Source organism: Perognathus longimembris, chromosome 11 (genome assembly GCF_023159225.1).
Source record: "Perognathus longimembris pacificus isolate PPM17 chromosome 11, ASM2315922v1, whole genome shotgun sequence".
NCBI lineage: Eukaryota > Metazoa > Chordata > Mammalia > Rodentia > Heteromyidae > Perognathus > Perognathus longimembris.
Window position 1 is genome coordinate 47030186 of NC_063171.1, and position 72089 is coordinate 47102274.

A 72089-nucleotide genomic window follows, 5' to 3' on the forward strand; every position below is an offset into this window, starting at 1 on the left:
TTAGCATCTTTTATTGGATATATATGTTCAGGGTTCGTCCACACGGTGACATGTAGCTGCATATTCTCTTTTATGGCTGAGTAATATTCCATCTATGCATTCTACATATCAGGTAATACACACTAGGATGTTTCCTCTTTGGGCCATTATTAATAATGCTACAATGGGCATTTGTGGAAAAGTTTGGCCAGAACATGTGTCCAGTTTTCTTGAGCATGTACCAGTGTAAGGAATATGGAGTGAATGTTGGTTCTGTGTTTCTCGAGGAAGGGTGCAACTGTCTTCTATAGTGGTTGCACTCTCTTTTATTCCCTCCAGCAATATATGACCTGAGCTACTTAAAAGGACTATTGCTGTGGTCCTGGGTACGCTTATTATCAGAGAGGAGAGGATGAATGGACGTCTGTAGCACAGGTTTCAGCAGGCTGGATAGCGAATGCCCGCCATGGAGAAGCAAATGGAGGAAGGTAGGGCAGGGAGCAGCAAGGGGGGAAAAAGTGCAAATCTCTTCCCTGTGTCCCTGAGCTGTTGCTGTTACTGGAGCTTTCCAGCCAAAGTCCCAACCACATAGTTTGGCAGTGCCAATACACTGACTGTAGAGGTGAGTGGTGATGAAGGGTAGAGATTTAGTCCGTGTGGGGCTGGGGATATGGCCTAGTGGCAAGAGATTTAGTCCGTGTGGGCATGTGGGAAACCACAGGTAAAGCAGGGCCATGGGCTCACGCCCATCACAGGAACTTTGGATAAAAACAGAAGGATTGGGGCAGGGGGGAGAACTATGCATAGTTAAGCAATCTTGGTGATAGTGCTGGCTGTCGGTCATGGTCTCAAGATTGGTTAGGCTGGCTGGGCCTTGCCAGATGCAGAAATCTTTGCTGCCTGGTGGCTGGAGGAGGGGGAGATGGGTCTTCAGTCTTTCAGTCCTGTGGGTCCTGGAATCCCTAGTGACAGACAGAGAGAATGGCTCCCATCCAAGCAGGGAGACACAAAATGGTGGTGGAGATGGTGAGTTCATAACCCCTTGCAGTTCACTTGTGGTTCAAGTTGGGGAGTCGGTGCTTTTGGGTGTAAGTGGTATGTTCTAAGTATCTGTGACGCTGTTACAGGGATTAAATGAGGTTACCAAGCATTCAGAATGGCCCCCAGGGCATGTTGAAGAAAGCATGCTCTTTCCTCTACTTCCCTGCCTGGTACAGATACAAACTCCAGCCCTCTTCCCCTCAGGAGGGCCAGGCCTGTGCCTTTAGTAAAGGGCCAGGGAATACCTGGGGGGGGGGGGGGTGGTTCATATAAGGCCCAGGAGGATCATTTGGTTCATGGTAAAACAGACATGAATGTGTTTCCTATACTTCTCATGGGCTGCCCACAGCCCTTCTGCCTGTATTGATCATGTTCTTTGCCTGCCACGATGTTATAAATATCCAAATGGTCTTTGATAGGAAAAAAAAGGGGGGTTCCCCACTCTGCCATGGCTACCAGCAAGTAGAAGTGCACCCTAAGAATCTGCTTCCCTGGGTCACCAAGGTCAGGGCTAGGCCAGTCACGTGATTGCTCAGGCTCCAGGGGTAAAAATGACAACAACAGCACAGGAAATACTGGAGCTGTAGCCGAAAAGACCCTGGGGCTTGACCTTTCCCATTATATTTCTGGCCCACACCAGGGCATTGTGCTCATTACACAAACAAATAGCTTCTTGGCCTGAAGCTCAAAAGACTTCTCTTGTTCAGGCAGAGTATGAGAGAATTCTTTGGGGGTCCCCTGTCCCTTACCCCCTCAGGCCACAAACTCTGCCCTGACCCCCCCCCCAAGACAAACCACTTTCCATCCCTCTTGGCTACTTAGACTGCCTCATTTCCTTTCTCTTCTAAGGCCCACAGGACCTTGGCTCAGGCTGCTCTATGCCTCAGCCACCCTGGATTCCTTTACTCAGATCAGACTGCCCATCTGCCTTCCTGGTGGCATCTCTTCTCCTGGTAGTTTTGTGCAGCTCTTCCCTGGCCTGTACATCTGTCCCATGGCTGTCCTGTCCTGATAAGCCCCCTGCTTCCCACAGGAGCTAGAGTCACCTCACTTCATCCTCGGCAGGTGTCTCTTCTCCCTGGTGTTCCCTCTGAAGGAGCCCAGGAAGGGGGCAGGCGCCATGATCTTGCCTGCTGGGTACTGTGCCAGCCCACAGCTGGGTACAGCGTAGCTACTTAGATGACATCAAATGAAGAAGCCTGTGGAAAAGGGAAAGGATAAATGACACATAGAATCAAGGACATCTCCTTGACTTGCCAAGATGCAGTGCCGTGAGGGGTTCAGGAGGTATCCAAGCAGATCCCTATCTACTGGGCTTCATGCCAGCCTAGAGCCCTAGAAAAATAATTCTACTGGGAACCTCAAGTGCCAGTGCCTGGCAGAGAACTCAGTGATGGCATGCCAGCTTCTCCTCCCAGGCGATCTGCATTTTGTCTGTCCTTGTTCATTGTGAGAAATGAGGAAAAAACAGTATTTTCCTTCCTCTCATGGGAGCAACACTCAAAGAAAGCAACTTGTTTTTTGGTCAGTTGTGGGGCTTGAACTCAGAGTGTAGGTACTGTTCCTGAGCCTCTTTGTGCTCAAGGCTAGTAGTACTCTATCACTTGAGCTACAGTGCCACTTCCAGCTTTTGAGTGGTTCATTGGAGATAAGGGTCTCACAGGGACTTTTCTGCCCAGGCTGGCTTCAATCTGCAATTCTTAGATCTCAGCCTCCTGTGTAGCTAGGATTACAGGCATGAGCCCCTTGTACCTAACATACAAAGCAACTTTTGACACCAGGCCTGTGGGGAATTTTTTCAGGTGACCACCGGTGGTATGTCCTATGATTGAGTCAGCTCAATTCATTTCTGATGATATTATCCTGGAGTTGAGAGACCCCTTTGCTCCAAGGCTGCCTGCAGGTTGACACCGATTGCAGATAGTGGGCCATCACCTGTACTTTGGATTGGTTGGTATTCATTAGGATTCCCAAGATCATCCTCAGGTTTGAATCATTCACTAGTGCTGATTGACAGGTGACTGGTGAGACTCAAAGCAGCACTTCTCCAAAAAGGAGGAGGCCTCGGCCTGGTGCTTGAGTATCTAGCTGGTCTCTCTCTCTCTCTCTCTCTCTCTCTCTCTCTATCACACACACACACACACACACACACACACACACACACACACACACACACAGAATTTGAGAATACATTGAATTAGAGGCCTGGAAAGTTTTCTAGTGAAACAAACCAAAGAAGGAAAGGAGATATTGCACAATGCAGATGTGGGTGGGGTGGTATCTGATAACAAGTGCTCTAACATCTCTGGTATTTATGGTGAAACTGTGGGGAGAGGAAAAGTGCTCCCCTTTGCTCTAACATTTAGAACATTCCATCATTCTTGAGGTTGGCCTGCTCCCTGCACTCAGACCATAGATGTCTGGGAATACAAAGGCTAAATGCTGCCTCCCGCTTCCTTCAAGACAGGTGTCCGTCCTGGAGGTAAACATTTTCAAGCACATTTTGTGCCAAGAGGAGTTATTTTCCCAAATGATTCTTTTTTCAAGCCTAAGTTTTTTTTCTTTCAGATATTCTCACTTAGACCCAGAACAAGCTAATCAGCTAGACAAATGGACAAGGTCAGAGAGAGAGAGAGAGAGAACTATTCTTGTCTCCTTTATTTCTTTTTAATAAACACTGTAGCTTTTGAGGGACTGTAAGACTTAAAGACAAGAAAATAGTGTTTATGTGCTTTGAATTAAGCTATTCATTCCTAGCTGCTGCTTCCCAATCGTTTCCCAATCTTTTTCCCAATCTTCCTGACCTCATGGAATGGTTCATAGAAGTGAAATAAATACTTATTTTGTTTATGGGTTTATTCTCTTAATAAAGGATATGATAACGATAAAAATCGACAGTAAAATGAAGACACACCAGGCAAGAACAGGAAGGGTCTAGGTAGGCGGTTTTGTCGACCTGGAATTGGGGTGCACCATGTTTCCAGGATGGGAATGTGCCCATCAACCAGCAGGCTCCACACTCCCCAAACTTCAGCGATATTTCTGGATGAATCTTTAGATACACGTAATCACTTATTAACTATTCATCCCTTGTCTCTTCTCCAGAGAATGCCGGATGGAGTGTCAATGAAATTTCCAGATTTCTGATCATGACTTTGTCCTTCCAGGGACTAGTCCACATCCAGGAGTCACCCCTGCCCCCCCCCCCCAGTCACCTCATTAGAACAAAAGATGCTCCCATCACCCAGACAATTCTAAGGAGCTCGGGTTTCTCTGTGGCTCTGGAAAGGACGAAGGGCTCATTTCTATATATTTGATGTTATTTCAGTGTCACAGCTTGAATGTGTCCCTTCTAAGAATTCAGACATTACCAGTGTGGCACTAGTAAGAGATGAGGCCTGGAAGAAATTATCAGGACTGAGGACTGGGGTGGGATTTGGTGTCCTTCTGCATCCTGACAGATGAGGAAAGCGAACTTCCCCTCCAGAGGATGCAGCAACTGGGCACCATCTTAGAATCAGAGACTGGACCCTCATCAGGCAACCAAACCTCCCAGGGGTTACCAGTGGTGATGGGGGCGGGGGCATCTAGGTGCTCCTCAGTTGTTTGCATATGACATCTAAAATTAAGACACTGTCCCAGTAGCAGCAAACGCACTGCATAGTGGGAAAATAGCAGCAGGGAATGACTCACACCTCAAAGCATGAGGTAGGCAATTGAAGAAGGGCTGGCTGTGTAGAAGTGGTTGCAACTTGAAGTTTAATTATCCAATAGAGTTGAGTCACTAGATGGCACAAAACTAAGGCCCTCCTTCCCAGTGGTTTGATACCTGCTCAGTGGTTGCCGGGTGTGGGAAGTCATTCCCCGAGCTAGGGCTGAGTCTTCCCCATGGCCCATGCATCCGGTCTGCAGGGCGGCCCCTCCTTGGATCCATGTCCCTGAACCCCAGCCTCCTAAACCATTGATTCTTTTTCTTCTATCCTCCAACTTCTACTGGGCATCCTGCTGCTTATGGATCAGTCAGGCCAGACACCCAGACAATGAGACAAGGGATCCACTTCGCAGCTGGGGGCCCCCTCTCCCTCCCTGTACACTTCCATATATGGGGGGGGGGCAGGGGAGCTAAAGGCAGCAGCAGGGTCACTGAGAGCCCCTTTCTTGTAGATCAACAACGTAAGGGAACCTTACTGATTGACAGCTTCCTTGTTTCTGAGCAGAGCCCACCTGGACAGCAGATTTATGTTTTATGTTAGGGGTTTATGTTAAATATGCACAGATTTGATTCCACTTGTATCCCCAGGTTCTCTGTAGAGTTTGTGCTGTTTTTAAATTTTAATTTATTTTGTCTTCCCTCCTATTTTTTCATCCTTTCCCCCTAAACTTCCATCCCCTCAGGCTGGACACAGCACAGAAATGACATGGTGAATAGTGAACTCCAATACACAACCCAGTAAAACTAGGGGCTGAGAAAGGGGCTGCAGACTCCATGCTGTCCTTCCAGAAGGGGGCCCCAGTCCACTTGCAGGGGATCCAGGATGAGGTTCCTGGATCTGGTGGCCTGAGGTTTAGCCAGAAAAAAGTAAAAGTTTTCAAGAGAAGTGGATTTCCAAGAGCTGGGGGGAGGGCAGATAGAAAGGCTGGGGCAAAGGTTGGAGATGGGTGGTAACCTCCCCACCCCCCACCAAAGTGGGCTGTCCTTCTGCCCCAGGGACCTTGATCCAGAGAGCACGGGGCAGAGGGTGTGGTGTCGGTGGGGAAAACAAGAGCAGAGCCAGAAAAACCACGTGGGCACCCCTGCCTGGGAAGTGATTCCTATTGTTTCTGCTTCCTCCTGGGGGCTGCCTGGAAGTGGGGGGCTCAGGCTCCAGATTGTCAGAGCGGCCTTGACAGCTGCTTCAGAAGCTAAGAGGGGACCAGGACAGGAAATGACTACCCAGAAGACACAAGAAGATAAGCGATGATCAAATGAAACAAGCCTTGGTTTGGTAGAGAAAATGCCTTAGACTCCCAATAACGGCAGGGCGTGGCTAATTAGCCCTTTCAGACCCATTCCTTGGTAGAAGAGGCCCAGGCACGGATGGCCAGTGACAAGTTGGAGATCACACAGCAAACTGTTTTCCTCATTCCCGTTATAATGCCCAGGTTATTTCCTGGGGCTGAGAACACGTAGGAAGGAAAACTTTCCTGGTAACGTGAAGGGATGAGTGGGGTTGGGCTAGAGAGAGAATGATGGAAGGTCAAGATGCACTGTATAAACTGACATGTTGACTTGAAACCCCTTTGTACAACTACTAAGGGATTGAAAAACTCTAGTCACCTCTGCAAAATATGACTCAGAGTTTCCCAACCACACCTGACAACCGGCTTGCATGACCTTGATGAACTCATGATGGCCTGACCCTTAGCGGGGTTTCCAGGGCGGAGGCAGCTGCCCCACCACTCTCTAGCCGCAGAGATCAAGGTCTAGGCTGGGACACTCTGAGACCCTAAGGCCTGGGATACCTGGGAAGCCTCACTCCAGCCCAGCCAATCAGGAGAGCACACTAGGCAAGGCCTGGTTCACAGCAGAAGGCATGTTTGCCAAAGCCCCGCCCTCCCCCACCAGCCACACCCACCTCTCACCCCATTCCCACAGCCCAGCCGCTCTGGCATTGGGCTTCTCCTGAATTCCACTGCCTGAAACCCTCCTGTCTCCCTCCTTACCTCTTTGGCCTGAACAGCTCTGCCCATCCCATGGCCCCAGCTTGGACATCCCTTCCTGTGGGGAAGCTTTCCAAAGTTGGGGTGAGATGCTGCCTCCTAAAGGGCTGGTGGATGCTCCTGTGTACACACTCACCCCCCACCCCCACCCCGGGTTACAATCACGTGCAACAGTAGCTCCACTGAGTTCTTTCCACGCCTCACTATTGCGAGAAGCAACTCACTCTTACTGATCATTGTGAAATGTTATTACCCCAGTTGTCAAGTGGACACATGGGATTTACAGAGATTGAGCTCTGATCCAAGCTCACACAGCAAGTTTGGGAGTTGGATATCACAGAGCCCTTGGGAGCCTGGGACCATGTGCTGCTAAGATCCCCTGGGCTTTACCCTCCCAGCTGCCAGTGTGGTCAGGAGACCCCTAAAGGCTTGTCCCTGCCAGAGCAGCGCATGCATGGACTAATCAATGTGGGGTTCCCGGGGCCTGGGCTGTTGCACCTCAATGCACAGTGAAGGCACTGCAACTCAGCTTCTCCACTGGCTCAGAACTGCTTCCTTGTCTTTGGAGGCGTATTTCAAGGCATCCGCAGTCAGCACGGTAAACTGACATCCAACCTGTGAACATGGCTCTGACCAGGTCACAGGGTCCACACCACCCCGATTCCTTGCAGCAAGGAGTGCAGGCTCAGGATAGTACAGGGGCCACCCCGGGAGTGCTCAGAATTGACTGAGCCCAACGAATGAATGAATGCATTAGAGCCTCTAAGGGAAGTATACATTTGCCTCTCGCGTCTCCAATAGCCTTCCAAGCTATTGTTACATCAGCAGAGCACCATTGTACTTACTATGGGGGGGGGGTGTGTGACCCCAAGGACACTCCTGAGCCCCAGGACTATCTCACAGATCCTCAGGCTTCTGCTTGTCCCTGATTCAGAGCAGTCTGTGCCCTGGAGATTGGAAGCTTTTGCCTGTTATGGACAAAGGGATGTTGGATGCTCAGAAATAAGGGCAGAGGCAAGTGGGAACGAGTACAGGGTGAAGTCTTTCATCTTCTGACCAGTCAGCAGAGAACCAAGAGCTGCCAACCAACCCATTTCTTTGCCCTCGTGATGGATTGTTCATCAGCAGCCTGTCCAGCCTGGAGGTGGGATCCTTTCTCCTGCAGATCTCTATCCCCAGATCCTCTGCAGCTTCAACCAACCAAGGGCAAGCTGGGTCTCTCACATAGACCATGAGCCTGCATAGTAAAAACCACTAAAGAAGGACATGGAGCTGTGTCTGTCTGCTTGTTCCCCTGCCCAGCTCCACTTTCCTTCCCTCCCACTCTCCCCAGCCCGGCCCACCCCCTGGTTCTCAAGACCACTTAGTTTTCCTCTGAAGGGGGCAAGATCCACAACAACCTAAATGCTGTCTGTCTGTCTTTTTCCTTTCTTGCAGTGCTGGCGACCGAACCCAGGGCCTTAAGCATGGTAGGCCAAGGCTTTACCACTGAGCCATATGCCCTCAGCTCCAGTGCTAATGGTTCTTCACACACTTCAAATAAGCCTCAGAAGTAGATATTAGTTGCTTTACTTCACAAATGGCATAAAATCAAATCCTGGAATTCAAAAGAGTTCAAGAGCTTGCTCATGCAGAATGGCTTCCTACAGCCCCTGGGGCCTTGGCATGTGGCCTCTGGCTCCAGGTATGTGACATTACCAGCCAATGGGGACAGTAACTGCAGTTGCAGAAATAGGCCATGGAAGTATGGCAAAATCCCTAAGTACATTCAATACCATTGACTCGAGGTTAACAGTTTTCTTCTTACCAACGCTACCTCCCCGCCACTCTATAGTTTGGCCATGGCAAATCAGCGGATAAGTAACCTTGGTATTTCAAAAATCCACAGTATGACAGGCTGGTCATCACTTCGACTTGTTCTTGGAGTCCTTCTAACTATTGGATCACGATAATTTGATCAGGAATGCAGGGATGGGTGTCATTACATTTAGAGTCTCTTTCCTTGTGGTCACTGAAGATAGATGGAGCTTGAGAAGAAATGGAAATGAGAGCTAGCTGAGGCAGGCAGAGGGGGCTGCATTGGGTTCTGGTTTTTGCTTCTCCTGGCATTAGGGTTTGGGTATGAAGTATCCTCCAAAAAGAGCCATGTGTCAAAAGCTGGGTTCCCAAACAAGGTTCAGAGGTGGGATCCTTGGGGAGTGATTAGATCATGGATTCTCTGACTTTGTCACTGATGGAGTCATAACTTGATGGCTTTTTGAGAGGTAATGGACGTTAAGAGGTGGAGCCTAGTAGGAGAAGTCACTGGGAAGGTGCCTTAAATTTGTATAACTTGCTCCTGGCCCCTGATTCCTGTTCTCTCTCTCTGCTTCCTGGATGCCATGAGGTGAGCAGCTTTCCTCTACCCTGATTTACTGCCATGATATTTCTGCCTTGCCACCAACCCAACCTAAACACAAATGAGTCAGCCAATCATGGACTCCTGAGACCTCTAAAACCATCAGCCAAAATAAATCTTTCCTCCTTTAAGTTGCCCCCACCCTCCCCAGCTATTTTGTCACAGCTACAAAAGTCTGGCATACCTGACCATGGCACTGAAACTGACTTCCCGAACTTCTTGAAAGTGGTTTGCTCATCTATAAAGCCAAGAGAATTACTGATGTTACACTGAAAATGGAGTAGAATGGAAACTTAAATAAAATGATGCCATTAACCACCCAGCACAGTGCCTCATGTACCCCGTAGATGTTGAACGTAACTTAGTGCTCTTCTCCCATCCCCTGTGCCCCAGCTCTGTGACCAAGAAAGCAGGTAGGGCTTATGGGACTCTATAAATAGCTTACTGACTTATTAAAACAAAAACACTTAGGAGAGGCATGCATGAAGAAAGTTCATAATTAACTTGGATGCACTTCTCTGCTCCTTTCAATGAAGACGATATGTTTGTAAACATGATGGATAGGTTACATCAGAGAATTTTTTATATAAAAGATTTGTTTTATCTTTATTTTAAATATTTTATTAAACATTTAAAGGATACCTCATCATTTTTTTGGCTTTGGTCACAAGTCTAAATATCTCTTAAGGCAAGCCAACACAAAAACCAAGTTACTTACCTTGGTTATAAGTGAGAAAAGCAGAGCCTAAGTGGAAGTGATTTACCCTGGCTTTGAAGAGCCAATGAAGAAAATATGAGCCCTTCAGTTCTGTTTCTCTTCAGTCCTTCTTCTCCCCCCCCCCCCCCCCCCCGCTCCCCCACACAGTGCTGTAGATCAAACACAGGCATGCTAGGGGAAAATCTTTGCCACTGAATTACAGCCCTTGCTCTCATTTTTTTTAAGTGTCTGGTGTGAAACCAGATGCTTTTGTTTAGAACCTTGTTACCAGATTATGGAAGAGGAATCACCTGATAAATACCTCCACAAAAAGCAAAGCCAGTCCTTAGGTGCTGAATTCCTATCTTAAGTTTTGTCTCTCGATGGAGCTGAAGGTTGGATGGCATGAAGTAGCCCAGGGGGCACCGACTGGGCAGACCTTCAGTCATCTGCCCTTTGTTCTCCTCCTGCTGCCCCTCCCAGCCCTGCCCCTCACCAGGCTCTGGCACGGAGCCCTGGGGAAGATCTGAAGAGATCTCCTTTTCCCCTTGGCAGTGATGTTCAGCAAGTAGTCTGACTCACAAACAATCTTACCTCTATTATTTCTGGCCCCATATTTCCATATGAATGGTCAAAGGAGTTGGTGATTTTTTTTTTTTTAAAGACGGGATCCATCTGGCTTTTTGGCAAAACCTTGAGCCTTACAAATAGAAACCCTCCCCCTTTTGGCTTGTGTCTACCTTTTTTTTTTTTTTTAATAAAAATAAGCTTACACGGAGCTCTATAATGTGTGGAGCGAATTTCACATCTCTGTACTCCTGCAGAGGAAGGGCCCAGAGAAAAGGGTCATGAGTAGAAATCCTTAGTAGCAGCTGCCTAAAACAGAACAGCCGCAGCCATTCCTGGCAAGGTTGCTTTACATGTAAGCCTAACCCAGGGGACCTATGACCCTTGAACCCGATTGTGTGATGGCTACCCGGGACCACCAGCCTCCTCCTCTCTATTTCACCACCACTAAGACCTTTCTTATTGCATCTTGGAGGAGTCTGTGAGCAAGCATGTCTAGCTGGCCCCTGCAGGTCCCCTCCCTGGCCTAGCTTCTGACTTGGAGTCTCACTCGCATGCTATGTCCCCACCATGGCAGAGGGTAGCAGCCCTGTCAGCCTCCTCAGCTACTTGGGGGAAAGTGGAGCCACCTGGTCCCATGCTGGACTCTCTGAAATCCAAGTTGGAGGTTCTAGAAATGTTTTCTTTCAACAGATGTGTGAGCTGAGGCTCTTGCATCCCCAGAGCCTGTTGTGAGGGCCTCTAGTAAAAGCCCTTTAGCACCCTGGTGAACGGTGGCCATCTTCTTCTCCTCTTCTCACTGTGGCTCTGAATCCCTCCTGTGCCCCAGCCCATCACCCTCTGCACAACTGGGTTAGCCTGGAGTTTCAGGCAAGGAAGAGAGGGGGAAAACATCCCTCCACACACAGAAACATCAGATGGGTGGGGCTTTTATTTCTATCACAGGGCAAAAAAAATATATATATATAAAAGAAGCCTCTTGGTCAAGTCAGTAATGGGGAAGGTTCAAAACTCATTCTCAGTAGGGTGTGGGCCCAATATTAAACGATCAAGGGAGAAAGAGAAAGCAAACAGGTAATCAGCAATGTATGATACAAGTTCTTAAAGCTCAAAGAATGATCCCAAAGAGCTAGGGCTTGAAGTCCATCTACCAGGAATGGGAACCTGGCATCTAGGACAATCCTGCCAGGTTTCAGCTTTTGAGATTTCTGAGTTAATTCTTAACCAGACTTTCTGAGAAGTGGAGGGATAGATGTGCTTGACTGTCGCTTTGTTTTGTTTTTTGTTTTCTCAATTTTTGGGGGAGGGAGGGAGCTCTTCTTTGGATAGGCTCCCAGACAAAGATGCAACCTTGGAACCTTGCTGCAAGACCTTGGAGCATCCTCCTGGGAGACACGGTTGGCAGCCTGAGGCTCGTTGATGGGAAGCCTGGGGCTCCATGGGCAACCTGGGGCTCCACGTGGTTAGGGTGCCTCTCTCACTTCCAATGAGGTGAGCAACAGCCCTCTGGGCTCTGACTGTCTTCCCACTCACTACACTTGACTTTTTCTCCCATTCATGCCTGCCTCTCCTTTTCCTCACTCCCAGCACTGCCAAACAAGCTATATGTCCTGTAAAAATGTGCCTCCAGCAACTTGCATCGCTGGAGATAAAAACAGGATCACTGGTTTGTTCCTTTCCTCATAAATGTGAATGGTGTAGGGACTGGGCCACCGAACACCTTCACCAAGCAAGCTGGAGCTACAGCTACCATGCTGCCCTCTACCCATTTCTCTATGGCCCATCGGTCTATCTTCCCATCTTCACCCGTACCCCCCCCCCACACTCCCCTGCCCTCCCGCCCCCACCGTGCCTCTTGGCTGGATTGTTGGGTGAGGCAGGAGTGTAGAGGCTTTACACGCATGCCCTAGGGCAAAAGGTTCCACCACTAGAGAGATCAGAACAATTGCTCAGGATCTAGGACATTCTGGAAGCAATCTGGACAGTAGCTTATTACTGGCAAAGGGACATAGAAAGAGGGTCCTCCTTCTTTGATCTCCCTAACTACTTCCAACAGTCATGACCCAAGGTCATCACATCCTTCAAAGCATTTCTTCTGCCCTTCTTGGCCTCGTGTCTCACAGCAGTTCATGAGTCAGCGCTGACATGTGTCATCTTTGTGAGACTCCAGGTAAGACGCGGTCAAATGGGGCAGCACAGAGCAGGAAAAGGATTCTACAAATGTAATAGCCGGTGGAAGCTCATGGGCCTCAGAGAAGATTTAGCATCTGGACATCCTGCATCCCTCAGCCCCTACATAGAATCAAAGGCTGGACCCTCTCAAGATTCTCCGCCACGACCATCTAAACCTGGCTCCCGGATTTCCATCACTTTTCTCCATTGTCCTTCTGGCCTTACTTCTACTTCCCTGGCTCCTGCCTTCTACTTACTGGTTCCTTCTCTAAATCCACACTTTCATTCCCAGGCTTTTCGTCCACTCCCTTGTCCTCTGTGTCCCAGGACAGACTACATTGACTTGGCCTGGCAAAAAAGGGGGAGCTGAGCCTGCTCAGCTGCCAGGGCCTGCTAGGAACGCATAGCTAGCCACCTGTTTGCAGGGAAGTCTGACTGGGTCACATGGGGCTTAGACCAGTTCCAGCCTCTCAGATCACCTGTCCCCGCTGGGCAGCCTGCAGCTGAACTTGCCCTTCCTCCTCCTCTCACAGCCAGCTACATTTTTATACAGAGCTGGGGAAAATAACATGCTTTCATCTACTTTAAACAGTCAAACACAACGGTGAATACCACTTTCAAAGCATTTTAGCCTTCAAAGTGAGGCTTTTCTTCCTTCCTTCTTCACAGGCCTGTAATTAAGCTCCTGGTGACGGAGTGGTGGAGGAAGGAAAAATGAACAACTCCTTTGCTGCTCTCAGCATTGAAGCAGCCCAGGGCCACAGACTCCAGGTCACCTCCATCTTCCTTCTCCCAATCACCACGCTGCTTTCCACACTGCTTCCATTTGTCATATGTCAGCCTCCATTTTTCACAGGAAGACTCTTCATGTGAAGCAAAGTCCCCCTAATCCCAAACTTAATCTCAGCCTAATTCACTGCAGGATTGACCACCGGCTCTGCCTGGGACAAAGAGAAGTGAGAAGCTCAGCAGATGATTGGGGGTGGCTCATTCCTAACACTCATTCAATGCAACAAAGAAACATTTTTTCCCTCTTCTATGAGTCCAAGTCTGATATGCTCCTGGATTCTCACTGTCCCCAGAGCAGAGGCTTCCATTCGTTTCTCATAGCACCTGTCACAAGGACTCCAGTTAGCGCACGAAGGATACCACGCTGGTGGCTACTCCAAAGGGGGCAGAGTAGGCTGCAGCGAATCCTTGCAGGCCAATGACGATGTAGCGGCAGCCTTTGGTAATGACCTTCCCAACGTTCTGTTTTCAGAGAGAGAAAGGTGAAAGGTTAGGTTGAGCAACTTGGTAATAATTCCTGCTAAGAGTAATGGTGACATTCCTGGAGACTCTTATTTCCTCCTTCTCCCAGGGAAAGTTCACTAATCACTGTGTTTGACATTTCAAGTGTCCAAGCCCACGTATGCATGACAACACACAGGGGTCAGAGAAGGTGTTACCTCCTTGCACAATGCTTGTAAGCACAGCATATTTCCAAGTATTCAGAAATATTCTGAGAAACAACAGTGAGGCTGCCAGTTTAAAGCCAAGCCAGTTACTTATTTTTTTAAAATTATTATCATTGGTGGTGGTGGTTGTGGGGTTGAACTCAGGGCCTGGGTACTGTCCCTGAGCTCTTTTTTGCTCAAGGCTAGTGCTCTACCACTTGAGCCACAACTTCCAGTTTTTGAGTGATTAGTTGGATATAAGAGGCTCACAATGACCATGAGCCTCAAATCTCAGCCTCCTGAGTAGCTAGGATTATAGGCATAAACCACCAGTACCCAGCAACTTATCATTATTTTTTAACCAAAACTTATTCTTCCAGCTAAAAGTTTCTGGGCCTCTGTAGGCTGGGTCATGTTTTCCTTCATGCTCCTTGTCTGAAAGCCCATCTTGCCTTCCCTCTATATCCAGGGCTCATTCCTGTCTGACCCACACATTTGTGCCCATGGAATGTTCTGCCACTCTTCAAATACTGCATGCACTGAGTCCTGTGTTTCCAGAGCAATCAATCAGAAACTAGTTGAAGGTAAGGCTTGGGCAATGCTTTCTTGGTGTTTGCTTCTTCCTTCTCTTTCAGAGCTGGTGTTGGACAGGAAACATCCAAGAAACTCAAAGTGAATTACAAGAGAAAAATAAAGGCCATAGTAATGACCCAAAATGACTGCATTGTTGTCCCCCATTTCATTATTCTCAGGGACATCAGTGCCCATGTAGCTGATCAGAATCTTATCTCATACACTTTGTGTATCAATCCTAAGATTTTTCCCAGCCATTTGAAATTCCTGATCCCAATCACAAAGCTTACACTGATACAGAATACTTCCTGGAAAACCCAACCTACCTGTTTAGTAGGCTGACTTGTCCTTTCTTGATACAACCTCATACCTTCCCCCTCCATATCTCCCTACCCCCAGCCATCTCTGCACGCTAAAGGATGCCACTTCTTCTGTCACTGCAAAAATCCCATGTTGTCATGGAAACTATTCATCTTCCCACCACTGTGTACAGATGATCTGTACCTACACCTCCTTCCTGGCTTCTTCTGCCCTACCTGTGTTACAGTGAAGCGGAGGGATCTGTCCCCCAACACCATTTTCTTGACATTTGCTGTCAGTCCCTCTCCCATCATGCCTTTGGTTTGCCCTTCATCAGCATCATTCTCTCTTCTTTTTTTTTTTTTTTTTTTTTGGCCAGTCCTGGGCCTTGGACTCAGGGCCTGAGCACTGTCCCTGGCTTCTTCCCGCTCAAGGCTAGCACTCTGCCACTTGAGCCACAGCGCCGCTTCTGGCCGTTTTCTGTATATGTGGTGCTGGGGAATTGAACCTAGGGCCTCGTGTATCCGAGGCAGGCACTCTTGCCACTAGGCTATATCCCCAGCCCCATTCTCTCTTTTTAGTGAGATCATATCATTGGTTATTACCTCAATGCTACATCCGACCCTGGTCTTTGCTCTCTTTCCTGCCATACCAGTTGAGAGAGACTTCTAGACATGGCCACTATTCCATACTTCTTCCTTTACATTAACACTCTCCTGCCCACACTCATCCAGGGATGGCTTAGTTATGGCCATTCACAAACCTCCATGTTGCCTGAGCCAATGGGTGAGTTTCAACCTCTCCTGTCACTGTCCTCTTAGAAGCTTTGGATACACTGTGCAATAAGAATTTGTGAAATGATAATAATTTCAGTCCATTATTTTTAGGTTTCCCTTACTTCAAAAGAAGCTTCATCTAAACTTTCTTTTACTGGATTCCCCATCTACCAGAGCTGAAAACATGAAGAGATCTTCAGCGCTGAGCTCTCTTTTTCCTCTCTTTAGGTTGTCTCATCCTAAACCTTCTTTAGGGTTTCTCCTGCATTTACAATGACTAAATATTTCCTGGAGCTGATAAGTTTTTGGCTCAGACTTAGATATCCCCTCTTTACTAGAGATTTTGGCTTGCGGAAACCTATAATTCCTCCAGCATGCACCATCCCTCCTTCCAATAAACAAATCTGATGTGGCGATTGGTGTGTCCTTCATGGCCTTTGGCTACTGGGCTTTAACAACATAAAAGCATCAAAGACTGACATTAATCCAAACAAAAACCTTACCGCTGGTAAGAGGTGGCGTGGAAGCTCAACCTCAAAGACATCTCCTTGAGGAGCCTGTGCCCTTCAAGCCCACCTTATGTTTCCCTTCTTCAACCAAAGCAGTATTTATGTTATTTTGTAGCAAAGTGCTCATAGCCTGAGAGTGCTTAGAAGCTATTTTGGTATCTGTACATCCATTTTCCTCAAACTGATAAGTAAAACAACAAAACAAAACAAGCTACTTGTCATTTCATCTTTGCAGGTATTTTTGTGGGGGGGAAACGGGAGGAATCTACTAAAAGAACTCATCAACTGAACACTGTCAAATATAGATCTGAGAGATGCAAGACCTGTGTATTCAGAGGAGCCTATTTGAGATTCTTTCATCTGAGCAAAACTAATCTCACAGAGAGATGTGAGGGTCAGAGAAGCAGGAAAGGGAGTTCAAGGCTGAGTCATGCCCCTCCCTAAGATGCTAACTATGTTACCTTACACAGCAAAAGAGATTGTTTAAATGTGATTAGTTAAGGATCTACCTTGGATTATTTAATCCAGGATTAATCATCTTTGCAGTGCCAGGACAGAACCCAGGGCCTCATACATGTGAGAGTCTTATCTCCATGGAGTCTTATCTCCAGCTCAGGAGAAGTATTTTTATAAAGAGGGACGCAGGAGAAGTCAGGCAGAGAGCAATGTAAGGTCAGGAAGTAGAGGGATAGAGAGAAGGATTAGAAGAATGGTGGTGTGTGTGGGAGGGGAGGTCCAGAATATGAAAAGAGCAAAGAATGGATTCTCTCCAGGAGCCTCCAGAAGCAACAGCCCCAAGGTTGTTGTTTTTTTAAAAATAATTTTTTTATTATTATTATATTATTGCCAGTCCTGGGCCTTAGACTCAGGGCCCGAGCACTGTCCCTGGCTTCTTTTTGCTCCAGGCTAGCACTATGCCACTTGAGCCACAGTGGCACTTCTGGCCACATATATATATATATATATATATATATATATATATATATATATATATATATATGTGGTGCTGGGGAATTGAACCCAGGGCTTCATGTATATGAGGCAAGCACTCCTGCCACTAGGCCATATTCCCATCCCCCCAAGGTTTGGTTTTAAGCCCTGATGTGTTGTGTGCTTTGTGGCAGCTCACACAGCAAGTGAGGCTTTTTAGGGGTTGCCTCATACTAAGCCAGGCCCAGGTAAGACATTCCCACGGCATTGCCTCTCTAGGTTCAAAAGGAAACATCCTTCCACCACAATCACTTTCTCTGGACCCAAAAGTCAAGTCTTCAGTGGTGAATGGGGCCAGGACCCAACACCTGGGGTGGACAGTCTGCTTTTCTTTTTTTCTTTTTCTTTTTTTTTTTTTTTGCCAGTCCTGGGCCTTGGACTCAGGGCCTGAGCACTGTCCCTGGCTTCTTCCCGCTCAAGGCTAGCACTCTGCCACTTGAGCCACAGCGCCGCTTCTGGCCGTTTTCTGTATATGTGGTGCTGGGGAATCAAACCTAGGGCCTCGTGTATCCGAGGCAGGCACTCTTGCCACTAGGCTATATCCCCAGCCCTGACAGTCTGCTTTTCAAGTTAGAACTTGGGAGCCCTGATAGGAGGAATGGGGGGAGGCTCTTCTATCTACTCAGATGCCAACCGCCAAAAGACACAGAACCTTCATCAGAAGTTTGACAGGATCCAAGACTTCAACATGGATAACTTAGTTTCACTGTGACTTCATTATTATTCATTATTATTCCATGCTTTAAATGAAGAAACTGTGGCAGAGAAAGAGGAGGACATAGCCTGAGGTTATCAGTAGTCAGCCACGCAAACCTTGTGTCTGGTAGTCCGACTCCAATGCCCATTTCCTTACCCTCTACTGAGAATATAGGGGTTTTCTTTGTTCTTTTTGTAGGGCTAGGCATGGAACCCAGGTCTTCACATATGCTAGGCAAGTGCTTTACTACCGACCTATACCTCAACCTCAAAACAGAGAACTTTCTAACAGTTATTTCACAACTTCCATCTCCCCTCCCCAGCTAAAAAGTTGAATTACTTTCTGCTCTTCTCAGAGTGCCTGGAGAAATGACTGTTATTTTAAGTTAAGTTCTGAGAAGTGCTGGGCCTCCTTCTTATGCCCAGCCCTACAGCTGGCTCTGCAGGAGAAGGGCCCAAGCCCTTGATCCCTCCCTCCCTCTCCCTCTCCTTTACTCCCTCCCTCCCTCTAGACTCATTGATCTCTAGCTGTGCGGCCTTGAACAGCTTCCTTCACTGCACAACAGGGTAATCACAGCTTCCCAAGGTTGCTGAGAGGATTCGGAGGCATGGCACATAAAGTACGAAAGCAGGATGCCTGCACCCTGGGGGACACACAGCAAATGTGTGTTCCTTCCTCTCCCTGGCGTCCAGCAAAGAGCATTTGAACAATATCACATGTGCCATAGGAATGCTATTCTCATTACTTAAAATCCTGGCAACAAGGATCCCGACAAGAGTCCTTCTGGAAGCCTATGTGCTTCCAGAAGGCTGAGCCTCCTCAGTGTAAGGGTGACCTCTGCATGAGACCGGCAGAGGGTGGACGCTCCCCTCTCGTGGCACAAAGGCAAAGTCTTTTATGTAGAAGCAGGAAGAGGCTTGGGGGTAAAGAAGGATCTGAGAAGTTAACAGGGATGGCAACGACAAGAAAACACATTCCGTAACATGTGGAGCTGTTTGCAGGTTCCCTCCTTAGTCCACTGAGCTCAAACAAGATAACATTTCTGAAGGTCGGCAAATATGGGTCAAAATACTTTACATACCCCTGTATGTTGGTGGCTCTCATTTATAATCCTAGCTTCTTAGGAGGCTGAGATCTGGGAGCCCCGCTTTAAAGCCAGCCCAGGCAGGAAAGTCCTGGAGACTCGAATCTCCAATTAACCACCAGAAAACCAGAAGTGGAGCTGGCTCAAAGTGGAAGAGCACTAGCCTTGAGCTGAAGGAAGCAAAAGCAGAAGTGAGTTTTTTGACCCTTAACATGGGAATGTGGTCTCTCCTGGGTACTGGGTCTATGGAGCTAGTATGTAACTCTAGAACTTTCCCAAGCCAACTTCTCTATTCCTTTCATCTCAGATGACATGCCTTTTCTATCTTTTAAAATCGCTTATGCTTTAGTTCAGGCATAATTCGTGTAAGAGAAACCTGACTATTTTAGAGTGGATGATTCAGTGACATGTAACATATTTATAATATTGTGCTGCTACCACCACTTATGTCTGCTTCCAAAACATTGTCAACTTTCCCAAAAGAAATCCCACACTTCATTAAGCAATTGATCTCTATTCCCCTCTCCTCCCTTGACCCATCCCAATCTGTCTCTCTGGAATTACCTAGCCAGAGTATTTTATTACTAGAATCATACAAATAAAATTTACTATGTGTAACCTGTGGCTCTGGCTTATTCCACTCAGCATCATGTTTTAAGAGCTCCAACAATTCAGTAGCATATATAATATAATTAGTACTTCTTTCCCTTTTATGGCTACCATAATATTGCATTGTATGTATGTGGCATGTTTTTGTTTATTCATTCACCCACAGAGGGACCTTTGGGTTGTTTTTACCTTTTGGCTATTTGTAAGTAACAATTGTATGAATAAGTACATAAAAATATATGAATATCTCATTCAGCTCTTTTGGTTCTATGCCTAGTTGGAACATTGCTGGATCTTAGGTTAATTCCATGTCTAATTTTTCCAGAAACATCCAATAATAATAATAATAATTATTGCCCGTCCTGGGGCTTGGACCCAGGGCCTGAGCACTGTCCCTGGCTTCTTTTTGCTCAAGGCTAGGACTCTACCTCTTGGGCCACAATGCCACTTCCAGCTTCTTCTGTTTATGTGGTGCTGAGGAATCAAACCCAGGGCTTCATGCATACTAGGCAAGCACTCTACCACTAAGCCACATTCCCAGCCCCAAATCCAAATTATTTTTCACAACAATTGCATCATTTTACATTTCTGTCTGCTAGGTACAAGGGCTCAAACTTCTCCCCAGTCTCACTGTTATTTTATGCCTGCTTGCTTGATTTACGTGTGTGTGTATGTGTGTGTGTGTATGTGTGTGTGTATGTGTGTAGTGAGACTTGGTGTCAGGGCCTCATGTTCTCACTTAGCTTGCTTGCTCATGGCTGCTGCTCTGCCACTTAAGCCATGCCTCCAGCCCTGCTTTTTGCTATTAACTGGAGAGTGAGTCTCTGGAATTCTTCTTCCCAGGCTGGCTTTGAACCTCAATCCTTCAAATGTTAGCTTCTTCAATAGTTCAGTTTAGATGTGAACCATCTACATCCAGCATTTTTTTTCCATCCTAGCAGATAGGGTGTGGTACTTCACTGTACATTGTTATCTAGGGATCTCTCTCTTACTCTCTTTCTGAGACAGAGTCTCAGACCGGCTTCAAACACTTTTTGGTTTTCTATAGTAGCTGGAAGTATAGGTGTGGGCAACATTGCCCTGGTTTTATCTGGTGAAATCTCAGCTCATTCCTGTGTGTCCAGTGTTCATGTCACCATGATCTGAAGTCTCCCCTGACCACACATCGCTTCCTGGAGGAGTCATCCGCTGACCTCTGCCCTGTAAGCCCCACAGTGATGCCCTACTGTGTCTTGTCTCCATGAAGCTCTACAATGTCTAGATCAGGACTGCAAAGTATTTGTTTTTCGCATCTCTAGTGCCGACACAAAGCCCTCTACAGAATGAGTACTCCAGAAAGCTCTCCAAACACCAGTCTCTTGACTCGGTTTGCACATTCTCAGCTTACCAATGGAAAGGCAAGTGACAGTTCCTTTGAGCTCCACTGGGACAAGGAAGAAAGATGATCAGTTAAGGCATGACCTTAATCCTTAAAGTCCCAAGTGAGAGTTGTTTTTCTTTTCTTTTTCCAGTACTAGGGCTGGAACTCAGGACCTGCACACAGTCCCTTGGCCTTTTCACTCAAGGCTAGTCCTCTACCACTTGAATCATTGCTCCACTTCCAGCTTTTGGGTGGTTAATTGGAGGGAAGAGTCTCCTGGACTTTCCTGCCTGGGCTGACCTTGAATTTCCATCTTCAGATCTCAGCCTCCAGAGTAGCTAGGATTACATGAGTGCGTAACGGGCTCCTGCCTCCAATTGAGAGTTTTTATTAATGAATTTTTACCACTGCCAGCTGCAGGTGTGGTAAGAAGCCAGTGAACGTCACAAATAACTGAAAGTAAGTCCGGTGGGGCCATGGCTTTGACCAGGTTCCAATGCAGTGGTTTTTGTTTGTTTGTTTGTTTGTTTGTTTCTAGTGGGCTTGTCTTGGCTCAGGGAACAGGGGCAGCAGCAGTGCCCACTTCTTCCAGGTAGGAACTCCGGGGAGCCGCCTTTGGGCTCCCAATCTCTGACAAGGAAATGGGTCATTCTGGTCCACATTCGCCCTTCCTTTCTCCCTCCCCACGGGTTCCATTTTCCCAAGACAAATGGCAGAACACTCGAAAGCTCCAGGGTAGAGAGCAAAGACAAGGAGACCAAACAGGTGCCTATGCCATGTATTTGTCCTGCTACGGAGCCCTGCCACACTCATTGGGAGAAAAACCGAGACATCTCCCAGCCAGTGGGACATCCAGGACAGGAGGCGGCCAGGAAACAAAGTAACCTGGGTAACAATTCATTAACTCTCCAACCGGATCGCTCTCCCCAAATCACCTAACCTTGCCAAGGCGTCCGTGCTGCGACGGGCAACACCGAGATATCGGTTTCTGTCCCGGCGGAGGATTGGCAGTAGCCACGGTGCTCAAACACCCCTGAGGTCCTTTACAGCGCTAGACCACCCTGCGATCCCTTCCCCACCGCCGCGTGGTGACGGCCGCCCTGCGGGACTCCGGCTCTGCACCCCCCCGCGGGGCGCGCAGGAGAAGCACCAAAGCCCCCTTTAGTGGTAGCAGAAGCCCTCCTACCTTGCCGTACTTCTTCAGCTTCCGCCGGTACCTCTTCTTGGGCTTGTCGGCGGCGGGCGCCGGCTCCTCCAGTGGCTCGTAGCGCTCGGGCAGCGCAGCCAGGTGCACCCCGCGCGCCCCGCCGCGGGACCCCGCGCGCCGCCCGTGCGCCCCAGGCGCCCCGCGCGCCCCGCTCTCGGCCGCCTCTTCCTCCTCCTCGCACTCCAGGTGCTCCACGATGGCCTCCGCCTCCTCGTCCCCCTCGGACCGCGCTCGCCCCAGGGGCCCCCGGAGTGGGAAGCTGCTGGCCGCCTTGCTTCGGAGCTTGGCTCCCACCGTCATGATGGCACGGCCCCACTGGAGAAGGTCGGAGCTAGAAGACGCCAACCTTTGCTCCTCGCCCGCCCCGGCCAGTCCTGGGGGGCGGGGGCGGGGGAGAGCTGGGGTGACAGCGCCCCCTGGCTGTGGGGGCTGGGATGGCGGCGACCCCACCCTCGCCTGGCCTCAGCCCCGCAGCCCCCAGAGTCCCACACCACCTGTTGTTGGCTGGAAGGATGGAGAGCACTTCCCGAGCGCAGGGCAACGTGGATATAGAAGTACCCTCGGCCGTACTTGGAACAACATAAAGGAACCCACCACCATGGGGACTCCATTCGTCCTTGAAGGTGACACTCTGTCATCTGGAGACAATGTTCCAAGCGCAAGTTGGAGGCGAGCTCTGACTGCAATAGAAAACTATTTATGGAGTTCTAAGCAAGTCCATATTCTTCTGGGAAGTGTTCAGAGCCACGAGGCAGCGAGTCCACAGGGTTCCTAGCAGGGACGCCCCATGGGAAGGTGGTGGGGGAGGTGGTAGAGGAGGTGGCTGGAGAGGGTAAAACTCTGGATACCCCTTGTTAGCATTTCCCTAGCCTCAGGTCCTCAGCTCCTCCCGCTAGCCCCCAGATCCATCCATACCTAATGAGCCACTCCTACTCACTACCTAACTTCTTCCCCCTTCACCCCCATAGAGAGAAGCTGCCACCTGGATAAGGTGCAGACGCCATGTAGCTCCCTCTCCCGTGGGAACTATGGCCCCACTAATAAACCTCCTTATGAACCTTCTTCTCCTGCCTGTGATTATCTCCGCCTGGTCCTCTGGGATGGCGGGTACCTATGCTTTCACCCCTAAGAGGCATATCATTACAGTCATGATTTTTACACTACTACTCTGGTACATATGCACTGTCACTGAATGTGAATCACAACCCGCTTGGAATGATTTGGGCTTTTGGGGTGTGCGTGTGTGTGTGTGTGCGCGCGTGTGTGTGTGTTTAATTTGTTTGTAAGACAGGGCTTGCTATGCTGCCCAAGCAGGCCTTGAACTTCTAGGCGCAAGACCTGGGCCTGCCTCAGTCTTCCCAGTAGTGGGAGTTTACAGGCTGGCCTCTCCACACTCAACCTCTTCTTTTTTTGGGGGTAGAGGAGGTAGGGAGTAAGTACACGTCTCTGAATTCTGGGGAATGTAAGAATAAAACACAACTTACTGTAATAAATACAACATAAATTACCTATACATTGTATAAGTATTTTAATATTAAGGTTTGTGATAACTCTAACAATAGTTTAGATATGTTGGTGCAAGTACATACAATGTTTATAATTTAACAAATAATTCGTTTTTGGATTTCAACTTAAAATGGGTAATAATCATCTTAGGCTTGCATAATAAGTGATTTAAATCAGATTTAAATGTGTAATCTTTATGTATAAATATAATTTGTCATAAAATTAAATTAAGATGAAAGGGATATGAAATAAGTTTAATTTACTATATGTACAAGAACTATATAGTTTTGTTACACGATTAAAGAAATTGAAGAGAAACATTTAGTAATTAAGACAAATATTGTTTGTAAAGGTTGCTTAAATATTGAAGAGAAATTAAGCAAATGGTCATCTTCATACACAAATTTTAAAATTTTATTAGTTTTGTAATTTGTTTAAAACCGTATGTGGGGGAGGGGGAGAGCTGGGGGGAAGGAAGGTGGGAGAAAAATGAGGGAGGGTAGCAAGTTTGACAAGAAATGTACTCTCTACCTTACACATGTAACTGTAACCCATCTGTATATCACCTTGATGATAAAAATTAAATTAAAAAACATACGTAAATTGGCTTTAAAAAAGTTGAAATAGTAAGTTTAGTAACTTTACTACAGCAACTTCTATGTTTAAGCAGAGGCCCCACTATTCCTTTTTCTTTGTACAAAGTGAACCTCAAAAATGCCCATACTACTTATCAAATGGGAGAAAAGATGGACTGACTATGGGTCTGCACAAACAACTGCTCACAGGTGGACAATGATGGCTCATGCTTGTATAATCCTAGCTACTCAAGAGGCTGAGATCTGAGGATTGCTTTGCAGCCAGCTTGGGCAGGAAAGTTCTGGAGGACTCTATCTCCAATTAACCACACACAAAACATCTGCAAGTGGAGGCTTGGCTCAAGTGGTACAGCACCAGCCTTGAGTGAAAACAAGCTAAATGACAGTGCCCAGGCCCTGAGTTCAAGCCCTAATAAGCTCCTGCTCCCCCATAAAAACCCTCACAATTGAGGATTCAACCTCAATTAAGGATTAAGGAGGTTTAAAGGCAGGTTGGGTAAGAAAGTCTCTTTAATCTCCAATTAAGCACCAAAAAGCCAGAAGTAGAGCTGTGACTCAAGTGGTAGAGCATCAACCCTGAGTGAAAAAGCTAAGGGAGAGCACCCAGGCCCCGAGTTCCAGCTAGTATGGACACAAAAACAAGCAAGCAAGCATGCAAACAAAAAATCTTTATTCATTTGTTTGGGTGGTACTGGGATCTGAACTCAGGGCCTCATGAGACAGTTGCTCTACCACTGAAGCCACACTGTAGCCCTAAAAAAATAATCCCTCAAATACTTACTTTTAATAGAAGCTTTCTATAGTAAATACCTTGTAGTTCAAACAGTCAGCAAAATAAATGGCATAAGAATGAGGATGAATTCTACATTTGCTTTTGAGATTTTTTCATTATAAGTTGTACCTGTGGTAACCAGGTGTGTCCCATAGTAGGTAGAATATGGCATTTCAGAAGGAGCACATTTTTCACCTGAAGGTTTAGATTTGTGCAACAAAAATAAAGGAGAAAGAGTTGTGAATACAGAATAAATGCAGGATTGCAGTTAAAATGGAATTTACTCCACACACATAGAGCAAGTCTCCTCCATATAGTGTTTCCTGTGGAAGCTGAAGAATTAGAAAATTTATATCTTATCTTTCCTTTGGAGAATGAAATCCTTCCTTCAGCTATTTTGAGGATCCCCATCCTCCTGCCACCCTAACACCAGTGGACACCCACGAGGAGTTATGCTAACCAGGCTGGGACATCCAGCCCTCTAATTGGGGCTGCCTTCACCTCATCTACCACACCTGCAAACTTCTGGACCAAAGCTATCTGAAGGTCTGTGGTCTTTGCCACTGCAGCTCTCTGAGCTGGGAGTTCTCTGGCAAGTGCCAGAGTTTTGGTTCACCTGTAGACTCAGGAGGTACATTAAGCTATACGGCACCACCTCCCAACACTTAGAATCATTCTTTAATAATTTAATGAAATTACAAATGGATCTTATTTGGTTGTATTTACCTAAAGCCACTTAAGGTTTCAAAGACTACTGAACTACTGGCCTTTAAGAGCACTGAGAATAGAAATGTATATAAAGAGAGAAATAAGGTCAGAATTATGACTTTATAGGCTAAAATGTCTCTGACATAAACCTGGGCACCCTGCATTACTGTTCATTCTCCTATGCCCACAGAATGTCATCCTAGCTAATATATGCACATGCTCATACCACACATATGTATATAACACCTGGCTAAGACACATACATATACCATGTAAGCACTTCATTGCGCCCCCTCACACTTGGCTCTCTAGTTAATCAATTTTCTCTGAAAGAAATCAAAACTTGAAAACTTTGATGATGCACTTCTGGGTTCAAGAATGTTCAAGATCAGTCGAGGGTATTCAATTGCCAGACAGTAAAGACACAGTTTTTGTGCTTTTTGGTCAAAACTGTCAAAATAGTATCAAGGTTAGCATGAGCCAATTACAGGGTTCTTTTGGCTAAAATCTCTCTTTTGGGTCAACAACAACAAAAAAGAATTAATAATTACAAAGAATGGAAACAAATAATGTCACTGAAAAGCCATGAGCTCATAAGAGTATTCTGAGAAAAAAGTATGGTATTTTAAAAAAGAGATAGCTAGAAAAGACTATGTTATTTTTGGGTGTCATTTTGACATTCTCAAGGCTTTTGACCTTGCTAAGCTCACAGACTATGAAAAGAATGCAGAAGACCAAGTTCCAGAAATGTTATAAAAGCATTACATTTGCATACAAGGGATTCAATGGAATGGATAAAAGTATCTTTGTAGCCAGATGGAAAGTTACTTAATGCAAGTGAATAAAAAAAAAGTTGCAAAATCCAAAATACTAAAGCAAGGCGTGGAGTCAACCTCATATTCATGAGTAGGCAAGAGAAATGTTTTGTTAAGTCCAGAGAAGTGTGGGTCCTGAGGCCAAGCATTTCTGGGAGGCCTTGAGGTGCCACAGTTCCAACTTGCAGGGTGGTAAGGCACAGACTGCAGATTGGGCAGGGGTTTGCCCTGACCTCTAGTGGTACTGTTGGGTAATAACAGAAAACAACAACTAGCAATGCATCAAAAAGTTGAAAAGAAACGGTCAAGTATTCCTGTGCACTGGATTGGGATTAGCTCATACCAGGCAGAATCTCTGGTTGGCAAATAAATTATTAGGTGTAGTACAGTGGGACAAATCTTTTAAAAGTTGATCTACAGAAAACAATGTGGTCATAGTGGGTGGCTGTGTGGGATATTGGAAAACTCAAGTAGCATAGTGAGCTGAGATTCAAGAACCAGGGCTAAGACTTTGCTGGACAAGACTTAGGGCAAACTGCTTACAACATCTTTGAGTGAGTTTCTTCTCTCCTTCTCTCCCTCTCTCTCCCTCCCCTTTCCCCTCCCCTCCCCTTTTTTACCTGTCTCCTTCCTCCTTTTTTGTGGTACTAAGGATTTCAACCAGGGCCTTGCTTTACCACTAGAGCAATACATCCAATCTGTTTTTTGTTTGTTTTTGTTTATTTTTTGCCAGCCCTGGGGCTTGGACTCAGGGTCTGAGCACTGTCCCTGGCTTCTTTTTGCTCAAGGCTAGCACTCTACCACTTGAGCTACAGCACCACTTCTGGCCTTTTTTGTATATGTGGTGCTGAGGAATAGAACCCAGGACTTCATGCATGCCAGGCAAGCACTCTACCGCTAGGCCACATTCCCAGCCCCTGTTTTTTTTTGTTTTTGACATAGGGCCTCAGTGCCTCTGCTCTAGTTGGCCTTGAACTCTTGAGCCTCCTGCCTTCACCACCTGAGTGGCTGGAATTACAGAGATATGCTAGCACATCTGGCTTTTCAATCCATTTTCCATCTTTCAGAAATGAGGCTGTGAATAAAATGGTTTCTCAAGCCTCCTCTGTCTGTAATATTCTGAGAACAAAAAGTCTACACACGCTTAAAAGTCAAAATCATTTCCTTGGTCTAAATACATTTCTTTCCATAGTTAAGTCAGATTCCTGTAGTGAACAGTATTCTACTTTTTTTTTTTTTTTTTTGGCCAGTCGTGGGCCTTGGACTCAGGGCCTGAGCACTGTCCCTGGCTTCTTCCCGCTCAAGGCTAGCACTCTGCCACTTGAGCCACAGCACTGCTTCTGGCCGTTTTCTGTATATGTGGTGCTGGGGAATCGAACCTAGGGCCTCGTGTATCCGAGGCAGGCACTTCTTGCCACTAGGCTATATCCCCAGCCCAGTATTCTACTTTTACAGAAACATTACAGCTCAACTTTTATATCCTATGCTGTTCTAACATTGAAGGCAAAAGCACTTGGATTGGCTTACACTTTAGCCCCCTTAACAAATGGCTGAGGAAAAAAAAATAGGCCTGTTCGATTGCTATTTTGAGGCCAATTCATCTTCAAATGATCAAAAGAATACATTTACAGTTTAAAGTATCACATTTGGAGTTTTTATTTTTAAATGATTATCATTTAACAGAGAAAAGAGTTGCAAGACAGTGACAGAAAAGTGAAAAAGAGGGAGAGTTTTCCTGAAGAGAACAAAGGCACATTGATGCCTATGACACAGAAATACCATCTCTAAGAACCTCTGACGTTAGGTTTGGCTGCTCCTCAGCTATTCTTCCCCAAATCAGTCAACCCCAAAGGGAAGACAAAAGGAGGTAATCAGATGCAACTCAGTGCTAGGTGTTCTAGCTCACACCTGTAATCTCAGCTACTCAGGAGGTAGAAGTGCAGGAAGATTGCTATATAGGATTAGTCTGGCACAAAGTTAGCAAGATCCCCATTTTAATAAACCAACCAGATATGCTAGTCAATGCCTATAATCCTAGCTACATAGAATGCAGAGGAAGGAAGACTGAGGTCTGAGGCTGGCCCTGGCAAAAGGGAGACCCTATCTGTAAAAGAATTAAACAACAAAAAAGGGTGGGGGGCTGAGGTGTTACTCATGTGGTAGAGGGGTTGTCTAACAAATGCAATGTCCTGAGTTCAGTCCCCAATATTGCAGAAAGGAAGGAAGGAAGGGCTAGGAAGGGAAAAAAGGAAGAAAGGAAGGAAGGAAGAAAGAAAAGAATGGAAAAAAGAGGAAAAAAATTCTATTTTCCTTGGGAAGGCACAGCTCTAGAGAGCTTGGGTCCTACTATTGCTATTTTTCTTTCTTTTTTTTTCTTAATTATGGTTAAGTGTACTTAGAGCAAATGAGTCAAATGAAGTATCAAGTGAGTCCCCAAACAAGTAAACATTGATTTTAGAAAGATCTTTCACTAGGCACTTAGGAAAGAAAGCGTAAGGTAAGATTACTAACTAGCATAGATTGACTAAGAAAAACATCCTAGCAGATAGCATTTTTTTCCTTCTTCCTTTTCCTCTTCTTCTTATTTCTTGTTATTTTTATTATTCAACATCATGGAAAGTGAGTTTAGCTTTCAGTCAAACATTTGGCAAAAATCAAAGTGTGAAAGCTGGTCAAACGATAATAGATTTAGTAAGATTCATTCCTGGTTGAATGAAGTGCATGGAGTTGAGAACTTGTCCACATTCCTTGTGCTTTAGGTCCCTTCTAGCGCAGGAGAGAGCCAGGAAAGAGAGAAGGGGAGGTGCAAGAGAGTGCTTTGGGATTAATGTCTTCTTTGTGCTCTTGTCTGGCCTTGTGAATACTTAGTAACTATTGTAACAGCAACAACAAGATCAGGGTTTGGAAACAACTCAGTAAATCTAGCATAGTAACAGCCCATTCAATCTATGGTATTTTGATTCTTCAACTGGGTTTATTATCAGTTTATCTAGATATGAATAATAATCTGCAGAATTACCATTGGAATTGAAAAATTGGTTCACCATGGGTACATAGATATCTGACTTTAAAAGGCTCATGAAAAACAATTATTCATGGCATCAAGAAAAAAAAATCAACTCACTATAACAAATTTCACGTGTGTGTGTGTGTGTGTGTGTGTGTGTGTGTGTGTGTGTGTGTGTGTTGGGGCTGGAACTCAGGACTTGGTGCTGTCCCTTAGGTTTTTTGCCCAAGGCTAGTGTTCTACCACTTGAACCACAGCAACACTTCCAGCTCTTTGCTGGTTAATTGTAGATAAGGATAGGAGTCTCCTGGACTTTTCTGCCTGGGCTGGTTTAAACCAGGAACCTCAGATCTCAGCCTCCCAAGTAGCTGGGATTACAGGAGTGAGCCACCAGCATCTGTTTAGGTTCCACTTTAATAACATTAGTGTGTTAAGAATCTATAAGAAAAGACAGTTGGCTTTGTTTATATGTAAAAAGATATGATTGGGATACTATCTACGTAATTAAGAATCTACCACAAACACAAAGAAGGAGATTTTTTAAAAAGTATATTACTTCCATCACAGCATCAAAGTTGAAATATCACTTACCTTAAGATTAAATAAGACTAGTTCTTCTCAAAGTCAGCTGTACTCAACTTTGTATTTTCAAAGTAAATATCACTAAAATGAAAAAAAGAAGATTTAGAAAAGTAATGATCAAGATTGAAGAACTATTTCCTCAAACCTCATCTATATTTCAAATATATTAGCATTAAACCACCAAGTATAAGCTGAGTGAGCTATTATTTGTAAATTTTATAGAATATACATATATACAATGACCAAATAGTAGTGCTTTATGTAATTATCTAGGTCGAAAAAATTTAAGGCAGAATATAATACACATGTGATATCCCATAGCTTCAAATGTTGTTTTAGATTTATTGCCAACTATCCAGTATGTACTAGAGCCTTGAAAAACTAGTTGTAATTTTTAAAGATGTATATTTTCATCAAATATCCTCTTCCACAAGCCGTTTGCTTTATACTCATGAAGTTGTATTGTGGTATTCTTGTACATATATAGAAAATGCAAATATGATGGTTAAAAATGGAAGGAAAAAGAACATTTTACTATTCTGGCTTTACAAATATTCTAAATGTTGCATAGACAAATTTCTACATACATGAACAGTTTAATTTCTGGTGATAATACACTTGAAAACATCTTTACATTTAGTTGGTATTTTATCAAGTATCAGTCATTGGGCCATGACTATACATTTGTTATTTGTTACTGATCATGTCCTGAATTGGCAACCACAACATCTACTGATATCCAAATCTGCTTTCAGATTCAACCTCTCACTCTGTTACAATATCCAGTCTACAGGATTTGAGTCTCTTTGTGCTCAAGGCTACCGCTCTACCACTGGAGTCACAAGGCCACTTCCAGTTTTTGAGTGGTTAATTGGAGATGAGAATCTCATGGGGACTTTTCTGCCCAGCTGGCTTCAAAGTGATTCTCAGTTCTCAGCCTCCTGAGTAGCTAGGATTACAGGCATGAGAGCCATGGGTACCTGGCTATAGGACATTTCATTCAGGATCGTCTGCTCTGCATTGCACCAAACTACAATCCGTTCATTTGTTTAGATATTGGAGATGCATATGTTTGATCATCTTTATCCTATGATGTTAGGATTTTATTGAAAACAAACTTGTTATTTTTCCGATAAGCCAGACAACTTACTATTATTTGGTCCTCCTTTTAACTTATTTATATTAAGTGGGTATCTTCTGGGTAGCATATAGTCAGGCCTGGATTTTTATTTTTAAATAAGATCTGATAATTGCAGCTTTTTTTTTTTTTTGTTTTGTTTTTTTCAAGGCTAGCACTCTGCCAACTTAAGCTACAGCGCCACCTCCGGCCTTTTCTATATATGCGGTACTGAGGAATCAAACCCAGGGCTTCATGTATACAAGGCAAGCACTCTTGCCACTAAGCCATATTCCCAGTCCTAATTGCAGCTTTTGTGTTGAGGTTTAGACATGTAATTTTGATATGGGTGGGTTTAAAACAGCCACTTTGTTTTTTTATTTTCTCATCCATTCCTTTTTTTTCTATTTATTTTTACTGTGTTTGAAAGACTTTTCTTGTTCAATTTTAATTGACAAGTAAAAATTGCATGCATCTACAGTTTACATAATTTTTTGACATAACATTGCACAAAGGCTAAAATCAAGCTATTTAATATATATGTCACCATACTTTTTTGTGTGTGGTGAGAACACCTAAAATCTCCTCTCTGATCAATGTTCAAGTATACAACTTAGTATTATTAGTCACCACAATGATCTCTTGAGCTATAACTGTAACTTAATATTTTTTGACCAGTCTCTCCCCTGCCTCTTCCCAACCCCTGCCACTAGCCAGCCTCTGGAAATCATTTTTGACTCTCTTGAGTTTTGCTGTTTTAGACTTTATATATGTGAGATAACATGGCAAGTTTCTATCACTTAACATAATGTCCTCCAAGCTCATCCAGCTGTGACAAGGGATAGGACTTGCTTTTTAAAGAACAGAATAGTATTCTATTTTGTGTGCCACATTTTCTGTTATGTATTCATGTTGATGGACATTTAGACAAAACACATCTTTTGTTTTTTGTTATTTTGTCAGACATAGGGCTTGAACTCAGGACCTGGACACCATCCCTGAGCTCTTTTTCCTCAAGGCTAGCTAGCCTTCTACCACTTTGAGCCACAGCTGCACTTGCAGTTTTCTGGTGTTAGGTAGGAGTGTCACAGGGACGTCTCTGCTGGGGCTAGCTTCGAACCTTGATCCTCAGATCTCAGCCTCCTAAGTAGCTGGGATTACATTCGTGAGCTCCCAGTGCCTGGTAACACTTATTTTTTTGACAGTGCTCATTAAGATTTATTTTGGCTTTAATTTCATTTCCCTGATTAGTAATGGTGAATATTTTATGTGCTACTTATAGACATATAGATACCTTCTTTTTAAAACAAAAATGCCTGTTTGAATCCCTTGTCCATTTTGAGATTGTGTTGTTCTCTTACTGACATTTGCATTTCTTGTGTATTTTGGATATTAACTCTATGATATAAATAATTTGTAATTATTCCTTCCCATTCTGCATGCTGTCTCTTCACTGTTCTCTCTTTAGCTGTGCACAAGCTTTTTATATGAATGGAATACCAAGAGAATTATTTTAAAAATATTTCATTTTAACCTCTGTTGGCTCATTAGCTGTAATTTGTGTATTTTAAGGAATGGCTTAGCTTATTATCCATCTTAAAATATTAAATAGACATGGTATATAGATTTTGCAAAACACCTTCAGGCTTTTGTGCTATTTTTGCCACACATTTTGCTTTTATATGTTAGAAATTTCACAACATTATTTTTCACTATAAACAGTTTGATTGTCAGTTATTCTTTTAGTAGATGCAGATTTCCATCTGGGATATTTTTTCCTTCTGTTTGGAAGATTTAACATTTATGGTACATCTGTAATTCTTGCAAGTCTGCTGATGATAAACTCACGAGTGTCTATTTCCAAACATCTTTCACTTTGATTTGGGAAGATATTTTATCTGTGTATCAAATCCTAGTTGAACAACTTTATTTTTTGCAACTTATTTCTTTTTCTGGATGGCATTGTTCCTGACAAGAAATGGATCATTATTCTTATCTGTGGTCCTCCATTACCCCTTCCCTTGGTTCTAGTTTAACCATCACTTTAAAACAACCTTTAAAGTGGTATTTGTGGGGGAATATGGCCTAGTGGCAAGAGAGCTTGCTTCCCATACATAAAACCCTGGTTTGGATTCCCTTGCACCACATATATAGATAAATAGCCAGAAGTGGCGCTGTGGCCCAAGTGGCAGAGTGCTAGCCTTGAGCAAAAGGAAGCCAGGAACAGTGCTCAGGCCCTGAGTCCAAGGCCCAAGACTGGCAGAAAAAAGAAAAAGATAAAGTGGTATTTGCTTCTTCACTGGTGTTTGCTTCTGTGGGCTTATGGTTTCCAGCAATTTTTTGAAAACTTCTGGCCATTACATCTTCAAATGCTTTTCTCCCCCTTGCTTAGGGACTACACACAGATTAGGTTGAGGTTATAGCCTATGGAGGGATCTAGCTGGTTTTTTTTGTGTTTTTTTTTTTTTTCCTGTTTTTCTTTGGATAATTTCTACTGTTACCTTCAAGTCTACCATTGCTGCTTCTGCTTCTAATCTATCTGGCATGTAGTTCTTTCAGAAACTAAAACATCCACTTCTAGATGTCTGAATTGTTTTTCATATCACTTCTCCACTGAACATAATCTTTTCTCTTGCTGAACACATAGTCATAATTGTTGCAATGTCCTAATCTACTAACTTTATCACATCAACCATATCTGGGTTAGTATAAATTGAATGGCCCCCCCATGATGGGCTGTGTTTTCTCACATACTTGCATGTAGGATAACCTCCAATGGATGCCACATATGCTAAATGTTATCTTGTTCTAATGTACATTTGTAGTCTTACGAATATTCTTCAGCTTTGTTCTGGCACATGAAGTTATTTTGACACATTAATGCTCCTTTGTTAGCAGAAGAAAAGTATGAAGGCAAGGGCTACTGCATTCCTATGAGTGAGGCAAACTTCCCAGTAGTGTCCCCACTGGCCCATGGTTTCTGAGGTTTTCTGGTTGGGGCAGGCATTATTTTTGCATGAGAGCTGATGATTATTCTAATACTTCAAGTGTTACACTTGGCTCAAGCTTTCTGACATGCACATGTGGATCTCTGCATACCCCTGGCAGGCCTATACTCTTCTTCCCTGTAGACTCTAGCCTCTCTGGTCTCTCAGTGTTAACTTAACCAAGGAGAATGTCAGGCTTCACTCAGGCTCTCCCTTTTTGTCACACATTGTATATATTTTCAAGACAGAGAGCTGTGCCAATCACAGGGCCCATTGCCCTCCACAGACTGATATCCAACATCTGGAAAACATGGCTTTCATTTTGATGAAACTATAATGGCATACATTTTGTGTTCTTTTCATTGTTTTAGCAAGAGAGTAAGTCTGGTATTGGTTACTTCCATTTTATAGGAAAGTATAAGTCTTGACATACAAGATAAAATATTGAAAGTCAGGAAGCTCCCGCTGCCCTCCAGTGGTCTATTTGTGTGTCTCTGCGGCTGGGCTGGTCCCAGGACTTGAACTTATGGCCAGGGCGCTGAGCTTTTGTGCTCAAGGCTAATGATCTACACCTTAAGCCGCAGTTCTACATCCAGTTCTTTTGGTTGTTAATGTCTTAAGATATAACAGCTACCTTGATACACAGAGTTCAGCTTCTTTTACGCAGGCTAAAAGAATCACTAACAGTAAAGCAATGCTCCATGCATCGTATTATTATTATTATTATTTTGTTTTACTAGTCTTGGGGCTCAAACTCAGGGCCTGAGCACTGTCCCTGGCTTCCTTTTGCTCAAGGCTAGCACTCTGCCACTTGAGCCACAGCGCCACTTCTGGCTTTTTGTTTATGAGGTGCTGAGGAATCAAACCCAGAGCTTCATGCATGCTAGGCAAGCATTCTACCTCTAAGCCACATTTCCAGCCCCGCATTGTATGATTTTTGTTGTTCGCATTATGAAATGGCTCTTCTGATTGAAGCCACCTCACAATAAAGCCTTAAAGTCTTAAATCAAATTCTACCTTACAGAATATTGTTGGATCAAAATTCTATAGTATATTTTATCTTACTACTTTTCTTTGTTGAGTTTGCAGATGGGACCCATTATGTTGATATTTTCTACAAAAGTTACTTGGATATAAGGGATGTTATATAAAATACTATTTCCATAGAAGCCAAGGAAGTATTGATATCACAGAGAATGTAACTGATGGTTATTTATGCAAAAATACTTAAAATCCTTCTAAGGCTTCACAAGAATAATTTATGTAGTCATGAACACATAAAATGGAATATAAAAACATTGAGATTTCATTTGCTTATAAAAGTAACAAATTCCTTTACACAAAACAATACTGGACAAAGAAAACATTTAAAAAATCAGCATCTATGTTTGAAATGGCATGATCTCTATTTTTTAAAAGTATTTCATTGATTGGAATTTAGGTAAAAAAGATTAAAATTTCTTCTTGCAATGATATTTTATAAACCTACATGGTTTCATCCCTCACAAACTAAATTTAGAACATAAAAAAGAAACTCCCCGTGCAGAATAGTTTTGTACTAGCAAACAGGTAATTCACATCCTGATAAAGAGCAAAAGACAAGTGCTTTATTATGAGAAATGTTCAAGTAAAAGTCCCGTGTGCACCAGTGAAAGTGAATAAAGATTTGCATCAATTCTTTTGAATGGACACTAAGTTAAAAAGAGGGGCTACACAGTTTTGCTTTGTTTTCTCAAACATCACCCTTTGCTAAGGCAAGAATACACTTCATTTTAGAACAGAATGTTACAGAAGAAAGCTACATCACAGTACGGTACAGAAGGTAAAATCACCTTAGTCTGGAAGCCATTACAGAATGGCACATCACCTACACTTAGAGCTTTCCACTGTAGGTTAGTTACAGCATTTAGTACAGCTTTATTTTTCTTAAAACTGATAAAATTTAAATACACTTTCTATAACGTAGGAGTGTGTAGATGGGGCCCATATGTTGATATTACAGTAATTACAACATTAAATAACATTGCACAGTCAACCTCCAAGGCTAATTCAGTATAAAATGACAAGTATTAAAATGTACCTTTACTAGTGGCTTTACATAGCTAATTATGAAAGAAAAGAAGGCAAATGCCCAGTTATGAAGCTGCACATTATAGGCATGGAGATGGGGAATAAATACAAGAATTCTGGCAAAATACTTAAAACAAATGGGTTACATGGGAACAAACTGAACAACCCACAAGCATAAACCAATAACACAGTCATAAATAGTATGGTTTGCTCACAAGTCTTTTTAAGTACTTACAGATATTATAGCAGAAGGATGGATGAAGAGGATGGGAGGAGAATGAGGCAAATGTTCCCAATGCCAGTTAATTCCTGAGGTGGCATTATTTCTTAACTGATGCATTGATCAACACTGTAAAGATGAGTTTGTGCTATGAAACAGTCCCAATATTATTGTATTTCCGCAATTACACTGCGGTATTCTGAAGGCAGCAAACCTAAATGACAGTGTACGTTATCACAGCCAGATGAAACATTGATTCTTTTCAATTTTACTGCTATAATTAGCAGTGGGTAAGAAAACACTCCAAAGTTCAAAAGAAACCTGGTATAGATTTAATTTTTTCCCCAGTACTTCTAAGTCAGCTTAAAGCAAAGTTATTATTTATTTTCATGTACTTTACTTTAAAAATTCTAAGTGCCAACACTGTAAACATTTTGTATCTTTTCAACTAAACCTTGTTCAATGACAAGGCTAAGAGCAAAGATGAGCAAGATTAATTCTGTGTATAATAAAGCTGAGCTATGTATCAGCTCCGGTTCCAATTTAAATATGATTTAAAATAATTTTATAAAGCTCATGCTACAACTGTAGACTATTACTGTGTACTTTTCATCCTGGACACAATTTTCAAAATTGAATGACGGAGGTAAGAATAAAAAACAAGAACAAAACCACCAGACTGTAGATAACAAAGAAGAGAGATTTTCAACTCAAAGCACTAAACATACATTTATGTGCAGAAATCTAGACAACTGTACAAATTTTTAGCAATCATATTTTATTATACAACTCTATGAACAGAAAATGAACAGAAATACACAATATACTCACCTGTACATGTGACCCTACTTTTATGCTAGATATTTATTACAGTTCATACTGACTTTAATTTTAAAGTTCATAACTATGTATAACCTTATTGCATTAAGGGCAAATTCTACATGGGAGGTTCATAGGCGGACCACATTAGGCATTACCAGTACATTCAAAAACTGTACCTCAGACATGGGTGCATCTTCCCTGATCCTGTAAATTTAGATTTCTTTACAGTTTAAGCTCATTTGCTATTTTGGATGCAATGTTCTTAAAGGCAATAGACGTCCCAGATATTCTCTTGAAGCGGACTCCATTAAGTGACAGTCGTGGCAACTTGCAGACTTCCATCTCCCACTGCACAAGGCTATCTTGTCTAGCATCTCCGTGGACACAGAAAAGCAAAAACCTTTCTTTCTGTTCATAATCACAGTTATTTGCATCTAACACTTTTCGGATTTCTCTCATCATGTCGTTAGGGTCCATTGAACTAGTGGTTTTCATACTCCACGTGAACCGCAAAGAACGTGGCTTGGAATCTTTGCCCTCTTCTTTGTCTCTTTCTTTGGGTTCCCCTGATGTACTTCTGAAAAATGAGGGCAAAGGTGAAGAATAAAAGCTAAAATCTCATTCAACAAAGATATCAAAACATAAAACCTAGATAATAATAATTCAGTGCCTAATAAAACTCCCCGATCTGGGGGCTGGGAATGTGGCCTAGAGGTGGAGTGCTTGCTTAGTATGCATAAAGCCCTGGGTTCAATTCCTTAGCACCACATACACAGAAAAAGCTGGAAGTGGTGCTGTGGCTCAAGTGGTAGAGTGCCAGCCTTGAGCAAAAAGAAGCCAGGGACAGTGCTCAAGCCCTGTGTATAAGCCTCAGGACTGGCAAAAAAACCAAACCAAAACAAAAAACAAAAACAAAAAACTCTACCCAATCTGGAGTCTACTCTAAGAGAGACACAAAGATTTATTTATCTTATAGTTGCAAAAACATGAGCTGTTTTGACTTTTAGTAACTATAATACAAAGCAGTATTTTTAATGGGGGAGGGGAGGGCTAGGGCTTGAACTCAGGGTTTTGTGCTTGCTAGGTAGACTCTTTACCACTTGAGCCATATATCCAGCCCCAAAGTAGTGTATTTTCTTTGTGGAAAACAAATTTGCAGCGGAATGTGAGCAGTTTAGCATTTTTTCCCAAGTTCTTTCTGCATTTCCTTCTTCAAGTTTGTAAATACAGATTCTCTATTTTCTGAATACACATGCACATGCACAAAGGCAGAAACATAGTATTCTGTGTGTGAAACACAATTGTGAAATCCAAGAAAAAAATTCTTTGTTTTTTTTTCTGTTTTTTTCAACAGGAGGAATATAGTGACTATTCAGGGAAAAAGCATTGTTTACACCTGGTAATAATGAGAAAGAATACTATATTGCAGTTATGCAAGTAAGTTATATTACAGCACATACTGATAACCTCCAAGTTTCCCATTTTACTACAGACACCCTTACAACAGACTACTAGGCTGAACATGACCCCCCCCCCCCCATCCTCATCTATTATTTCCTTCCCTACTTACTCCTGCCTGGGTTCACTGGCCTCCAAGCCATTCCTGACCACAGACTGTCATTCTTTGACCACAGAGGATATATTTTCTTTTCAGTCTTCTACACAGGCAAGTACCCTCTGCCAGGAATGCCTCTCCTCAGGTGGGGGCAGATGTCTAATTCCTTTATTGTTTATTTTTTCTCTAAGGCCTCCATGACCACTTTTCATCCTGAATCCAATCTCACCGTGGACAACACCTCCTTACCCTACTCTGTATTTTCCTATACCTATCACATTCTGAATCTACAACTCCAGGAGGGCCAGTAATATTGTCTGTTTCATTCTTGTCATATCTGAGGCGTCCTGAATGATGCTGGACCTACAGTAGATATTAACATATATTTGTTAAATGAATTTTACTTCATTGAATTTTGTTTATGTAGGTATTTCACACTATTGAGCCACAAAAGCAATTTCAAATAATCAGAGCAAGGTAAAAATTAATAGATCAGTTATCATGCAGAAAGAATTATCCAGCTTGTGAGCTGTCCCTGAGCTGCTGTGCTCAAGGCTATTACTCTACCACTTGAGCCACAGCTCCACTTCTGTTTTCTTTTCCATGGTAATTGAAGATAAGAGTCTCATGGAGTTTCCTTCCCTTGCTGGCTTCGAACTGTGATCCTCAGATCTTAATCTCCCAAGCAGTTAGGATTACAGGTGTGAGCCACAAGTACGGGGCTACATGTGGCAACTTTAACTTGATAACCTATCTCACATATTTAAGAAGGAAATCATATACTTTGAAAGAGTATATCCTCTACTATAAAATACCTTCTATTAATATATATAATCATTTAGTACCACTACCATGATGTATATTTATGTAGGTAACTATATACAATTTTAAAAATATCGTATCTTTTATTTCTAGGTATAGAAATGAATTCCCAAAGCTCTGCAAACTATATAAGTTGGAAACATAAGGAAAGGAGTAGGTAAATATCTGAAGAATGTTAAATAAATATGGAAAGTATTTATTCCACTGCATCTCTAGCTCTAAGAATCTAAGCCACTGTACCAGAAACTTCTTTGGGCTGGGAGAGACAACCAGAATATTTATCAGCTTCACCCAGATGAGTCCAGTGATGGAATCAGCCCATAGGAGCTAAAGGGGCCTGAGCAACCACTTGATTAGGCACTCTTTTAAAAACAGAATCAACAGCAGGGAAACTTACATTACTACTCTACAGTTATGGAGTTGAAAAGTGTCTAGGTTTCCTTCCACATGACCTTGGGACAACAGGCCAATACCAGATGTTTGTGTATATGTCTCATCAATGAAAATGCTAACTATTGGAAGTTTCCAAAAGTGCCGACTTTGTACAGTACTGGCCGGCATTGAGTGAGAGTTTCCTAGGAGCAGCAGGAGCTGTCTACAGTGCCCAATACGTTATTCCCCCATGTATTCCTCACAACTACCTATGAGGCAGTCAGTGGGAGGAAAAGTAGCTACAAAGAAATCAAGTAACACCCCTAAAGTCGAATGGCAGGTAAGTCACACAGCAAGGTTAATGTATGAACACAAGGTCATCCCTCACAAATGACAGAACTTCATGGGCACTTCATGTGGCCCCACTTGTATCCATCACTGTTTCTTCATCTGCAAAATGAGCCTTTCTCAGATGGTAGTTATGAGGGTTAAATGACCAGAAAGCACTTTACAAAACCCAACACAACCAAGCAAAAGGATATATGAAAAGGGCCCTGTAAATATTTCTAAAAGATTAGATATTAACTTCTTAGGTTAATAAAACTTGGTAGTCATCTAAAGTACATGCAGATCAAGTACATTATTATTAGAGGCCACATGTGACACAACTAATGAAATTCAGAATGAGATGCAAGGAAGGGCTTAGAGGTGAAGACGAAGTAAAGGAGGGGCTAGAGTACTATATAACATGCTGAAAGAGATTAAAAGTATTTGCCTTCCCTCCCTTTGGCTCCCTATTATGATAATTTAGGTGCCAACTCTACCAAGACATGTCAATGATTATGACTAAACATAAATACAGCACAGTTTATAAAGAAGGCTACCTGGGAATGCCTAATGAAGTTTTCTCAAAGTTCCTTAGAGCTCTATGTTTCAAATAATTTAGGAAGTAAACTAGTAGCAAGGTATAGGCCTATGTTTAGCTGGTCAAAATTAATTCCTAAATGAAGCCAAGTGCTTTTCTACCATCTGTGTACTTAATTCTGAAATTTATGTTGTATCCCTTAATACTTGTGTATACTCAAAATAATATATTGCCTTTAGTTCATAAATTTCTTGAAATTTAACAGTGAATAAACACAAGTACTAACTTGTCTATTTTATGGTAGATGACGACATAATAGACTAGCAGTAGTGGCATGAACTTGTTGAAAATGCAAATGCTCCCCACCTCCACCCCAACTAAATTGAAACTCTAGGGAGCATGGCCAGTAACCTTTTTTTTAAAAAAATCAAGTCTTTATGATTCTGACTGAATACTCAAGTAGTATTAAATGTCAAAAACTCCACAGAGCATGCATGGCAGGATAGTTTGTAAAATGTGGTCTAAGAATGCTTACATAAACTATATCACTAATACCAGTTCTTTCTACATACTTGGTACCTCAATGTTCTATGTTATTTGTGCTATAAGACTTAGGCTAATTTTCCTTAGATCCTATGACTGAAAAAAGGAACAGGACATGAATTCTCCTACTATGACAGATTTTGTAGAAACAAAGACTTCTTTATCAAGCAAACAATTCAAAGTAATGTTAAGGAAACACAAGCTTATAATTGATCGACTTAATTAAATGCAAACCTTACTGTGATATATCAAGATTTACAGTATGAGTTCTGCTTAATTAAATGCAAACCTCACTTTGATATATCAAGATTTAAAGTATGAGTTCTGCTCACAAATACTGCTTGATGTAAGCATTCCAATATACATTTCCCTCACTAGCCCAGCAGCCAAGAATGAATGGCAATTGCTCACCTTGAGGCGTCTGTTCTGCCACTGGCTTCGCCTTCACTTGGATCCCTCAAAACAAAACAAAGATGGAGATTTTAATGATATACCAATAAAACCTAGATCTACAGTAATTTTAAAATTAACTTCTTGAATAAACTTCAACTGTGACAGTTTTCTATTACTGGTCAGTCTAACACTATTATGTTTTTCATCATAGCCACATTACTATAATTAATTGGTGATTTTGTACTGTCAAGAGAAGATAAGAGGTTAACATGGAGTACAGCTTTTTATACATCTTCCAATTCCTAGCCATGACTTCACTTATCTCTTGGCTCTGTTTAGTATAATCTAAGGTTAGATTTATTAATTATCAATAGCCGGATTTGTATTTTTTGCTATAACTTCGTATTTCTTACTATATATAATTTTAGTAGCTGCCTAAGAAAGAAAATACAAAAATTAATCTTGCAGTTAAAAATAAAGCTTAAGGTTGGGAAGGATGGGGAGAATGAAAAGAGTGGTATCAATCAAGATGCATTATACTTTGAACATATTTGTTGAAATGGTAACCCCTTAGTAGAACTTCATAAAGATAATAAAATTACAACAAAAAAGAAGAAATAAAGTTTGACACATAGGTATTTCTAAAAACAAATACCAATTTTGAAATAAGCAATCAACTGATTTCAGAAGTTATGCTAGTAATTCATGTACAGGAAATACAGCCTATCTAAGCAGATGAGTATAAAAACAAGGATTCAATCTTAAACACACAAATCTTACCTGGATAACAACCTATAGAATAAAATCAGGAACACAGTACTAACTGTCCTGTGTTAAAAGTACTTAGTATTTTTAAAGTCTAGAATTTTAACACCTTTGTCATTTTTTTTGTCAGTCATGGGGCTTGAACTCTGGGCCTAGGCGCTGACCCTGAGATTTTCAGCTAAAGGCTAGCCCTCTACCACTTGAGCCACAGCCCCACTTCCAGTACCACTGTAATCTTCATCAAATTACAAATCAACAAAAAAATACAAAGGTAGTTTACAATAGAGTACTTTTAAGAAATGAGGAAAAATCACCAACTTGAATCTTTAAGGTTATGCCTTAATGTTTTAGCCATTCCAGAAACTTTATTTACTTATTTTTTGAATGTAAAATGAATACAGTGGGAATAAAATCCCATTCTATTAAATAAATGAAATATTTCTTCACTACAAGCTCTAAAACTGGAATGGTAATTAAAAATGAGTACCTTATGCATCAGCACTTTATTCTGTCAGAAATGAAAGAATAATAAAATATGTTCTTATATTTAAGTGGACTTTCCTGAGGATAAGGCAAATGCCTTTGCTAGCAGTCTCACTGGGCTTTTATGCCCATTCACATTTTGCCTTGTAATTCACTGTTCCAGAAACCTACTTCAATGCGCTAAACTTAAAGCATCAGGAGGGAAATCTCAGTTAGATTAGACTTCCTTGGCTATAATTACTGGAAATGGCAACTACCCCTTGTTCCTGCCTAGCTGGGTACTAGTAGGATGGAAACTTTTTTTGCTATATGGCAATTGTTTCAAGTAGTCCATTAAGTTTGTTTAAAGTAGCCCTGGTAGGAGGCAAGTGGGAATATAGAACATATAGCTAGCTCTTCAACAACTACAACTTAAAAACCTTACCTATAGCAATATATATGCAAGTGAACAAACAGGCTGTTCTCTCTCTAAGAATAAGCTATATTTGCTAGGAAGGTATTTGAGGCAGAGGATTCCAAGGAGAATTCAAGCACAATGCCTAGAGCAGGTATGCCTGGTGTGTTCAGTGAGGCACCTGCATGATGGTGTGGAGCCACTAAGGGAAAGGAGAGAAGAGGATAGAGCCGGAATGGGCAGGAGACTACAAAGATCCTCAGAGATCTCTGCAAGGGCTTGGAACTGTATTCTAGGCAAGATGAAAACTAGTAAAAGGCCTTTTTCTCCTCTCTTTTTTTGTGGTGCTGGGAGTAAACAAAATGAAACTATTTTATGCCATCAGGTTTTTGCCTTTTCAGTTTTCTTTTTGTCTGGCTTTTCTTTTCTGTTCTTTAAGACAAAGACTTTATGTCTTTCTGGATTTTTTTCCCTCCAACTTCTGTTAAAAGAGAACACTAATGGTATGAAACCATTTTGGAAAAATCACTGCAAAGAGAAGAGTACATCTCCAAATTTCCTTTTTAATTGTTAACACAAAGCACAACGGTGTGCTGTTACTGACCTGCGGACAAACTTGGACGTGATTTTGCTTATTATACCGGTAGACGTTCCCCTTCTGGCGTGTGCAAATGCACCTGTTTCATGGGATGGTGAAGCAGGTGGCCCATTATAAGCAGCACTACGGCGCTCCCGGAGCTGCTCCCCGTGGAAGGTGCTGCGGCTTGAGCTCCCTCTGGGAAACCGGGTCCGGTCTGGAGTGGTGGCACTAATACTATGAGCAGATGGAGAAGCAGCAGGCACTCTCTGGGTTGTACTGCTGGGACAAATGAAGATATATGAATAATGACAGGCAAAGTTTTCACTCACAAGTGGAAAATTCCATGCGTGACCTCATGGTGTCAGTCACCATAAAAATGAAGATGCACTGAAAATACTGTATGACAATTAAAATAAATAATTGAATAAGTCAAACTAAAATGACCATTGAGCTATTACATATAAGGTGTTTAAGAAGCAGACATGAATTTCATGTTCAAACTTAGGTTCCATATCAAAGATACTTAGGTTCCATATCAAAGATACAACAGGCATATGCAATTATTAAAAATCTGAAAAACTGAACTTAAAAATGCTCTGAACCTAGAAGTTTTAGATAAAAGGATACTAAATTTGAATTCCTTTAACTTAAAACTACTTAGCAATGTAGCATATAAATTTTATGCTTTATCAAAAAGTGCTGAGCAGGGTACTAGTGGTTCACACCTGTAACCCTTATTACTCAGGAGGCTTAGATCCAGGGATCACAGTTTGAAGCCAGCTCAGGTAGAAAAGTCTGTGAGACTTTTATCTCCAATTAGCCACCTGAAAACTGGAAGTAGCACTGTGGCTCAAAGTGGCAGAGTGCTAGCCTTGAGTGCAAAGCTCAGGGATAGCACCCAGGCCTGAAATTTAAATCCCATCAGTACTACCACCACCACCACCAAAAATAGCCTTTGAACAAAATAATTTCCTACCTGCAATTTAAGCCCAGTGATGACACAATGCTCTGTGGCACTATGAGTATGACTATATGATCTAATTATCAAAGAGCTAAAATGTTTGAAAGTTCTGAGTTTGAGAAAACTTTAAAACAGATAAATACTAGAAAAAAAGACCTGAGTAGGTTCATTGAGTTCATCTGTTTCACTGATGATAATGGCAAGTATCTGGTAGGAGCCAGATCATAACTCCTAGCCCAGTGCAGAGAGAGGAGAGAGAGAGAGGAGGGAGGGAGGGAGGGAGGGAGGGAGAGAGGAGAGAGAGAGAGAGAGAGAGAGAGAGAGAGAGAGAGAGAGGAGAGAGGAGAGAGAGAGAGGAGGGAGGGAGGGAGGGAGAGAGGAGAGAGAGAGAGAGAGAGAGAAATAACAACAAAACCCCAGTTTACTTTGATTTAAAATAAAATTCTATAAAATGATTTAAATTATAAAGCAACATTTTTGGTAACAGCTAAAGTACATTCTAAGTGTATGGTAAAATTAAACTTCTCTTCTGCCACAAACACTGTTTTAAAAGAAAACTCTTTTTGGTTTCTTCTTAAACAAGGTCTTACTTCATAGCCCAGGCTGGCCTGGAACTCATGATCCTCCTGCATTGCCTCCTAAGTGCTAGGACTACAGGCATGTGCCGCAATGCTTCACTGAGAAGCCCTTAATGTGACATCATATCACATAACATATCATGTATTTTCAAATGGTGCTGCATTTTCTAGCATCATTAAAAAATGTAATATTACCCGGGCCGGTAAGCTTCAGAGCCATCTTTAATGGTTGGCAGTGTAACTTTAACAGGATGGCCTGAAGTGGACATGGACTTCTGGTGGCGAGGGCGAGCTGAAGGGCCAGCAGAGGCTACAGAGGAGCCTGCAGAAGATATGCTGCTCGCAGACATCTCCGTAAGGCTAAAAGAAGAAAAGATACAGCTTACTCAACTTAGAGAAATTGATTTAAAAAAAATCTAAACTGATGAACACTTTTTATGCTAAAGCACCTGACATAAAACATCAGGGGGGATATTGGTGACTAATAAAAAATTAATATTTTTGCTAAGAGCCTATAAGGGGAACCGGTGGATGGGGAGAGAGGAAGGAGAGGAATCCATGCTAATAAAAGTAAATTTCCACCAAAGCGTACAGGGAGCATTTATCACTACTTCCCAATGAAAAGATCTCACATACACTTGCTCTGTATATATGAACCTGAGAAGGTATGATTTGTGTGTGTGTGTGTGTGTGTGTGTGTGTGTGTGTGTGTGTGTGTATTATAGTTTCAGACAAGATGCTTATGACTAGAAACAATTTTCACTTCCCCAAATGAATTTTATGTAATGTGTTATTGTAACCTGTTATCCAAAAATATTCATATTAGGGAAGTATAAACATACTAAAATTATTCTTTAGAAACATTACCAAAATACTTTTAATTCACATCATGAAGCGTTAACTACTGTAAACCTAGTACACAGATTAGCATTTAATAGGCAAGAAATCATTCTCCAACAATCTACCCTAAAGGGTCCAAGGAAGATATATTTATCTTTGTATGTCTTATAATTAAAATTCTTGCTTTATGTGCCCTGGTGAGAAAGGTGGGATGCAATCTGACTGCTTTGTATTTCCTTTCCCCTGATCTACTTATCTATGGGCATTTAAGCACATCTGCTGGGGTAGAACAATGACAAAGGTACTTGGCACTATGACCATCACCTGCTGTCTCTCCCGTTCTGCAGTGTTGTGTACCGATCTGTGGTCCTTTCACACACATATGTATTCCTCCTTGCCATGCTGCCTCCAGAATACGCATTGTTCTTTAAGAAGGAAAAAAAATAAAAAGAAATTTGATTATTAGAATCTTACATTAACATGACTGTCTCCTATCCCTCTTTCGCTCTCATATTTAGATTTTAAGATTAAAAAGCACAGTGTAAAAAACAAACTTATTAAAGTTTTAGCTTCTAATCCTTTAGTAGCAGCCAGCAGTCATCTGCAAGCAACTTCCTTATGAACTGGTGGTAAGGGATGTTACAGGTAACTCTGTAGTCAGTGATACATCAAATCTCATCAGGAACAGGACAGTGAAGACTTTTTAAATTTTATTTATTTTATCAATACACCTAACATAATTTTGCACAGAAATTTCTATCAAAATTTGTTTTTGATCCATAATACAAGAAGAGTTCTATGGTCCCTTATAAAGAGTAAAACTCACTTATAACAAACAAGTAATGATTGTAGATGAATAATGAAACACATGGTTCTGCCAATTAACCAACAAAACTTATTTACATTAATCTATTTGATTTTTTAACTTGAAACTTCCTGTTGCTGCCTATCAACCAACCAGGATTTTGTTTTTAGTGGTGTGAGGGTGCTGGAGATTGAACTCAAGGGTAGGCTAGGCATTATTTGAGCTATGTCTCCAGACCCTTTCTGCATTGGCTATTTATTGATTCACTTATTTATTTGTTTGTTTATGCTGGTACTAGGGCTTGAACTTAGAGCCTGGGCACTGCCCTTTAGCTTTTTTGCTCAAGGATGGTGCTCTACCTCTTGAGCCACAGCTGTACTTCTTTCTGTTTGTTTGTTAGCTGGATGTAAGAGTCTCACATGTTGGAAATGAACTGTACAACTTGGGAGGGACAGTGGTTGGGAGGGACAGTGGTTGGGAGGGGAAAAACTGGGAGAAAATAAGGGAGGGGGTGACGCTGTTAAAAAAGAAATGTACTCATTACCTAACTTATGTAACTGTAGCCTCCTGTACATTACCATTACAGGCTGGCTTTGAACATAGTATTCATATCTCAGTCTCCTGACTTCCTGAGTAGTAAGGATTATAGGTGTGAGCACTGGTACCTGACCTTTTGTTTTTCTATTCATTTTACCATTTTTAAGTAGTTGTACAAAAGGATTTCAATTCAATTATGTCCATTTGTGACTACAACAATGCATCTTGATCAATGTCACATCTTCTATCATCTCCTTCCTCATATATTCCAACCTCACATATATTCTCAAGTTATTTGGCTCCATTTTTCACATCAGTACATTGAATAAATATTATTATAATATGTAATTATATTAGCCTACCTTTCCTCTTTCCATTCATCTAATCTCCCCTCCCCTCAGCTCCACACTTCTTTGACAAAACACATTTCAGCTTCCTGGTATTCATTTGTTACACTATAAATTAGTTGTCCAAAGGAATTATACTTCTGGAATTCTCCTCTCTGTATAGCATACTTTTGTCTCAACTTATGCCTGGACCTGAGCTGTTGTCTTCTTTCTTGGGCTTCCACATGTCATTGGGATGGTGGGTATATGCCACTTCAGCCACTGAGCTTCCCCTGTAGCTGGGATAACAGGTGCACACCACTGTGCCATTGGTTCAAGTGCAGTATCTCAACCTTTATTTTTAATGGCTGGGTGGCCTTGAACAGCATTCCTCCAATTTTTACCTACTGTAACTAAGATTATAGGTTTGAAGCACCATGACTAGTTTCAACTGGCTAGTTTTAAACATCATCTGCTACCAGAGATCAATATATTACATTTTCAAATAATACTGTCAATAAATCACTTATAAGCAAGGGCTTTTACTATTTGACTAAAAATGTTTCTGATTTTATATATGCGAAGTGTACTATGAGGCTACCACCTGCCAAATTAGCTCTTCATGTTATGGGTATGACTTCTTTTTCACTGGAAAGTAAGAAGGTTTGCTATGTCATCTAAGTAGATTATATATTTTTCATAATATGCCATTTTACTAAAAAATAATAGTCACCAGTTTAAAAAAGTTCATTTATTCAGTCACCATCTTATAATAATAGAGAGTTGGTTTATAAATGCTCAAGTTCCTTTTGCCTGAGAAACTACCTAAAAAAAAAAAGATCAAAGCTTTGGCTTTTAAGTAGGAGGTAGCCAGTTTTTTTCTGCTAAAAGCTAAATAGTGATCATTTTGGTAATCAATGTCACCAGTTGTCAAAGAAACATAAATTAAAAATAAAGGGATGCAAGTTTTGGTCTTTCAGATTAGTCAAAAAATTAAAGATGAAGATGTGGAAAATAATTACTCTCTAAATTGCCCCACCATTTGGAAAATTACACTGGTAGCATTTATTAAAAATTTACATGTATATACTGCAAGGATACATAAGACAGCCAATGACACTCATTAGAATTCATCAGAATTGCCAGGGGAGGCCCATGGGTGTGAGGCTGGGACCTGCACAGACTCAGGGTGCTGTGACACCAACGGAGCGGTGTGATGTGTCTGAGGTTAAAAAATGAATAATCACAGAGGACCAGAGGTGGAGCTTCCGAGAAAGCATTTAGCAGCAATATAGTAATAACAGAAATGTGCAAAGATAGATGCTGTGGAAAATGCAAAGCTCTGAACACGATACCAAAATAAAGGTTAAATAAAGGATACATTCACCTTTTAATACTTATGAAATCATGTGCAGCTACTAAAAAGATCTGCATATTGAGGCAGAAGGATGCCATAGTATCATAAGTGAGAAAACTAAAATGAAATAGACACAGTATGATTTCTTTTTATAAAAAGAAAACTAAAAATAATCTTGCATGTTCATTTATTTTGACAAAGAAAAACTCAAAGAAGAATGCATCTCAAATCATTAGCACTAATTATTTTGAGAGTTGAGAATGGAAGGTTATGGATAGGAGGAAGGAGATGATTAACTTGATTTTGGAAACTTCTGCACTTCTAAAATTAAACAAAATACACTGCTTCAGTTTCTCAGATTACCAAAACTAAACAGTAAATTGAAAAAGCAATCTAGTACTAAGTGGTTAAGAACAAAATTTCTACATCAGAAACTTTTGGCTGTTATTTTAAAAACTAAGGACAAGTACAGATTAGCTTAATGTTTTACGTTTTTTGCCTGCTTAAGTTAGTAAATATGGTCTGAATGCCCAGTATGCATATAATCACTAACATCTGAGGAAATAATATGAGAAGGTGCAGGGAGCTAAGGCTCACAAGAGGAACAGAAGGTGTATAACTAGGAACTTAAAGAAACCAATACAGCAGGAGGGGCGAAGGGGGAATGAGGGAGGAGGTAACAAACAGTGCAAGAAATGTATCCAATGCCTAACGTATGAAACTGTAACCTCTCTGTACATCAGTTTGACAATAAAAATTAAAAAAAAAAGAAACCAATACAGCAATGGGGAACGCTAAGGAGATGGGCAGGGCTCAGTCACAGAAACAGGACTTGACAGGTGATAAGCACTACATAAAAAGGTCAAAGTGAGTGTGTCCATGCAAGTAAGGGAAAGCTGAGTAAAATGACAAGACACAACAGGAGGCTGGGAGAAAATATGGGACTAAGGATGAGATTATTATTGCTTCTTACTATGTGGAGTGATAACTCAAGAAGCAGCCTTCTAGCTCATAGTTAAATGATGGCTTGCTGGAAAAATTTCTTAAAAAATGATCAAACCCTTTTGTAATTAAAACTTTCCAAGCAAATCAGCTAGAAGGCAAGAAGTAAAATCCACTAATCATTAAAGCAGTTATGCATATTATTCCATAGGCTAGAAGGAGATAATCCAATCACATATTCAAAAACATTATGGTTTTAATTAAGTAAATAAAATGACAAGCAAAGGGCATTTCACCCATTTGTGATAAAGATACATTGAGCTTTGAAGAACACTTCCTTACATGATTCAGTGTGTTTCAAATAGTCTATATGTAGCCAAACAGCTGACACATTTTATGATCAGGAATATGGTTATCATACCTTACATTTAGATAGATATAAAAATTTTAGGCCCAAATTGTGCTCTCCTTTCAATCCTTAAAAATGTTCCATCAGTCCTTTGTCAGCCCTTGAAAAAAATTCTACTGTCAATCAAATCTTGTTCCTTTTAAGGTCATATGCTCTCATACTACAATGTTCTAATCTTTAAAGAAAAATGGCTTTGCTGTTTAGAGTTTTCACTTCAATGAGCCCAGAAGTAGGTTTTCTTTTTGGCTTCTGTTTCCATTCTGAATCTCCTTCCTTTCTTTTTTGTTACTATTTCCTCAATATTTTCCCTGCTTCATTTTGTTTCTTTCCCTTTCAAAATACCTATTATCTAAATGCTATCAATTCTACTCTATCCTTCAATTTTAGTTTTCTTTTTATACTTTCCCTCTTTCTTGCTACCTTACAGGAGAGCCTCACATCTCTCTTCTGTATCCATTATATAATTTCTAGTGTGTTTGCCCTCACTGAACAGTTAACAAAGACTAAATAAACCAATGTATCTTTAGATCACTGTTATAAACAGGAAATATAAGCAAGAAAGTAATTTTTGTAGTTACCAAATGGTACATGTACCATTAATATAATTATTAATATAATTTAAGAAGGCTTTTTATTATTTTCCTAAATTGTATTTATGAGAAGTTTGGGCCTTTTTTCAGGTTCTTCAAACAGTAATTCATTTAGAAACATTCAAAGTGACAAAATATAATAATTTTACATTAAACAAACAATGACAAATCAGTTGAACAAACTCAAACACACTAAAATATTTACTCACACTTGGAATAGTAGAAGACTTTTTCCTCTCTGGACCCACAAGAGGGCTTGCAGTCATCTCACTTTTTGATCCAACTGTGGTGCTGCCAAGTTTACGAGCCACATCTTTGTCCCATTCCTCTTTCTGCTCATTCTCCACACTGTTAGCCTGAGGCCTTTTCGTATAAGACACAGCAGGGGGAATGGTTGGACCAGCTGTGATGAAAAAAAAAAAAAGCACAATTAGCTGAAAAAAAAAAACCTGACACTGTCTTCTCACAAACAAAAACTCTTTAAGTAAACTGTATGTATTTGCATACTTTGTGCTCTAAACCAAGACTACGCTGCTAGGTTACAAAAATTAGTTTAGTCTTTGAAAAGATATTATATCTATCTTTCAATATTGTAAGTTTGTGAAAACTGAACGTCAGGAGCACATGAGATGCGAATGACTTTGTAAAGAGCCTAGGCTCCAAGTCTAGAATACAGTCTAATCTATCTTTTCACAGACTGCACTTGTCCCTCACCATGATCACTGAAGCGCCGCTGCTTCTGGTTTGCTGAGATGCTTCGCTGGACCTTCAGATGGGCAGGGGATTGAAGAGTGCTGTTGTTTAGGTCACTACTGGGCCGGGATCTCTGGCACAAATTTCCACTGGATAGTGATTCACCACCTTCAAACTATGAGAAGAAAGACCACCAAGATTTTAAAACAGAGGACTGTTTACATGAGGACAATGCACTCTTCATATCTTAAATGTCTCAAAACTTTACAGGGAGTAAAACTGAAAAGAAAACAATAGAACAAATAGCTTTGCACACAGAATTGGAAGAAGGGAGGGAGGGAACTGGACTCCTTCCACAAGTGCTTGCAATCTTCTGTGATTCTGAACAATTCTTCATTTAGTCAAAACATCAAATAGCTACAAATTGCTGGACAGTAATCTAGACTACATAGCTAAAACAGACTAGACACTGCGCTGTTTTGTTTTGTTTTTTCATATCCTAACCTGAACTTTAGGATGGAAAAACTGGAGAGTTAAGGGCATTGCTGGGATTCAAAATTAGGATAAAACCTAAAACTGATAATGCATACTCATACTTATGTATATATACATGCACATATATAAAAATAAATATATGAAGACTGTCCACATTTGCATGTTTTATGTTCTGAACTAAGATTAAACTGTTTTATTTTCTCCACACACCAAACAAAATTCGGTTTATCTGGTCCAATTGGAAAGTCACATTTACTTAGAACTAGGCATGGTAAATTGGGGGTTAATGCACATAACACAAAAGTTGTTGACCGAAAACTTGTGTCGGAATCACTAAATCTAAATTCCTATGTGGATGATGCTAATAACAAATAGCAAGGTACTACTGATGATGGCAATCTGCCAGCAATTATTCTAAGGACTTACAGGTATTGTTTATTTAGTCCTTTCAATGACCCTAAGAGATAAGTACTAACTATTACTACTTTTACTATATAGGTAAGAAAACTAGGGCACAAAAGCCTACATGCACTATGGCTGTGCCCAGATGAGGTGGGGCTCCAAAGCCCATGCTCTCACCACTTACAGCAGCTTCATTAGCTTATCTCCAATACAATTCGTGCTTTACTTTAATTTATGCAAGAGCATGGCTGAATGCTTGTAAAATTATTGTTTCTTTTGTGTTTAGCTGTCAGTGATCCTACCGAGGTTCCTTTCCTCCACTGCAATAGGCTCATGTAAAGATGAGATAAATTAATAGCTTGAAAAGTAAAGTCCCTGTAACAGTTCCTGGCATACTGCAGTGTGCAATGTATATTCTTCTGGTGGTGAGTCCCAGATTTATTAATTCTATACAAATCTTTCTCTCCAAATCCAGATCGTTATGCCTAAATATCTAATAGACAGCATCATCCAACAACAGCCTTCAATCCAACTATCCCAAATGGAACTTTTCATCTTTGTCTTGAATCCACACCTTCCCAAGCCTGGCAAATACTACTTATGTAATAGGCAACCATGCAAGAAGATTGAGGAGTTCTTCTCCTTGATTCCAACTGGTCACCAAGTACTTTTACTTTCCATCTGCTATATCATATAGACCACCTTGGTGGGTGCTTGCCCCCTTGTGAGCTCCCACAGTATCGATGACACATACCCCATGAACCATGCTGTTGACTGCTATTATTTTAAGGATTCACTGAGAGACTCAGCAAAGATTCTGTACAAAGTACATTTAATAAATGTCAGCTGAAAGGAACTGTTCATTCACAGTTACTATTTAATTAGAAATAATTTCAGCTTTTACCACAAAATGCCTCCCACAGATGCTCAATTTTTAACAAACTGTCAATACTCTGGCCTCTGTTTCTACTCTCAAATTATATCCTGTATAATTTGAACTCTTTATAATCTTCTTTCCAAAAGACTCGTTTGCTTTTATGATTCACCATTTATATACAATTTTCTTATCACAGATCTCTCCTGACCTTGAGGATTCCCAACTGAATGCATGAAAGCCACTTAACGTGCTGGAAGGCAAAATAAGTTGAGTCCACTTCCCCTGAGTTCTACTTATATCTAGCATTTTAATGCTGCCATGCATTCAGAATAATCATATTGCTTTTGGCAAGGCTGTTGTACTAGGATGTACAAAGTGTGCATTGAGAAACTCTACGGACACTTTTCTCAAAGCCAAGACTGTGGCGCAGTGAACCTCTGGGTGCAAACAAGGTAGTGGGCCTGAAATCTCTCCTGTATCCAGAAACAAAATTGGTTTACAATTCAGCACCTTGATTTTTGAATTCTAATGAATAAGAATATTATTTGTGATATGACAAAAAAGAGAATACATTTACTGCCAAATACTTGGCTGTATTTTAACTCAAGAAATAATTCAAATTAATGTAAAAAGATGAAAACTTACTTCAGGTGGTTTTCTACCCAGGAGAATATAAGTAGCCATAACTTCATCATATTTATGACTTATTAAGGCATCATTTATTTCATCTCGTGCAAAACCCATGGTTACCATAATGTCTAGGGAAAAAATGCAAATCTGAAAATGAGTTTATTTTAGTAGGCAAATCAACAAAATTAAAGCTAAGTTTAGAAATTTTAAAGTGCGATTTTTAACTATAAAACTTTTACATTATTAACTACAGATACTGTATATTCAGATACTGGAAATAACTATTTTTTTCACACAGAATTATTTATATCCTGGGTTATATACTTACAAACCCACTCAGTTTCTCATTGCTTAGTACATTTCTGAGCTTTCCCTATGTCCAGCAAGAGACTGTCAGTCTATGTCACAAAGTCCCACTTTATTCTCATCACTGTCTCTCAACACATCATAACCACTTGTGAAAAGATTTCTCATTTCAACAACTTCTGCTTTCTTTCTGATCTGCAGGGAATGATTTTTCTTTGGAAGCTTTGACTTCCACAACTACTCTACACGTATTCTGATCAGATACTTTTTGTTGTTGTTGCTAGTCCTGGGGCTTGAACTCAGGGCCTGGGGTCCTGTCCCTGAGGGTTGTTTTGTTTTTTGTTTTTTGTTTTTTTTTTGCCTAAAGGCTGGTATTCTACCACTTGAGCCACAGCTCCACTTCCATCTTTTCTGTAGTTAATTAAAAAGTCTCATGGAATGTGCTGCCCTAGCTGTCTTCAAACCACAGTCCTCAGATCGCAGTCTCTAGGGTAGCTAGGATTATAGGCATGAACCACGGGTGCCTGACTAATCAGATTCTTAATATTCCTCCCTGCTACACTGCTCTCAAGCCAGACAGCCCAGGCAAGGTAATGGAGTTGTGAGTTTCTGATAGGATTGGATAGGGACAGAGAGAGAGAACAAACTGCAAATAGAGTGCTGGCTGAGAGTGGGTAGCAGCAGGACTAGAGATTGGGAAAGATGATAAGAGAGAAGAAAACAAGAGTCAGTATGGTAAAAACAAACTGTGAATTCACTCATCAGTGATAATAGTTGTATCAGCCATGAAGGACTGAAGAAAGAATGCTTATGATATAATTAGTTTCTTATAAGTTGCCAACTGAACTGTACCATGATACACATGAACATCTTAGAATTTGCTGTTTTATTTATTTTAAATTTTATTGTAAAGGCAATGTACAGAGGGCTTACAGTTACATGATTCAGGTAATGAGAACATTTCCTTTTGAACTGTGTCACCGCTCCCATATTTGCTCCCAGTTTTCCCCCTCCGGACTCCTCTCCCCCTGAAGTTGTATGGTTCATTTCCAACACAGTGTCTAGTGGATTTCACTGCTCAATTGGTTCAGCCTTTGTCCCACCATTTCTGTAGTTCCCCTTCCCCTCCCCAAGTCAGATAAACTTATATACAAGACAAAGGTGCAGAAATAAAAAAACAGCGACAGAAGGGAATAAACACAACAACAAAAAGAACTACAAATAGTATAATAAAAAAAATTTCATTTCTTGGCGTTCATTTCAATAAGCATCATTTTATATGATCTTATGCACACAGCTATTGAGCCCTTGCAATTCTCTCATAAGAATATCTTCCTCATTGTATGAATGTTTAAATTGCTTGGTCATTGGAAAGCTTATGTTTGGTCTTTTGAGGAACCTCCTTACTGCTTTCCAGTGGTTGAACAAGTTTACATTTCCACTAATAGTAGAGTTCCCTTTTGGCCTCATCTTCACCAGTGTTTATTATTGTTTGTTTTCTTGATAATGTCCATTCTAACTAGATTGAGGTGGAATCTCAATGTTTTCTTGATTTGTATTACTTTTATAGCCAGAGACGTTGAACATTTCTTCATGTCTATTGGCCATTCTTATTTCTTCTTCAGAGAAGTCTCTCTTTAGCCCACTTGAGGCTGTTGTATCTTTGAGGATTTGTTTTTGGGAGAATTGATTTTGGATTGCTTCTTCTATATTGCTGAAGAATGTTGGAATTTTGATGGACATTGCATTGAATTTGTAGATAGCTTTGGGCAGTATTTCCATTTGCATATGTTAATCCTTACAATTCAGGTGCAAGGGGGAGGTTTTTCCAAGTCCTTAAATCTGCTTTAAATTCCTTTTTCAGGTCTTTGAAGTTTTCAGCACAGAGATCCTTCACATCATTGGTTAAGTTAATTCCTAGGTATTTTATTTTTTTGAAGCTATTACAAAAGGAGTTGCTTTCCTTATTTCTGCTTTGCTCTTCTCATTGTTGGCATACAGAAAAGTTGCTGATTTTTGTGGGTTAATTTTATACCCTGATACTTTGCAAAGTTTCAGATCAGCTCAAGTAGCTTGGGAAATAAATCTATGGGGTTCTTTAAATACAGAATCACGTCATCTGTAAAGGGGAAGAGTTTTACTTTTTTCTTCCCTATTTGGATCCCCTTTATGTTTGTATCTTGCCTTATTGCTCTAGCTAGGAATTCCAGTACTATGTTGAAGAGGAGTGGAGAAAGTGGACATTTTTGTCATGCTCCTGATTTTATAAGAAATGTTTTTAACTTTTCACCATTGAGTATAATGCTGGCTGTATGTTTGTCATAGGCAGCCTTTATTTTTTGAGGGATGAAGAACTTGATATTTTAATGTTTAGTGTTTATTATTAAGATAATAATGTAAATAAATTAAAAATGATATTTGGAGCAATTTTACACACACACACACACACACACACACACACTTTATTGTTGTATTTTCAATGCTGAGGTTTGACCTTTTGTTTGTTAGGCAAGAGCTCAACCACTTGAACCATATAGGTCTTGTATTTTTTTCCAGGGCTGGCCCTGGATCACAATCTTCCTACCCATGGCTCTTATGTGGCTGAGATTACAGCTATACTTAGCTTATTGTTTGAGATGAAGTCTTGCTAAAATTTTGGCCCAGGCTGGTTTCAAATTATGATCTACTTGAGCTCTGTTTTCTTTGTAGTTGGGATTACAGGTCAGAGTCACCATGCCTGGGCCCTATTTATATTTTTAAACACTACTTGGTAAACTATCGAACTTTAATTTTTTAAAAAATTGGTCATGGGGCATGAACTCAGAGCCTGGGTGCTGTCCTTGAGCTCTTTTGCTCAAGGACAGTTCTCTGCCATTTTCAGCCACAGTGACACTCACAGTTCTCTACTGGTTAACTGGAAATAAGACTTTGCAGCGTGGGCTGGCTTCCAACCATGATCCTCAGATCTCAACCTCCTGAGTAGCTAGGATTACCAGTGTGAGCCACCAGTACTGGGCTAGTACTTTTTTTTTTTTTTTTTTGCCAGTCCTGGGCCTTGAACTGGCCTGAGCACTGTCCCTGGCTTCTTTTTGCTCAAGGCTAGCACTCAGCCACTTGAGCCACAGCGCCACTTCTGGCCATTTTCTGTATATGTGGTGCAAGGGAATAGAACCCAGGGCTTCGTGTATATGAGGCAAGCACTCTTGCCACTAGGCCATATTCCCAGTCTAGTACTTTTAATTTATTTGCCTATTTCATTTATTTTTATTTTTTTTGTAGCCTATGGTAGTACCTCTTACAATATTTAAATACTTACCTATTCTTTTGGTGTCATTGAAATCTGGTTCAGGCTCTGTATATGGCTTTAGTTCTTCCTCTTCATGACCAACATTCATCCATCTATCTTTCATTATTTGCTAGAAAATAAACTCTACATTATGTTTGGTAAATCACAGTAGTCAGCAACTTAATATTTCAGCAAACATGAAATTTACTGTTTTAATCCACAAGAATCATGTGGTATTCTCCAATATCTAGTTTGATATGAGACTGTGGGATACACATACACTATCTTATGACAACTGGGATTGTCATCTGTTACTCACCCAAAGAAATGACTCACTGTAACTTTTACCCCATTCCTTTAAAAGAAATATTTTCAAATGGGCAAGTTGTAACATAAGAAATTACTAATCCTAATCTTTAGTTCATATTTTCATTTAAGATTATTGAAAAGATGTTCATTATTTCTGGTCTTCTATCAAATACAAGTTGGAATTTAAAAATCAATACTTACTAAAGATAATTCAGAATATAGGATAGGAAACCAGTTAAAATGGAAGTCTGGAATCACATTGGCTTTAAGAGTTTTAAGTCACAAAATATTAAAGATCTAGAGATCTGTTTTACATAGTGCTCATATAATTAACCATACTATATTATGCATGTACAAACTGTGATATGCATATGAATTGTTAAGAAGATACATTTATGCTATGTTGTTGTTTTTTTAACCAAAAGATAAAAGAGTGGCTGGGAATATAGCCTAGTGGCAAGAGTGCTTGCCTTGCATACATGAAGCCCTGGGTTCAATTCCCCAGCACCACATATATAGAAAACGGCCAGAAGTGGCGCTGTGGCTCAAGTGGCAGAGTGCTAGCCTTGAGCAAAAAGAAGCCAGGGACAGTGCTCAGGCCCAGAGTCCAAGGCCCAGGACTTGGGGGAAAGAAAAAAAAAAGACAAAAGAGCAACCTAGTGGAAAAATTACCACATTCATAGATTCATAATCAGACAATGGGGAACTAAAAGCTGGGTAGTTTCCCTGTAAAATTATCATGCATACGACAGAGACTCATACTTTAATAACTGTATTAACTAAAAATCCTTTTATAATATAGAATTTTAGGTTTTATTCTAGATATCATTTATTGGTTTTCTTTTTGAAGTTCTATGACATACAATTATCCAACTCTATGATTTATTTTACTAGTTAGGAAAATAACTATCTTTCATATACAGATCTTTTTAAGACTCTTTGCCTGGCTATGTATCTTCTTATTTACTAATATTAACCTAAAATCAGGCCCCAGAAGACAAACACTCTAGAGCAGATCTCAGACAACTGGGCATATAACAATACTATTACACAGAATAGATGATTTTTCTAAAGGTTTTGGTTATGTGATGCATAGTTATATTAAACCTTATAGATAACACATATATTTAAAGCATGATTATGTTGCCATGTAGCTTTTAGCTCTTAAAAAATTACCACTAACTTGGCTTCTAATAATTACTGAGTGATGATTATCTAAGTTCATTATCTGATTCATTAAATAAAACAAACCCACAACAAATTTTCAAATAACGGTACCATGTCAGTCTTTAGTCATTACTTATTAATTAGGAACAAAACAAAACAAATTAAGAATGTTGGGGAGGATTCACACCAGGAGAAAAAATATGGAGAAAGTGGAGTTGAAAATTTTCCCAAATTAAGATTTTTTCAATTCCTCATTCCTTTCCTTAAAAAAAAAAGTATGCCTATTCTAAGCTGAACAGCTTAGAATCAAGCACTATCATTTACAGAAAGAAAAAATTATTATTGTCAGAATTTCCTAGCTTGAAAGGTAACACAATATCCTTACCTTATGTGTGGTTTCATTTTCCACATTCAACTATAGTCTGGAAATAATAAGTGGAAAATTCCAGAAACAAACAATTCCTCTTCAGAACTGTGTACTGTTCTGAGAGATACTAATTAATCTAATAACCTAGACAGCTAAGTAACTAACTGATGAGTATTGAGTATAATACGGATACACTGGACAAAGGAGTGACTCCTATCATCTGAAGATAAAATAGAACATTATGAGATTCACCAAAATTTGCTATCAGTAGCTTGTTGGGGACAAATAAAGAAGGTTCACCGTGACCTGGAGCTACCTTCTATGCCTATGCCATTCACCTCACTCCATCTCATCAGGTTGGTATCATATGACTTCAAATCATCACAAAAAAACTGTGAGCATGAGCAAAATATAATTATGAGATAGAGACAGACTACATCATTGGAATAACTTTTACTATGATACATTGTTCTAATTTATTATTAGTAGCTGTTAATCTATTACTTGGCACAACTTATAAATTAAATTTATCATGGGTATGCATAGATATGCTGGAAAATAGAGAATATATAGGTTTTGATGCTCTTTGAGGTTTCAGGCATCCATTTGGAGCTCTTGGAATGTATCCCCTGAGGAGACATCCTCAGCAATCATAACTAACTACTTAAGGACAGTCACTTGGTACATGAAATGTCTCCTGGAATTACTGGGCTCTAATCTATCAAGCCCATTTGGTCTAGCACCTTTGTTCACTTCTATAGCTAGACTGCACAAGCACAGCTGGGAAAGCATATGAGACTGGTAACTCAAGTGCTATTTAAAAAACAAAATGCATTTTATACATATAAATCTGCTACAAATCTAACCTTTGTTTGACCCACACATCAACACAAGCAAAGGAACCTAACTCAACTTTTATCAATATGTGAGTGTTCAAAGGAGACCTTTGTAGGTTTGCTGTTATTACAATAAATGACACTGGGCAAAGAAAAATAACAAACATGAGCTAGATAAAAATACTCATGGTTCTTCAATTCAGACCAGTCCTTAGTGATATCTTCAAGTTTAATTAAGGACCACAATGTTCATAATTAATGAAATAAGGTTTATAAATAGTGAAAAAACTAGGCTCAAGAAGAAAAAAAAGCTAATCACAAAAGAGAATTGGAAGGGAGCCAAAAGATCTTGAAGACTCAGCAAGAACACAACAGGTACAAAGAGGCTCTCAGGAAAGCCAGTAGAATGTGTGGGTCCTACAAGTTCAGTATGACTAAAAGAAGCATATAAAAGGGAAGGAGTAAGGTGAGGCAAGAAACTATGGCAAGAAACAAAACCACAAAGATTTCCTTTATGAAAGGGGGGACTTTCAAAGGATAGAATTTTGTAGGGGCTCAAAGCTAAAGGAACAGAAATCAACTGAGAGGCATCAGCTGAAATCTAAGAGGAAAATGACATCCCAAACTAAAGAGAGGTAGGTAACATAAAATGATTTCAGCTTCTGCTGTGCAAAACTTAACACAGAACATGATTGTAAAAAGGAGACATGAGAAAGAATGCCCACAGTTCTGGTTCTGGAAAATGAACACAAGTTGGTATTTTTCACTAAGAAGTCAAACTTTGGAAAAGAAATAGGACTGGGTAGAGGAAAGAAACTGCTGAGTCTATTTTAACAAGTTGTCCGAGGCACTACAGGATAGCCAAATAGTTCTGAAAAACACTCTGATACTCTGTCCAGATGTTCAAGAGAAAGATGGGCTCAGGACCAACATTTGGAAATCACTGGACTTTCTGAAGGAATGATCAGTGAGAAATAACAGAAGAGGACTTAATCATTTAAGGGTTAAAAGATACAGAACATGCCCACCTGGCCAAATTTGGTGGTAACTAATAAAGAAAGATGCCTCTACTGAGGGAAGCTTCAGTGGATTCCTGGCATTAGGAACTAGAAGGCAATGGGTACAGAGGCAGATGGGTAACAAGGGATTGTTGAGAGGAAGTAGAGTCTGTTAGGAAAGGGAAAAACAAGAAGGCAGCAATGGAAGGGGATTATTTCAGGGTTGATGGATGCACTTTCTGTCTTAAGTGGAAGATACATAATGTATCTACAATGTAAACTGTTTGTGTTTACTTGTTATCACTACCTCTGCCACTAGACTATAAACCTAAACAAAGACTGGCTAAAGAATAATTTGTTAATCTGACATATCTAGCCTCCTAAAAGAATTAACAATGAAGTTCTTGATGCATATTAGTAGACAGAATGTATAAACCTTGTCTGAATCACTTATTTGCCTTTCTTCTGCATTCCCATAGAACTTTACTATTATCATAATGCTACTGACAATACACTCCTACACTTCACCATTTATAATAGTTGTGTACAGGCTGTCTCCTTCATTATCTTAAAAGTCATAGAGTTCAAAGGTTGCCTTGTACCAGCTTTTTTTTTTTTAAGCACAAATACTGTTTCTGAACAGGGTAGTTCAAATAAAAGCTTCTGTAGGAGCCCAAGATAAGAGAGAATGCAGAGATTTAGCTATAAAAAGTCATCTTAGAAAGCTGACAAAATGTTAAAGAGGGGGCTGGGGATATGGCCTAGTGGCAAGAGTGCTTGCCTCCTATACATGAGGCCCTGGGTTCAATTCCCCAGCACCACATATACAGAAAATGGCCAGAGGGGGCGCTGTGGCTCAAGTGGCAGAGTGCTAGCCTTGAGCAAAAAGAAGCCAGGGACAGTGCTCAGGCCCTGAGTCCAAGCCCAGGACTGGCCAAAAAAAAAAAAAAAAAAATGTTAAAGAGGAAAATCAAGACTGGCCTGGACATTTAGAAATGGAAAAGAAAATGGAGTATCATCTTCTGAGGAATTTTAACTCAGGTGACTGGCAAAATAGAGATTCTATGGGTTAAGAAATATAGGAGGGGCTGGGGATATAGCCTAGTGGCAAGAGTGCCTGCCTCGGATACACGAGGCCCTAGGTTCGATTCCCCAGCACCACATATACAGAAAACGGCCAGAAGCGGTGCTGTGGCTCAAGTGGCCTTGAGCGGGAAGAAGCCAGGGACAGTGCTCAGGCCCTGAGTCCAAGGCCCAGGACTGGCCAAAAAAAAAAAAAAAAAAGAAGAAATATAGGAGCAAGACCAGACTGGATAGTTGGAACACAGGCTATTAAAAGAAAAATAAAGAGAATGCAAATTTCCTGATGTTTCTCAAATTATGTTTATATGGTACTCTTAGGATATATACATGTTCACATCAGAAAAAGGTATATACAGGAATCAACATCTAAAATATATATACACTGAGAAGTGCCATAACTTTTACTGAATATACAATATCTAACTATTCAAAGTCATGCTATTAGCAGCAAGTATTTAAAAACTCACAAAGAACAATTAGCAGTGTAGACTGGAGTTGTGAAGGAAGGAGTCATTGAACTGAATTTGAACTGAAGAAGAGGAGGAGAATTTGAGAATTTGAACTGAATCTAGAGATACTATTATTGTTTGAACTGGTAGAAAGTAAAGGCAGAGGGCAGAGGGAGTAAACAGGGGAAATGCTGTTTTGTGACAGAACAAAGATAATGTGCAAAGAAAGAGTGAAAGATAAGGTTTGTTCATTTTCAGCTGATCAACCTAACTTTTATCTGATAGGCAATAGAGAAATGCTATATTTTATTAACAAGGAAGATAAACAACATTTTAGAAATAGTACTGGGAAAAGAATCATAGCTACCCAGACAGAACACTGGCTTGAGCCTTACTCAAAATCAGATGTGAGGCAAAGAAACGTGGAAATGTGGTGATAAGGAAAGGGAAATGATAAGCAACACCTCTTGGTCTTCCTTTCTCATTATTCTAGTAATTGGGATTTCAAGAGTCTACTTAGCAGTTTACATAACAACAGTTACATTTGAAAGATGAATAAAAAGAATCCGAGAGCTGGGTGTGGTAGTTCATACCTGTTTTGTTTTGTTTTTGTTTTTTGGCCAGTCCTGCGTCTTGGACTCAAGGCCTGAGCACTGTCCCTGGCTTCTTTTTGCTCAAGGCTAGCACTCTGCCACTTGAGCCACAGTGCCACTTCTGGCCGTTTTCCATATATGTGGTGCAGGGGAATTGAACCTAGGGCTTCATGTATACGAGGCAAGCATTTTTGCCACTAGGCCATTTCCCAGTTGGGTAGTTCATACCTGTAACCACAGCACTTAGGAGATAAAAGCAGGAAGATTGTGGGTTTGAGGCCAGCTTGAACTGCACAGCAAGCCTGTTAAACCAAGGGCTGTGGACAGTAGGATGCTTGCCTAGCATGTACAAGGCCCTGGGTTCTATCCCCAATACTATAAAAATGAATGAACGAATAAATATCAGAGAACAGATGGGGAGGGTGAGAAATAAAAAGAAATGTACATAAAGCAATTATAGCAAACTATGTTATTACCATAGTTAGCAAACACTAGAACTTAATATATGCAATACTGTATCAAGCTAAAGAGAAAAGAAACATTAAAAAGGCTTGGGTCACAAATCTTTGGTAAAAATAAGAGCCATTAGATTATAGTATAGTAGTCCCACTCTGGATAATTTACCAAAGATATGACTTAGTAGGAAAAATAAACTACACCATACTATTTTTAAGAAAATCAACAAAAGAACTCGAATGTGCAATGTAGGGTATTGCTTAATCATAACTTACGACATGTCATCCATGAAGAATGAATAACATAGTTATTGAAAGGAAATACCCTATTCTTATGCAAAAGCAGAAAGTACATACCAAAAACTTTACCAGATACAAAGTTATGTTTCAACACCCGAAAGTATTTTGAAAGCCACTGTTTTTAAATAGTTTATAGCTTTCTTCATTATAAATGTAATGGTAAAGTTGGTGTGAGAAATAAAAATAAAGACTATCTAATATAACATCTGGAGACCCTGGTATTTAAGGAGAGTTCCTTAAGGTTGATGTAGTAAATCCTTTAAAAAATATATGATATATATATGGTCTGGTTTCACTGGAAAGCTGTTTTTGGAAACGGAAGCAGACCAACCTTTGCATAGTGAGACCTGCAAGATTATGATAATATTTCCAATATGAATTGAGGGTTCTGGACTGAAAAACTTAATTCAGATAAACTGGATTACTCAAATATATCAACTTGAACTTCTAGAGATCAGACATTTAAAAAAATATCTAATCGTGCTTGGTTTTGTAATTATAGTATACATAAATTACACAACATAATAATGCTTTTACTGTGACAAGATCAAATGTTTTAATAACAATAATTTAGCATTTAAATTCATGTAAAACTGTTCAAAACCTTTATCTTCAGTTTTAATGTTAAAGATGGAAGATAAATATTTGGCTAGTATAAATTAATCATGTTATAGACAGAAGTACATCTGTTCTGCCCACAGAAATTTGCATGACTGTTCTCCCAAACTTCCTTTCAGTTTGCCTATGTGAGCTGCTATTTCAACTATGGGCACATGCTAAGTGAACCTCAAATAAAGTGGTTTCCAATGATGAAAATGAGTAATGAAGCAGGAAAGCAGGGTTTATATTCTGTAAAGTTCTAGAACTTTAGAAGTGAGAGTTGATATCAACTATTTAAATATTTCACATACTTTTCTATGACAGTTGAAATTAAGCTTAGAAAAGCAGTGATAGAAAAAATGAGATTTTTTTTCTAAAATATATATTATGGACATACCCTTTTCCCCTGAAAGAAAAAAACCCACAAAAATCTTAAAATGAGAACTAATCATATTTAAACAATAATAATTCAGTTTAAAAAGACTTGCTAATTGATCCACTGGTACAAAGCATCTGAAACAATTTCCCAGTGGAAGTCACCATCCCTTAACTTACATCAAAACATATTGCATCTCTTAGTGAAAAGTATTTGTGGAAATAAAATTACAAAGCCCAAACTAACCTGAGAGCTCTGTACACAGGGATGGCTCACTACAAGGCTGGCTGCCTCCTAACTAGCATGGAATCTGTGCCAGAAAGCCCCATTGCTACACTAAAAAAGTACAGTTCAAATGAAGTTAATTCTCTGAATTTTCTACCCTTCCAAAGTAAGGTAAATTTAAAAAAGACAAAAAGAAACATCCCCCCAAAACGAGTAATGCATTCTTCCTATAGCCAAACATCACTCTCAAAAAAGACAAGCAGAATATTTAAGAAACAAGTTATCCTAGTTGCAGTGCCTGAAGGAAAAAAGACTGGACATCTTGGTTACATGAACTTCTGATACTATTTGGCCCTAACATACGTAGTACAATAGCACATATGGACTGTTATGTAGGTAACATAAATAAGTTTGTTAAGAAATGAAAACATCTATATCTAACCTGATCTACTTTAAACATTCTATAAATTTTCTGTATTGAGAAGTTTCTACTAAAATGTTTGTTATCAGATACTAATATCAGATATAGTCATAAAGTATTCACCAGACTAGAATTTTCACAATCACTTTTTTCGTCCTAGAAAGATGTGTTGAATCCTTACTAAAAATCAGTGTTTCTGTTTCCAACAATGCAGTTTCTGACACAGGCTATGCTTTTCTCTTCTGCAACTCAAAGTCAAATTTATCCTTATTTTTATGTTGTTTTAATTTAATACCTCACTGAAAAACCAAGGAGAAATAAGTCCTTAGAGAAACCTTCTGTGACAAGTTTTGAATGAAGTAGCATGCCATTTTTGACACTTCTTATACACAAGGTGAATCAGATAATGTGGCAAATTTTCTATGGGAAAAATGGGGAAACTAGTGCTAGTTCCAGAATATTGTAATTACTAAACTTTGAATCTGCAGTACAAAAAAAAATACTTACTTCCAAGCTGCCTCTCTTTACTGGATTCAATACTAGCAATTTCTTCAGGAGGTTTTCACAGTCTGTGGACATGTAAAAAGGGATACGATACTTTCCCCTTAGGACTCGCTCCCGGAGCTCCTTAACAAAAGAAAGAAAGCATTTATAACTACCTTTTGAAATGAATGAATCTGGGGCTAACACATGACCTGAAATTTAGCTAATACCTTTAAATTCTGGCCATCAAAAGGCAAGGAACCACTGACTAACGTATAGAGAATGACGCCAAGACTCCACACATCCACTTCAGGCCCATCGTACTTCTTTCCTTGGAAAAGCTCAGGAGCAGCATAAGGTGGGCTTCCACAAAATGTGTCCAATTTGTTCCCAACTGTGAATTCATTACTAAAACCAAAGTCAGCAATTTTAATATTCATATCAGCATCAAGAAGAAGGTTTTCAGCCTAAGAGGAAAATAATACAAAAAAGACAATGTAAAAAGTATACATAAAATAAAATTTCTTGTTGAACTAGCCTCAGATCCCAAGCGTATACGTTTACTACCTTTCATTGTTAAATGCAGTAGGAAATTTAGCAGCCTCAGATGGTATTTCAGTGCATTACTGTATAATAGCTTTGTTAGACTGAATCTTAATATGGAAAAGTTGTCATTTGTTTATTATTTTTCTTATTATTTTCATGGTGCTTGAACTCAGGGCCTGGGCGCTATCCCTGGGCTCTTCAGCTTAAGGCTAGCGCTCTACCACTTGAACTACAGCACCACTTCCAGTTTTTTGGTGGTTAATTGGAGATATCTCACAGACTTTCTTGCCCAGGATAACTTCCTCAGATCTCAGCCTCCTGGGTAGCTAGGATTACAGGCATGAGCTACTGGTGCCTGGCAAAGTTTTCATTTATATGTACATATGCAACTATTTAAAGCACGTCATCTAAAATCCATTGAATTCCACACTTATTTTAAACCTAGTTCTCTCTCTCTCTGCCAGTCCTGGGGCTTGAACTCAGGGCCTGAGCACTGTCCCTGGCTTCTTTTTGCTTAAGTCTAGCACTCTACCACTTGAGCTATAGTGCTACTTCCATAAACCTATTTTTTAAAATTTATTTATAGTCAAAGTGATTATCTTCATGGTAGGAAACACACTAGAACTATACCTTAATAGGACCTAAAGAACAACCCTATTCTACCTTGTGCTAAACCAAATTTACTTTGAGGACCTCTATTTTAATGGTAACCTTAGCTTATACAAGGCTCAGGATTCTGTGACAACTTTGTTCATTCCGCTGTCTTATTTTATTTATTAATATTACTACTACTACTACTACTATTATGATGATGATGATGATTATTATTATTGCAGTACTCAGGGCTTTGTACTTGCACTTGCTAGGTAGGAGCTCTACCACTTCAGTCCATCTCCAGACTTTTATTTGCCTTCATTATTTTTCAAGTAATGTCTTATTTTTTGGAAGGTAGACCTGAACTATGCTTGTATTTAGACTTCCAGCTTAGCTGGTATTACAGGTATACTGTGTCACCACACTCAGCTTTTTTTTTTTTTACTTTATTGTTATTATAAAGGTGATGTACAGAGGATTACAATTATATGAATCAGGTAATGAGGACATTTTCTTCTGCACAGTGTCTTCCTTCCCCTCACTCTCTCTGTCTTCTTCCCATCTACAACCACAAGTTGTATAGTTCACTTTCATCAGCATCCCATGAGCTCTACTACTGCACTGAAATTTTTTCACTCTTTCTCCCTAGAGTTCTGTGTCCTCCCCCACCCTCCTGAAGATATATGCATGTGAATATACCACACATAAAGAAAAGAAGACAAAGTCATCAACAAAATTAAGAAATGTCTCATTTCCATGTCTTTGAGTTTGTTTTGATATATATGTACACCTATATATCATTTTATATAAATATAGTCATGTAGGCATTGCACCTTTGTATCCTCTTTTGGCCTCACTGTGTATGAGTATCTAGAATACTGTCTAATTTATCATATCCCAGTGTATTTTAGGTCTAATTTTGGCATACCAGAGAAAACATGGGGCATTTGTCTCTCTAACCTTGGGTTACTTCACTCAACATGATTTGTTCTAATTTCATCCATTTTTCTGCAAATGACATAATTTTATTTTTTCTACTGGCTGTGTAAAATTCCATTGTGTATAGGTACCACATTTTTTGGATCCACTCATCTATTGTGTGTGGATCACCTGTTTCACTATCTTGGCCATTGTGAATAGTGCACCAATGAACATTAAGTGGCTGTACCATTTTACATTTCCACTAACAGTGCAGTAGGGTTCCCTTCCCCCTCACATCCCTGCCAACATTTGTTGTTTGAAAATCACAGTGTTGGCCAATCTAACTGAAGTGAGTTCTTTTGATTTGCATTTCCTTTATGGCCAGGGATGATAAGCATGTCCTCATGTGTTTCTTTGCCCTTCTTACCTTTCTGAGGAGTCTTTCCTTAGCTCCCTTGCCTATAATTCGTGAATGGTTTATTACCTTTGCGCACTCAGCTTTTTTATTGGTTGAAATGGGTTCTTATGAACTATTTGCCTGGGCTAGCCTCAAAATTCATAATCCTCCTGATCTCTGCCTTCTGAGTAGCTAGAATTACAGGTGTGAGCTACCATGACAGGTTGTTTTTCCCTCTCAACTGTTTCCCAAACCAAGTGCTAAGTGAAATAAAATGAAGCAGAACAATAACAGTTATTGACTAGCCTGGAAGTCCTGGTAGGACTCTAGCCCAACAAAATAAAAACAAAGTCATATAATGTGACATAAATATTATAAAACTATCTAAATGTTTGAGATTAATATGAGACCATAACATTTATGGACCATATGATACAAATTATTATTTGAAATAAAGGTTTGGTCATTGTAAGTTTCTGAGTCCATGTTTCTGAGCTGTGTGTCAGTTTCCTAGAGCTGTCTGGATGGAGAGCAAAGTACTCATACAGCCTCAGTAAAAGAGAGCTGCAATGAGGTCCTGAGGTCTCCTTCTAGGAGTCTAGGGAAAATTCCCTCTATCAAACTAGAAGAAAACGTGTTGGTGGAACATGGTCTCTTGGTAGATCATGTATAAAATGCAATGATAAATTGGGGGCCAGAACACAGAAGCAGGGGATAATCCTCATCTTTCTCTTGCTTGGTAGAAGTGATTTTCCCCCCTTAAAATACCCAAGCTGGGAGCTGGTGTCTCATGCCTCTAATCCTAGCTACTCAGGATGCTGAAATCCAAACGAGGCAGGAAAGTCTGTGAGAGTCTTGTCTCCAATTAGCCACCAGAAAATTGCAAGTGGTGCTATGGTTCAAAGTAGTAGAGCACTAGCCTTGAGCAAAAGAGCTCAGGGTCAGTGTGACCAGGCCCTGAGTTCAAGTCCCAGTACTGACCAAAAAAAAATTCTGAGGGAGGAAATTGAGAAATGTAAACATCTGGGACAGCAGAAAATCTGTAAGCCCAGAAAGATGTAGCTAAAATACATGATGAGACTTCTAATAACTATTAAGGATAGTATATGCAAATATAATCCAAAGCAGTACTAGTAATTGGGAAAAAAGAGAAAGGAGATAAGCCTCCTAGTAATCCCTGTCTGTCACCCTGTACTAATATCAATTCAAAATGGATCAAACATCTCAATGTAAGACTTGAAGCCATGAAACTACTACTGGAAAGAGTAGCAGAAATCTTATAACTTATTGGTATAAGCAAGAACTTCATGAGTAGAATTCTAAGAGCTCAGCAAATAGGAGAAGTAACTGACAAATAAGATTGAATACAGCTAAATGGGATAATGGGATAAGATCTTTGCCAGCTCTACATCTGACAAGGGCCTAATATCCAGAATATACAAAAAACTCAAGAAACTACCCCCCCCAAGTCAATAACCCAATCAATAAATGGACAAAAGAGCTAAATACTTTTCAGAAGTGAAAAAAAAAAGGCCAATAAATACATGACAAAATGTTCAACAGTCTTGGCCATAGAGGAAATGCAAATCAACACAAGACCAAGATTCTATCTCACCCCAGTAAGAATGTCCACTTTCCAGAATACTACAACAAATGCTGCCAGGGATTTGAGGAAAAAGGAACCCTATTACACTGGTGATAGGAATGTAAACTAGTACAGGCGCTATGGAAGGCAGTTTACGTATTCCTCAAAAAGCTAAACATAGAACTAGGCTATACGCACCCTTAGGTATTTATCAAAATATTGTAAGCTGAATATAGTAAAGACACTTAAACAAGAATGTTCACTGCTTTATTATTCACCAGAACCAAGATACAGAAACAGTCTAGATGCCCTACAACAGATGAATTAATCAAGATCTATCTATCTTCTATCTATCTATCTCTCCATATATGTCTTGACCCATATATATGTATGTATATATACATATACATACATATATATGCAACATATGAATGGATCAAATTTTTATATGAAGTGAAGTCAAGTTCAGAGAGACAAAGGGGGCATGGCTTCTCTCATATGTGTTAGACCTAAATTTAAAACATACATGAGAACATATAAAATGTTATATGAATATGTACACACATATATATAAACATATTGTATAAAATATGGTATTCACAGGAAAGGATTGCCAATAGAGTAACTGCTTCAAACAAGTAACTTACAACTTAAAAAAATGAATACCAGGAAGCTGAAATATGTGATGTCTGCATGGGAGAAGGCCAAGAGAGGCTAGGAACAGAAAGAGGAAGAGTGGGCAAATATAATTCTAATATTCAATGCACATATGTTAAAGTAGAATCAAGTAACTTAAGGGGATGGGGGATTGGAAGAGATGGAGAGAATAATGGAAAGGGTGATCTTGATCAAGATGCATTGTAATCATAAAACTCTATGTTGAACTGAATTGAAACCCCTTTATACCACTACTTAAATAAAATAAAAATAAATACATAAATTAAAAGTAAAGAATAATGCAAGTCAGATTTCGGTGGAATAGAGAGGAAAGGAAAAAAGATTGAAATACTTAAGCAAGGGAATTACTACTTTCATTTTTTTCAACTCTTTTGACCACAACCATTTTCTAACTGGCACATATATCTTTTACTGCCCAATATGCCAGTTTATGTTAATCACAATTATTTAACATTTATTAAAATCATTTTAATAAGCTTTCCTTATTTTGGGCTTTAGAGAATTACCACTGGCTCTTATATCAGACAAACATGGATTACCTCCACCTTGCTTCTGTTTGAAAAGAACCTTGGGCATTTTTAGTTGGGGAAAAGATTCCACATT

General features: G+C 40.6%; 2 protein-coding genes across 4 annotated transcripts in view; both read right to left on the reverse strand.

Moving 5' to 3' along the window:
• Positions 1-11295: 11295 nt before the first annotated feature.
• Positions 11296-22461, reverse strand: C11H1orf115 (chromosome 11 C1orf115 homolog). Its single transcript, XM_048357169.1, has 3 exons — positions 22075-22461; positions 12956-13805; positions 11296-12896 (listed from the first exon to the last, which is right to left on the reverse strand). The coding sequence occupies exons 1-2, from the start codon at positions 22393-22395 to the stop codon at positions 13686-13688; spliced, it is 441 nt and encodes a 146-aa protein (XP_048213126.1). The 5' UTR covers positions 22396-22461; the 3' UTR covers positions 11296-12896; positions 12956-13685.
• A 13309-nt stretch (positions 22462-35770) lies between these two features.
• Mark1 (microtubule affinity regulating kinase 1) overlaps positions 35771-72089 on the reverse strand; it is a 98742-nt gene continuing 62423 nt past the window's right edge. For 2 of the 3 annotated variants that reach the window (XM_048356528.1, XM_048356529.1), the window contains exons 8-18: positions 66996-67232; positions 66790-66909; positions 58134-58233; positions 54527-54639; positions 52129-52282; positions 51624-51817; positions 46773-46873; positions 45804-45968; positions 44094-44348; positions 41866-41910; positions 35771-37874 (exon numbers count right to left, since the gene is read on the reverse strand). In XM_048356528.1, coding sequence (XP_048212485.1) covers positions 37520-37874; positions 41866-41910; positions 44094-44348; positions 45804-45968; positions 46773-46873; positions 51624-51817; positions 52129-52282; positions 54527-54639; positions 58134-58233; positions 66790-66909; positions 66996-67232 — 1839 coding nt within the window. In that variant the 3' untranslated portion in view covers positions 35771-37519. The remainder of the gene's footprint in view (positions 37875-41865; positions 41911-44093; positions 44349-45803; positions 45969-46772; positions 46874-51623; positions 51818-52128; positions 52283-54526; positions 54640-58133; positions 58234-66789; positions 66910-66995; positions 67233-72089) is intronic. The other variant, XM_048356530.1, reaches the window with a different exon arrangement.

Coding starts and splice junctions, on each gene's coding strand:
- C11H1orf115 (XM_048357169.1), bottom strand. CDS start 22,395: ATGACGGTGGGAGCCAAGCTCCGAAGCAAGGCGGCCAGCAGCTTCCCA. Junction 13,806..22,074: donor AGCTGAAGAAGTACGGCAAG/GTAGGAGGGCTT, acceptor CTCTGAAAACAG/AACGTTGGGAAGGTCATTAC.